The following is a 72,089-nucleotide window of genomic DNA, read 5'->3' as shown; positions in this document are numbered from 1 at the left end:
CATATCTTGAAAGAAGTTGATGTGGCTGATGTCTAAGAGGTCACTGCCCATGTTCTCCTCTGTGATTCTGATGGATTACTGCCTCATGTTGAGGTCTTTTATCCATTTTGAATTTATCTTTGTGTATGGTGTAAGAGAATGGTTGAGTTTAATTCTTCTACACATAGCTGTCCGATTTTCCCAGCACCATTTATTAGAGAGACTGTCTTTTTTCCACTGTATATTCTTTCCTGTTTGTCAAAGATTATTTGGCCATAGAGTTGAGGGTCCATATAATAGCACTCTACTCTGTTCCACTGGTTTATGTATCTGTTTTTATGCCAGTACCATACTGTCTTGGTGATCACAGCTTTGTAGTAAAGCTTGAAATCAGGGAACTTGATGACCCTAGTTTTGTTTTTCTTTTTCAGCATTTTCTTAACAACTCCAGGTCTCTTCTAATTCCATATAAATTTCAGGATTGTTTGCACCAGCTTTTTGAAAAAGGCCAGTGTAGTTTTGATCTGAATGGCATTGAAAGTAGACATTGCTCTAGGCACTATAGACATTTTCACAATGTTTATTTTTCCAATCCATGAGCATGGAATGGCCTTTGATCTTTTTGTGTCTTCTTCAATTTCTTTAATGAGTGCTCTACAGTTCCTTGAGTACAGATCCTTTACCTCTTTGGTTATGTTTATTCCCAGGTATCTTATGGTTCTTGTTGTTGTAGTAAATGGAATCAATTCTCTAATTTCCCATCCTCTATTTTCATTGTTAGTGTATAAGAAAGCCACTGATTTCTGTACATTGACTTTGTATCCTGCCACATCACCAAATTGTTGTATGAGTTTTAGTATTTTGGTGGTGGAGTCTTTTGGGTTTTCCATATAAAGTATCATGTCCTATGTGAAGAGAGAGAGTTTGACTTCTTGATTGTCAATTTGAATACCTTTTAAAAATTTTTTAAATTTCTTTTCAGCATAACAGTATTCATTGTTTTTGCACCACACCCAGTACTCCATGCAATCCGTGCCCTCTCCAATACCCATCACCTGGTTCCCCCAACCTCCCATCAAAACACTCAGATTGTTTTTCAGAGTCCATAGTCTCTCATGGTTCACCTTCCCTTCCAATTTCCCTCAACTCCCATCTCCTTTCCATCTCCCCTTGTCCTCCATGCTATTTGTTATGCTCCACAAATAAGTGAAACCATATGATAATTGACTCCTCTGCTTGGCTTATTTCACTCAGCATAATCTCTTCCAGTCCCATCCATGTTGCTACAAAAGTTGCGTATTCATCCTTTCTGATGGAGGCATAATACTCCATAGTGTATATGGACCACATCTTCCTTATCCATTCGTCCATTGAAGGGCATCTTGGTTCCTGCCACAGTTTGGTGACCAGATATAGTGAAAAGAAGGGCCATCTGTACCCCAATATTTATAGCAGCAATGGCCATGGTCGCCAAACTTGGAAGGAAAGAAGATGCCCTTCAACGGATGAATGGATAAGGAAGATGTGGTCCAATTTGAATACCTTTTATTTCTCTTTGTTGTCTGATTGCTGGTGCTAGGACTTCTAATACTGTGTTGAACAAGAGTCGTGAGAGTGGCCATCCTTGTCGTGTTCCTGATCTCAAAAGGAAGGCTGCAAGCTTTTTCCCATTGAGGATGTTATTTGCTATGGGTTTTTCATAGAGAGATTTTATGGAGTTGAGTAATGTTCCCTTTATCTCTATACTTTAAAGCATTTTAGATCGGAATGGATGCTTGATTTTGTCAAACGCTTTTTCTGCATCAATTGAGAGGACTATGTGGTTCTTCTTTCTTCTATTATTGATTTGTTCTATCACATTGATTGATTTGTGAATGTTGAACCATCCTTGCAAACCAGGGATGAACCCCACTTGGTCATGGTGGAGTATCTTCTTAATGTGCTGTTGGATCCTTTTAGCTAGGATCTTGTTGAGAATCTTGGCATCCATATTCATCAGGGATCTTGGTCTGAAATTCTCCTTTTTGGTGGGGTCTTTGCCTGGATTAGGGATCAGGGTAATGCTGGCTTCATAGAAAGAGCCTGGAAGTTTTCCTTCTGCTTTCATTTTTTGAAACAGCTTCAGAAGAATAGGTGTTATTTCTTCTTTGAAAGTTTGGTAGAATTCCCCAGGGAATCCGTCAAGTCCTGGGCTCTTGTTTTTTGGGAAATTTTTGATTGTTCCTTCAATCTCATTACTAGATATCGGTCTATTCAGGTTGTCAATTTCTTTCTGATTCAATTTTGTAATTTTATAGTTTTCTAGGAATGCATCCATTTCATCTAGGTTGCTTAACTTATTGGCATATAACTGTTGATCATCATTTCTGATAATTGTTTATATTTCCTTGCTATTAGTTGTAATCTCTCCCTTTTCATTCATAATTTTATTAATTTGGACCTTCTCTCTTTTCTTTTGGATTAGTTTGGTCAATGGTTTATCAATCTTATTGATTCTTTCAAAAAAACCAGCTTCTAGTTTCATTGATGTGTTCTACTGTATCTCTAGCTTGTATATCATTGATATCTACTGTAATCTTGATTATTTCCCTTCTTGTGTGTAGAGTTGGCTTAATTTGTTGTTGATTTTCCAGTTATTTAAGGTGTAAAGACAGCTGGTGTATTCTGGATTCTTCAATTTTTTGAGGGAGGGCTGGTGGCTACGTATTTCCCCCTTAGGACCACCTTTACTCTATCACATAGGTTTTGGACCAAAGTGCCCTCATTCTCATTGGTTTCCATGAATTGTTTAAGTTCTTCTTTGATCTCCTGGTTGATCCAAGCATTTTAAACAAGGTGGTCTTCAGCTTCCAGGTGTTTGAATTTCTTCCAAACGTTTCCTTGTGATTGAGCTCCAGTTTCAAAGCATTGTGATCTGAGAATATGCAAGGAATAATCTCAGTTTTTTGGTATCAGTTAAGCCCTGGTTTGTGACCCAGTATGTGGTCTATTCTGGAGAAGGTTCCATGTGCACTCGAGAAGAATGAATATTCTGTTGTTCTAGGGTGGAATACTCTGGATATATCTATGAGGTCCATGTGGTCCAGTGTGTCATTCAATGCTCTTGTTTCTTTATTGATTTTCTGCTTGGATGATCTGTTACTGAGAGTGGTGTGTTAAGATCTCCCACTATTAATATATTCATATCAATATGACTCATTATCTTGATTAACAGTTTTCTTACATAATTGACTTATCCCCTATTGGGGGTATAAATATTTACAAGTGTTAGATCTTCTTGGTGGATAGTCCCTTTAAGAATGATGTAGTGTCCTTCTGTATCTCTGACTACAGTCTTTAGTTTAAAATGTAATTTATCTAATATGAGAATTACTACCCCAGGCTTCTTTTGAGGTCTATTGGCATGAAAGATTTTCTCCATCCCTTCACTTTCAGTCTGGATATTCAGATGGGTTGGTGTTCTGGATGCTTCAGAATGCATCTCTTGTAGACAACATATGGATGGGTCCTGTTGTTTCATTCAGTCTGCAACCCTGTGCCCTTTTATGGGCACATTTAGGCCATTCACATTCAGAGTGATTTTGAGAGACAGGTTTTCATTGACATTGTGTTACCTGTGAAGTCTTTGTTTCTATAGATGTCTCCATACATTTCTGTTCAATGATATTATTGGGTTTTTTCCTCTTTTATAGAACTAATATTTCTGGCAGTGCTGCTTGGTGGTCACATACTCTTTTAAACCTTGCCAGTCTTGGAAGCTCTTTATCTCTCCATGCATTTTGAATGTCAGTCTTCCTGGGTAAAGTATTCTTTGCTGATTTAGTGCCCTGAATACAACACAACCCCCAGGTTTCTGTGGGCAGGTCTGCCATTATTTGATGGGCTTTCCTCTATACATAAGGAATCTCTTCCCCCTAGCTGCTTTCAAGAGCTCCTGTCTAAAATTATGATTCATCATTTTCACAATCAGGTGTCTCAAGGTCTTTCTTTTGCTCTTTTTGAATGCTTTAAACCAGACTCCAACTTAATTCTGGGTATTATATTCCAATGAGTTGCTTCTAGTGGCCCCCTCCCCCTTTTGTTTATCTTCCAATATCAGTCCAATGTTCCCACTCTGCTTTACCTGTCCACTGGCATCTCCTGCCCCCGTAGAGATCCACGGGGTCTCAGAGATTCTAATCTCAGGCTGATTTCATGGATGCTCAGAGTTCTTTGTAGGTAATCAGCTCACTTTAGGGGACAGGTTGAAACAGCACCTCCTACTTCACCATCTTGTCTCTCTCCTAATTGTACAGTTATATAATTTTATATATGTTTATATAGAGAGAAAGAGGAAAAGAAATAAAAATGAATAAGAGCCTAGTATGATAAATTGCCATTCACTTATCACCCAGCTTCAAAAATTTTAAACTCATACTTAAATGTTTTCTCTGAAATTCTATAAATCCACTTAACATGAACACACATGCAAAATTATTTTTAAATAAACAGAAACCTTTTAGCCATTTAGTTAATTATGTTTTTCTCATAATTTAATGATACAAAGTTCTTTTTAAAAAGATTTTATTTATTTATTTGACAGAGAGTGAGAGATCACAAGTAGGCAGAGAAGCAGGTGGAGAGAGAGGGAGAAGCAGGCTCCCCACCGAGGAGAGAGTCCAACATGGGCCTTGATCCCAGGACCCTGAGATCATGACCTGAGCCAAAGACAGAGGCTTTAACCCACTGAGCCACCCAGGTACCCCTATTTTCTCATAATTTATAAATACTATTTATAAGTGTCTTTATGAGAATAGACATTTTCTGTTGGTTTATTTTCCTTTTCATACTGACTTATGGTCTATTAGGTTCAAAAATAGATGTATTTTTCAATGGAATATTATGCAGTCATCAAAAACTGAAATCTTGCCATTTGCAACAGTGTGGATGGAGCTAGAGAGTATTATGCTAAGTGAAATAAGTTAATCAGAGAAAGACACTGATATGAGGAATTTGAGAAACAAGACAGAATCATAGAGGAAGGGAGGGAAAAATGAAACAAGATGAAACTGAGAGGGAGACAAACCATAAGAAACTCTTAGTCTCGGGAAACAAACTGAGGGCTGCTGGGGGTGGGTAACTGGGTGATGGACATTGGGGAGGGTATGGTCTCTGGTGAGCGCTGTGAAGTGTGTAAGACTGATGAATAACAGATCTGTACCCCTGAAGGAAAATAATGTATTATACATTAATTTAAAAAAATTAAAAAAGAAAGAAGAAAATATGTATTTTCTTACATTGGCCCTCCATGGAAAGCTTTCTAAAATAATATCTCCTATCGAGTGCTGTATTCCCTTACTTGTTTTATTTCTCTCTATGGCACTTGCTAAAATATGAGGTTTATTATATACCTATTCAGTTATTTATTATTGTCTGTCTTCCCTATGAAATAAAGCTATTGTCTGATTTGTTTCTTACTGGCCAGAACAGCACCTTGTACATAACAGACATTCAATAAACGTTTGTTGTAGAAACTAATTGATTTGTATTAGATTGATACATATTCTGGATATTTTAATCTGGATATACTAAGGCCTTGCCACTTACTTCACAAATCTCCAAACTATGTAAGTTTATGATGCCTTTGTTGTACAGGTGTTTTAATTTAATTTAATTAAAAAAATTTTTTTAAATATTTTATTTATGTATTCATGAGATACCGAGAGAGAGAGAGGCAGAGACAGAGGAAGAAACAGGCTCCCCAAGGATCAGGGAGTCCAATGCAGGACTTGATCCCAGGCCCCTAGGATAATGACTTGAGCTGAAGGCAGTGCTTAGCCATCTGAGCCATCCAGGCACTCCAGGTGTTTTAATTTTAATGCTGTCAAACTAATAAAAGTTTTCTTTTGTGATTATCTACTTAAAAGTCTGTCCCTATCCTGAGAATATTAAAAAAATCATTCTATATGTTCTTGTAAGACTGTATTTAATATTGCATTTCACAGAAACATTTTTATAAATGGTGTCTGTCAGTAGTCTATATTTTCCCTGCTAAATGGGTAATTTGGATTAATTTCTACAATAATTTACCTTTCATCTGCTGATCTGCAATAATATTTCTTCACGTTTGAGATTTGATTTTCTTTCAGCCTATTTGTTGTCTCTATGCCATTGTAACACTGTTTTTATTTCCATAGCTTCATTATAGGTTTGGATAGATTTTAGCTAGTCAGTGCCCACATACTTTGGTTCCTGTGTCAGGAGTTCCCACTCAACAGTTCCTGTTTGTGATGGTAGAAGGGTACAGATTAGAATCATCAAAGCAAAAGGATGTACAACAAAATCCAGCATCAACTAGGCATGAACTTCCAGTTGTGCATTCTCAGTGGAGTTACATAGACCTCACTTAGCTGTCCCTTAAAAAGAAGAAAACATTTATATGTAATAAAATGTGCACAGTATTGGGTGCCTGGGTAGCTCAGTGGGTTAAGCGCTGCCTTCGGCTCAGGTCATGATCTCAGGGTCCTGGGATCAAGTCCCGCATGGGGCTCTCTGCTCAGCAGGGAGCCTGCTTCCCTTTCTCTCTCTCTGCCTGCCTCTCTGCCTACTTGTGATATCTCTCTGTCAAATAAATAAATAAAATCTTTAAAAATTTTTTTTTAAAATGTGCACAGTATTGTCAACTGGGAAAGTTTACATAAGCCTTGATGTCAAAGATTTTTATTGGTGCTGCTGACATAGACAGGAACCACACACATAACCGACCTTAGCTGCTCAGTCTCCAGTGGCCCAACCCCTCAGAAGTCAAAGTGATACATGACCCAAAGCTCCAGGCATACAAAAATAGATTCTCACCATGAATCACAGTGTTAGCATGTTAGCACCATCTGGTACCCTAAGTATACAAAGACATGTCAGGCAGCATATTCCAAGAGCTCCGAAGTTATCTCCAGAAGCTCATAAAGGGTCAGTCTTGAAGACGATTGGAACATGCATGGTATGGGTATTCAGGCTGCCAAGTTAACCCTTTATGGCAGTTCTTCTTATTCAAAATTATCTTAATTTTTCTTGGCTCCATGCTCATTCATATGAATTTCAGATTTGTCCTGAAAATTTTTTTTTGTCCAATAGCCCATTGGTTTTTATATTTGAATATTATTGTATTTAAGGATTAAATATCTTTGTGATATTTAGATCTCTGAGGTAAAAACTTTATTTTCCTGTTTATTTTGATTTCTTTCCATTTTTTAAAGAAAATATTATATTTATTTCTCCACAAGAGTGTAATTACTATATGCTACATTTATTTTTAGGTAAATCACTTTTGTGTGTGTTTGTAACAAATTATATGCCATGTTTTTTATTTAGGATATTTTCATCCTTCTTTATAAGTGAGCTTGGGCTGTAATGCTTTGTTTTTATACTTCTGTATTTTTCTATTCCTTTTTATTACATTTCTACTCTCTGGAACATATGATATAAGACTAGAAGTATCTATTTCTCAAATTAAATACTATTTAAATACATCTTTATGTGTATAAGGATTTAAAATACAATGGTTAATCATCTGTGCCCTTTCTCTTTATTATAAGGGTATATGGCTAAGATTCATCTATTATATGAGTCTTTCGAAATACTCAACTTTGGCTTTATCTTTACTTTTAAATCTTTACCATCTTTTTTTTTAAATTTCACTAATACCACATATCTGATGAGTTTCATTCATCTAATATTCCCATTTAATCTCTTTTTATTGTTAAGTTATTTTAAGCTCCATGTGATTTGCTTTAAATCCTCAATGTGATGCTTGTATTTCTGTTTAGTTCTGAAGAACTGTGGTAGTATTGGTGGGAATGTAAATTGGTCCACCCTCTGTATAAAACAGCATGAATTTTCTTCAAAAAATTAAAAATAGAATTACTGCAAGATCCAATAATTTCCCTACTGGGTATTTATCCAAAGAGAAAAAAAATCACTAGTTCAAAAAGATACATGGACCTCTATATTTATTGCAGCATTATTTATAATAGCTAAGATAAGGAAGCAACCTAAGTGCCCATTGATAGATGGATGAATAAGAAAGATGTAGCATATATATATTGATATATATATATAGATAGATAGATATATCTTTTTTTGGCTGACTTATTTTGCTTAGCAAGTAGCTAGAGCTTCTCTCTAGCTCCATCCATGTTATAGCAAATGGAAAGATTTTATTCTTTTCTATAGCTAAGCAACATTCCATTGTGTGTGTGTGTGTCTATATATATACCTCATCTTCTTTATTCACTCATATATCAGTGGACCCATGGACTATTTCCATGATTTGGCTACTGTAAATAATACAATTAATGTAGGGGTTAGTGTATCCCTTTGAACTAGTGTTTTTTCAATTTTTTTTATTTAAAGATTTATTTTTTTAAGATTTTATTTATTTAACAGAGAGAGATCACAAGTAGGCAGAGAGAGAGGAAGGGAAGCAGACTCCCCGCTGAGCAGAGAGCCCAATGCGGGGCTCAATCCCAGGACCCTGAGATCATGACCTGAGCTGAAGGCAGAGGCTTTAACCCCCTGAACCATCCAGACTCCCCTAATTAAATATTTATTTATTTGTTTTGGAGAGAGAGAAAGAGAGAGAGTGCAAGCAGGGGAGGGGCAGAAGGAGAGAGGGAGAAAAAAAAAGAAGACTCACTTCTGAGCATGGAGCCCAAAGTGGAGCTCAATTTCATAACTCAATGATCATGTTCTGAGCTGAAATCAAGAGTCAAATGATTAACCAACTGAGCCACCCAGGTGCTCTTAGTGTTTTTGTATTTTTAAGGTAAATACTCAGTACCATGATTACAGGATTGTGTGATAGAGTGGAGGGGTTGGGGCAGAGGGAGCGAATGCTCAAGCAGATGCTCACTAAGCACATAGTCCCTTGTAGGTCTTGATTCCCTGACCCATGATATCATGAACTGAGCTGAAACTGAGTTGGTAGCCCAACCAACTGAGCTTCCCAGGTGTGCCTCTATTTTTACCATTCTAAAGAACCTCCATACTGTTTTCCACAGTGTTTGTACCAGTTGCATGCCCACCAACAATGCAAGAGGCTTCCTTTTTCTCCACATCCTTGCCAACACTTGTTTCTTTTGTTGTGGATTTTAGCCACTCTGACAGGTGTGAACTGATATCTCATTGTAGTTTTGATTTCCATTTCCCTGATCATATGTTGAACAACTTTCATGTGTCTGTTGGCTATCTGTATGTCTTCTTTGGGGGAAAAGTTTGTTCAAGCCTTTTTTATTGGATTATTTGTATTTTGGGGTAATAATTTGTATCAGTTCTTTATATATTTTGGGTATTATCCCTTATTGAATATGTTATTTGTAAATATCTACTTTTATTCAGTAAGTTGCTTCAACTTTTGCTGATTGTTTATTTCACTGTGCAGAAATTTTTTATTTTGATGTAGTCCCAATAGTTTGCTTTTTGCTTTTGTTTCCCTTGCCTCAGGAGACATTGCTATGGCCAATGTCAGAGAGATTACTGTCTTCACTCTCCTTCATGGATTTTTATGGTTTTGGGTCTCATATTTACATCTTTAATCCAGTTTGAACTTACTTTTGTGTATAGTGAAAGAAAATAGTTTCATTCTTTTGCATGTGGCTGCCCAGGTTTTCCAACATCATTTGTGGAAGAGACTGTTTTCCTATTTTATATTCATTCTTCCTTTGTTGAAGCTTAGTTGGACATGCAATTGTGGGTTTATTTCTGGGTTTTCTGTTCTATTCCTTTGATTTATGTGTCTATTTTTGTGCCAGTACAATACTGTTTTAATTATTACTGCTTTGTAATATAACTTGAAATCTGGAATTGTGATGCCTCCAGCTTTGCTTTTCTTTTTCAACATTGCTTTGGATATTTGAGGTCTTCTGTGGTTCCACACACAATTTTATGATTGCTCTACTTCTGTGAAAAATGCTATTGGTATTTTGATAGGAATTGAATTAAAGGTGTAGATTGCTTTGGGTTCTGTTTTTGTTTTTACATGTATTTTACCAAATACTTATAGATTCTGTTTTCTAAATTCACATTTAGATTTTATTTATTTATTTATTTATTAAGCCAACTTATAATGTATTATTTGCCCCGGGGTACAGGTCTGTGAATCATCAGTTTCTCATCATAGCACATACCCTCCCCAGTGTCCATAACCTGGCCACCCTATCCCACCCCCTACATCTCCCAAGAATTCTCAGTTTCTTTCATGAGGTTAAGAGTCTCTTATGGCTTTTCTCCCTCCCAATCCCATCTTGTTTCATTTTTTCCCTTCCTACCATCCACGACCCCAGCCCTGCCTCTGAAATTCCTCATATCAGAGAGATCATATGATAATAGTCTTTCTCTTTTTTACTTATTTTGCTTAGCATGATACCCTCTAGTTCCATCACATCATTGCAAGGGCAAGATTTCATTTCTTTATCACATCTTTATCCATTCATCTGTTTATGGGCATCTAGGTTCTTTCCACAGTTTGGCTGTTGTGGACATTGCTATCATAAACATTTGGGTGCACATGCCCCTTTGGATCACTACATTTGTATCATTGGGGTAAGTACCCAATAGTGTGATTTTTGGGGCCTAGGGTAGCTCTATTTTCAAATTTCTAGGGAACCTCCATACTGTTTTCCAGAGTGGCTGCTCCAGCTTGCATTCCTACCAACAGTGTAAGAGGGTTCCCCTTTCTTCACATTCTTGCCAACATCTGTCATTTCCTGACTTGTTAATTTTAGCCATTCTGACTGGTGTGAAGTGTTATCTCACTGTGGTTTTGATTTGTATTTTTCTGATGCTGAGTGATGTGGAGCACCTTTTCATGTGTGTGTGGTCCAGCTGGAAGTCTTTGCAGATGTCTGTTTGTGTCTTCTGCTCATTTCTTGATTGAATTATTTGTTCTTTGGGTGTTGAGTTTGATAAGTTCTTCATAGATTTTAGATACTAGCCCTTATTCTGATATGCCATTTTCAAATATCTTCTCCCATTCCGTCAGTTGCCTTTTGGTTTTGTTGCCTGTATCCTTTGCTATGCAAAAGCTTTTGATCTTGATAAAGTCCCAATAGTTTTATTTTTGCCCTTGGTTCCCTTGCCTTTTGGGATGTTTCTAGGAAGAAGTTGCTGTGGCTGAGGTAAAGAGTTGCTTCCTGTGTTCTCCTCAAAGATTTTGATGGATTTCTGTCTCACATTGAGGCCTTTCATCCATTTTGAGTGGTTTTATTGTGTGTGTTGTGTAAGGAAATGGTCCTTTCATTCTTCAGCACGTGGCTGTCCAATTTTGCCAACACTATTTGTTGAAGAGACTGCCTTTTTTCCATTGGACACTCTTTCCTGCTTTGTCAAAGATTAGTTGACCATAGAGTTGAAAATCCTTTTCCAGGTTCCCTTTTCTGTTCCATTGATCTAGGTGTCTGTTTCTTTTTTGTTTGTTTGTTTGTTTGTTTGTTTTTTCCAGTACCTTACTGTCTTGATTATAACAGCTTTGCAATTGAGCTTGACGTCTGTAATTGTGATGTCACCAACCTTGGTTTTCCTTTTCAACATTCTTCTGACTATTCAGGGTCTTTTCTGGTTCCATATACATTTTTTAGGATTATTTGATCCATTTCTTTGGAAAAAAAAGTTGATGGTATTTTGATAAGGATGGCATTAAATGTGTAGATTGTTCTAGATAACATAGTTATTTTCACAATATTTGTTCTTCCAATTCATGAGCATGGAACATTTTCCATTTCTTTGTGTCTTCTTCAATATCTTTCATGAGTACATTATGGCTTTATGAGTGCAGATTCTTTGCCTCTTTGGTTAGGTTTTGGGTGCAATTGTAAATAGGTTCTTATGGTTTCGGGTATGATTGTAAATGGGATCGACTCTTTAATTTTTCTTTCTTCTGTCTTGCTGTTGGTGTATAGAAATGCAACTGATTTCTGTGCATTGATTTTATATCCTGACACTTCACTGAATTCCTTTATGACTTCTAGCAGTTTTGGAGTGGATTCTTCTGGGTTTCCTTGTAAAGTATCATATCATCTGCAGAGAGGGAGAGTTTGTCTTTTTCTTTGTCAATTGAGATGCATTTTATTCTGTTTAGATGTCTGATTGCTGAGGCTAGGACTTCTAGTACTATGTTGAATAGCAGTAGTGATAATGGACACCCTGTCATGTTCCTGACCTTAGGGGAAAAGGTCTCAGTTTTTGCCAATTGAGAATGATATTCCCTGTGTGTTTTTCATAGATGGCTTTGATTATACTGAGGTATGTATCCTCTATGCTTACACTGTGATGAGTTTTGATTAAGAAAGAATGCTGTGTTTTGTCAAATGCCTTTTCAGCAGCCATTGAGAATATCATAGGGTTCTCATTCTTTCTTTTATTATTGTATTGTATCCCATTGATTGATTTGTCAATGTTGAACCAACCTTGCAGCCCAGGAATAAATCCTACTTGGTCGTGGTGAATCATCCTTTTAAGGTACTGTTGGATCCTATTGGCTAGTAATTTGGTGAGAATTTTTGTATCTGTGTTCATCAAGGATATTGGTCTGTAATTCTCCTTTTTTTTTTCATTTTTTAAAAAAATTAATTTAATTTTTTTTCAGTAATCCATAATTCATTGTTTATGCACCTCACCCAGTGCTCCATGCAATATGTGCCCTCCTTAATACCCACCACCGGTTGGCTCAGCCAATCCCCCCGACCCCCCTTCCCTCCCAAACGCTCAGTTTGTTTCTCAGAGTCCATAGTCTTTCATGGAAATAGTCATTTTTCAACACATCATTTTAAGCAGAAGTACAGAACAAAAGGGAATCATCATGGTAGTTTCCACAGAGTAAATGCTGTGAAGTGTGTAAACCTGGTGATTCACAGACCTGTACCCCTGGGGATAAAAATATATGTTTATAAAAAATAAAAAAAAAAGAAGTTATTTTGCTCATTTTGTACTTTATTCCAAAGAGTGAAGAGAAAATAGACATTAATGAGTTTGTTGAAATAAAATCAACTATGTTATATATGTTTTTTTCCCATCAGATCAAAGAGGAAGTGTATGGCCTTCAGAATTAGGGTGTTAGCAAGTGACAGATTTCAGTATTATTAGTGGAGGAACTTCAATCTTTGCAAAGGAGAACATCTCAATTAATACCTGTTTCTGTCTGAGACTTGCAGCAGCACAGAAGGGGATGCTCCCAGCCTAGTGGATAACTCTCCAGGACGTTACTTATGAATAATGATCTTCCAGCTCATAATGAGTGGCATTACTCAAATAAATCTTGGAATGCTTTTCTCTAACTTTAAAAAGACTTAGAAATAATGTTTACCTGAACTGCTATGCAGCACAATAAATGTATTTTGTCACTAGCCGAAGAGTTTCTTTGCACTAAAATATTATTTTGCACTAATAATTACATTATAGTAATTATAAATGCTTATCCCAGAGGAGGTGGACTCATTTTAAAATAATAAGATCATATTTTACAAATTAAACTTCTACTTTCTTTTAAGGAGTAATGGAGAGTCCTCTCCATCTCTCCTTCATTGAAGAGTATTAGCAAGGGAATGCGTGCAACTTTTCAAGCTGGAGTAATCCTTGGAAGCCATCTATCATAATAGATGGGAAATAATATGCTTTAGAGGAGGAAGACATGGATTATTTGCAACCAGGGCCATTTGCTACCACTTTTATTTATCCTTAGTCTAATTCTACAATCAACAATTCTCTTTTCTTTCTTCTACCAAGATACACCTATTCTGTGTTTCATACTAAATTGTTAATGGCTGATAATACATGGATCTGATACCACTTTTCTAAACAGAATGCTTAGGTAGTGTTTGGAAAGTGTGAACTTGATCTTCTAACATAGATAATACAACAATAATGATGAGATGTCATTTCTGAGATTGTGTTACAAAACATTGTGGCTGCCTGGCCCGCCCTTTCTTTCTTTCTTTCTTTCTTTCTTTCTTTCTTTCTTTCTTTCTTTCTTTCCTTTCTTTCTTTCTTTCTCTCCTTTTCTTTTTTTCTCCCTTTCTTTATTTTCTTTCTTTTTTCCTTTCTTGCTTTCTCTCCCTCTCTCCCTCTCCCTCACTATTGGAGGAAACCAGCTGCGATATTAAGAGTTTTCTTATGAAGAGGTCTACATAGTGGCCTTGATCAAAATCCAACAAGGACCTAAATTCCTCAGCCCAACAATGTATGAGGAACTGAATCCTAGCAACAACTACATGAGTGAATTTGGTAGTGTATCCTTACTCAGGTTTTCAGTAAGACTAGTCACAGCTGACACCTTGCTGGTGGCATAATTAGAGACTGAGATGAAAAATGGCTTTAATGCATGTCCACATTCCTGACAGACAGAAACTGTGAAATAACATTTAAGCCACTAAGCTTTGGGGTGATTTTTAAAATGCAGAAATAGATAACTAATATACACGCTTTTTTAAAAATTTCTTTTCAGTGTACCAGAATTCATTGTTTATGTACCACACCCAGTGTCCATGCAATATATGTCCTCCATAAGACCCACCACCAGGCTCCCCCAACCTCCCACCTCCAACGCCTTCAAAACCCTCAGATTGTTTTGCAGAGTCCATAGTTTCTCATGGTTCATCTCCCCCTCCAATTTCCCCCAACTTCCTTCTCCTCTCCATCTCCCCATGTCTTCCATGTTATTTCTTATGCTCCACAAATAAGTGAAACCATACGATAATTGACTCTCTCTGCTTGACTTATTTCATTCAGCATAATTTCCTCCAGTCCCGTCATGTTGCTACAAAAGTTGGATATTCGACCTTTCTGATGGAGGCACAATACTCCATAGTGTACATGGACCACATCTTCCTTATCCTTTCATCCATTGAAGGGCATCTTGGTTCTTTCCACAGTTTGGCAACTGTGGCCATGGCTGCTATGAACATTGGTGTGCAGAGAGGGTCCTTCTTTTCACTACATCAGTAAATTTGGGGTAAATACCCAGTAGTGCAATTGCAGGGTCATAGAGAAGCTCTCTTTTTAATTTCTTAAGGAAGCTCCATGTTGTTTTCCAAAGTGGCTGTACAAACTAAAATTATTCTGAAATAGTTTCTACTTCTGGATATAAGAGGAAAAGGAAGTCAGTTCTGGTTGATAAGAAAGTTAAAAACCAGTATGGCAATTAGAAATTTCTTTTCTTTAAAAAAAATTTCTTTGAAGTGTTGAATTTTGATGCTTAACAGCAGCTGTGTTTATCTCAGTATGAGATGAAATATGTGTGCAATAGTGCCTTAAGTCCAGAGTTCACTGCTAACATCCAAGCACTGTGGCCAATAATTGTGGTGGACCCTAAGTGAAGAAACATTGAATGTTAAGCTTGCAAATGCAATGTTACAGAGAAAGACAACTATCATATGATCTCCCTGATATGAGGAAGTGGTGATGCAACATGGAGGCTTAAGTGGGTAGGAGAAGAATAAATGAAACAAGATGGGATTGGGAGGGAGACAAACCATAAGTGACTCTTAATCTCACAAAACAAACTGAGGGTTGCTGGGGGGAGGGGGTTTGGGAGAAGGGGGTGGGATTATGGACATTGGGGAGGGTATGTGCTTTGGTGAGTGCTGTGAAGTGTGTAAACCTGGTGATTCACAGACCTGTACCCCTGGGGATAAAAATATATGTTTATAAAAAATAAAAAGTTAAAAAAAAATACCAAAATTGTGGCAAGCATTATCATTCTCTCAGTTTTCTAACTTGAAGTATGGGGCTTAGCATAGATGCTCCCCCATCATTCTTTCCAAACATTTAATAGAATTAGGTCATCAATAAGTGTTGAATCACTATATTATACACCTGAGCCAAATATTACAGAGTATGTTAACTGGAATTTCAATAACAATTTTTATAAAGATCATTAAAATTTTTCTAAATGGTCATTTAAATGTGTTCTTAGGGATATCTGTTACTAGAGTCTCATCATCTGAATTCAAGTAAAAAAAAATCTATAAATGCCTGTCAAGTACAAGGCGCTACCATTGGTTATAGAGGCAGAAAAATAAGTGGTCTAGTGTCTGTGCTCAGGTAAGTGGCAGCAAATTATGCATGGGGAGGACATTAAACATGTGTGCATAATAAAAGATGGAATATGTCAAATGCAACAGAGAGATAACAGTAAAGTGACATGACAGTTGAAACTAGAAAAAGGTTAGAGCTAGTTCTGAGGATTGGTGAAAATTATATCTAGATGATTCTACCCACAACAACTCAGGACGCTTGTCAGCTCTGTCCCCAGAAATGGAGGACTCTCCTGAGGCCATGTCTTCTTTTCTACTGACACTTATTACAGTGAATCGGCTTTGGGTCTCCTCTCACTTCTATGGTCAAAATCTTCCTTTGGTTATGTAGTACTGTTTCACTAGTTCTTTGAATCCTGATTATAGTTCATGCTACACATTAGGTGTTGTGCTCAGTCATAATGGAACAAGTAGGCAACATTTCCCAAGCCAGACCCAGGTGATTTCCAAGTCTTGACTTATGTGCTTACTCTGAAAAGCAGAGAGGCAGAAGTGATATATGTGATGTGCCTTGAAGCAAAGTGGACGTGGTGAGGGGTAGTGTAAAAGTAAGCTTTCAACAATACTGGAGGAAAATATTCCAGGTTCTCAGCTTAAAGATTAAAGATAGGTGACCACTGTATCTTCTCTTCTTTGTGTTCAAACTAGGAAGCTTCTAGGGCCAAACCTTGGTTTACACAATTATCTTTGTTATTATAATGTTTTAAAAAGTATAATATTTGTCTCTAAGATAAATTCTAAAGGGGATGGCTTTATGACTGGTTTTTAGCCTCTGTAATTTAGAGGACAAAATAAGGAGTAGTTGAAGAATGTGTGTGTTCAGTAGCTTTTTATATAAAATATACATAACTTAGGTATTTTATATATGCTATGAGGCAAATAGGGGTTTAACTATGGTCTATAAAGTATGAAACAGAAACAGATAAGGAAAATGCCAGAAGTTTTCTTCTTGGCCTCTAAGTAAATTAACTCTTTTGCAATGTGGTTTGTCATGATAACAGGAAGGGCTGTGGAATTATCACACTGAAAAATGTATTGTAATTTTGGGATCATTAAATTCATTATGAATGCTATTTCTCTGAGTTAAAATTGAGGGAAGGGTATTTTTGGTTCTCTAGAGAAATTTGGGACATCATGAGGTTAATATTTTTCCAAGGCCATTCTTTTCTCTACCATCATGAAGTTTTAGTACCAAAGAACTGTAGGCAGTTCCAGCAGACATGACAGAGTTTGGCAACAGTGTGAATAATGGTGCCATGGTGGGAAAGAGTGCATTAGAGTGTGAATGGGGATTTTAAAGATATATGAAGGACAATAAGACGTCACAATGTTTGGAGAAGGGTTGCAAGGTAAGTGGAAATAAGCCAAACATCAGAAAAAATACTCAGACATGGCATATCATACAGAATGGGTGAAAGAAATTAAAGATGAGTCATCAGAAGACTACTGCAATAGCTCAGCCCCAGGAAACAGCATGTATTACTGTGACTTCCTGAATATAAAAAAGAACAATGATCTCAAAGAGTATTTAATGTACTAAATTAAGAAGCCAGTAGGAGACTATTACAAACTAAGTCATAAGAACTTTCAATGAGAAAAGCATGCAATTCCTTTACTTCAGTTATAGGGGGATTTGAAATTCAGACTGAAGTATTTCTTGCTAAGCTACAATCAATTTCCATTTTGCTAAGCTTTGAGGAGATAGGAATTCAGTGAGTGTTGTTAATCCTGCTGAAAATAAAGTAGAAATGGTCTGCAAGATTTTAAGTCTCCTTTTCTGAATGTTTATAGACCAGATATAGGGGCCGTGGCCTAGAAAAATGCACAGAAACTCCTCAGAAACCCAAAGGCAAAGCAAGAAATAAAGCTCCCCAAAAGTCTAGGGTAGTGCCTTTGGTGCTGCCATGGATCATAATCCCAGATCCTAAGCCCCATGTGGCACGTTCATCCTTTCCCCCATACAATGTACATTGCACGCCTTTGGTTCCAGGATCCTCTGTCCTGGTGTTCTTTCACTATCTGTGGGTTGCTGAGGCTTCTGAATGGAGGTGTGTCTGGAAGAGATATACCTAGGCCATTATCATTTACTTGTAATCTCTTTTTAAAATTTTAATTGTTTTAAGAACAATTAACATGATATCTACCTTCTTATATTAGGTGGACAATACATTATTGTTGACTATAAGCACAATGCTGTGTAGATCTCTAGAACTTACTCATTTTACATGATTAAAACCTTATGCCCAATGATTAGCAGCTCCCCTTTTCATTTTCCTCTGGGCCCTGTCCATCACCTTCTACTCTCTGAATTATATAAACCATGATGCTTTCCTCTTACACTAATTACAAGGACAATCTCGTTGTGATTTGTGTTCTCTGTTCCAGCAAATTGTCTACGACCTGAATAAGATATTTACTGGTGTTATTTTACCTCATTCTAAAATTAGCTTACTGTTCCTATTCTTATTTTCCTCTTTTCCGTGATTTTTCTTTTTTTTTTAATGTTTCCAGTTTTATTGAAATGATTGATATATAACATTATATAAGTTTAAGGTGTACAATGTGATGATTTGATACCTGTATATATTGCAAAATGATTACCACAGAAGGGTTAATTAACAAATCTTTCATCTCACATTACCAATTTTTGTTGTTGTTTATTATGAGAAAAATCCCATTTACAATAGCATCAAAAAAAGTTTTCTTAGGAATAAATTTAACCAAGGAAGTGAAAAATCTATACATGGAAAATTACAAGCCTGATGAAAGACATTGAGAAAGATACAAATAAATGGAAAGACATCCATGTTCATGGACTGGAAGAGTTAGCATTGTTAAAATGTCCAAATTAGGGGCACCTGGGTGGCTCAGTGGGTTAAGCAGCTGCCTTCGGCTCAGGTCATGATCTCAGAGTCCTGGGATCGAGTCCCGCGTTGGGCTCTTTGCTCAGCGGGGAGCCTGCTTCCCTATCTCTCTCTCTCTGCCTGCCTCTCCATCTACTTGTAATTTCTCTCTGTCAAATTAATAAATAAAATATTTAAAAAAATAAAAAATAAAATGTCCAAATTATCCAAAGTCTTCTATAGATAAAATGCAGTCTCAATAAAAAACTTACGCTGAAAAGAAATAATAAAAAAAAAACCTTATAAAATGTCATCCTTTCTGATGGAGGTATAATATGACCCATATCTTCTTCATCTATTTGTCTGTTGTTGGACATCTTGGCTCTTTCCACAGTTTTTTTTTTTTTATTTCATAACTGAAGGTTGAAAAATAATCTTAATTTAAAATCTTTCTTGAAATAAAATGGTGGTGTAAAAAAATGATCACAAAAAAAGGAGCATCTCAGTTTTATTGAGCTAAGTTATTATTTATTTTGATAAGAATCAAAATCTTCTTTCCTCTAAATCAATATATGTGAGTCCTGCTTCAGGCTTTTAAAAAAATATTTTTATTCATTTCAATTAGCTATTGTAATGTCAACTGACTACAGACAAATTTTACAACCAGGATTACTTGATGCCTCTAATCAGTATTCTCTAAAAGTCATTTTAATAAACAGAACCTATAAACATAGGTGCACTTATATTATTCTTTTTTTATTCTTTTATTTTTTATTTTTTATGAAATATTTTATTTTATTTTATTTTTTAAAATTTCTTTTCAGTGTAACAGAATCCATTGTTTATGCACCACACCCATGCAATACGGGCTCTCCATAATACCCACTGCCAGGCTTATCCAACCTTCCACCCCTTGCCCTTTCAAAACTTTCAGATTGTTTTTCAGAGTCCATAGTCTCTCATGGTTCATCTCCCCCTCCAATTTCCCTCAACTCCCTTTTCATCTCCATCTCCCCATGTCCTCCATGTTATTTCTTATGCTCCACAAATAAGTGAAACCTAATGATTTATTTTCTTTTTAAAAAATTAATTAATTAATTAGCTTTTATTTATTTTCAGCATAACAGTATTCATTATTTTTGCACCACACCCAGTGCTCCATGCAATCCGTGCCCTCTCTATTACCCACCACCTGGTTCCCCCAACCTTCTACCACCCCACCACCTCAAACCCTTATTTTCTAATTTGTAACATCATCTTTCACATATGATCATCATTTACAATTTAAATAACCTAAATGTATATATTGGCTTTGAGAGATGTCCTCCAAAGACAAAATACCTATGTTAAAACAAATGTGCAGCTGAGGTCGAAGAGGTTGCTGCCTGTGTTCTCCTTAAGGATTTTGATGGATTCCTTTCGCACATTGAGGTCCTTCATCCATTTTGAGTCTATTTTTGTGTGTGGTGTAAGGAAATGGTCCAATTTCATTTTTCTGCATGTGGCTGTCCAATTTTCCCAGCACCATTTATTGAAGAGGCTGTCTTTTTGCCATTGTAATTCTTTCCTGCTCTGTCGAAGATTAGATGACTGTAGAGTTAAGGGTCTATTTTTGGGCTCTCTATTCTGTTCCATTGATCTATGTGTCTGTTTTCATGCCAGTACCATGCTGTCTTGATGATGACAGCTTTGTAATAGATCTTGAAGTCCGGAATTGTGATGCCACCAACGTTGGCTTTCTTTTTCAATATCCCTTTGGCTATTCGAGGTCTTTTCTGGTTCCATATAAATTTTAGAATTATTTGTTCCATTTCTTTGAAAAAGATGGATGGTACTTTGATAGGAATTGCATTAAATGTGTAGATTGCTTTAGGTAGCATAGACATTTTCACAATATTTATTCTTCCAATCCAGGAGCATGGAATATTTTTCCATTTCTTTGTGTCTTCCTCAATTTCTTTAATGAGTACTTTATAGTTTTCTGAGTATAGATTCTGTGCCTCTTTGGTTAGATTTATTCTTAGGTATCTTATGGTTTTGGGTGCAATTGTAAATGGGATTGACTCCTTAATTTCTCTTTCTTCTGTCTTGCTGTTGGTGTAGAGAAATGCAACTGATTTCTGTGCATTGATTTTATATCCTGACACTTTACTGAATTCCTGTATAAGTTCTAGCAGTTTTGGAGTGGAGTCTTTTGTGTTTTCCACATATAGTATCATATCATCTGCGAAGAGTGATAATTTGACTTCTTTGCCGATTTGGATGCCTTTAATTTCCTTTTGTTGTCTGATTGCTGAGGCTAGGACCTCAGCCGCAGCAACATCTTCCTAGGAACAACACCAAAGGCAAGGGAAGCAAGGGCAAAAATGAACTATTGGGATTTCATCAAGGTCCAAAGCTTTTGCACAGCAAAGGAAACAGTTAACAAAATCAGAATGGGAGAAGATATTTGCAAACGACATTTCAGATAAAGGACTAGTGTCCAGAATCTATAAAGAACTTAGCAAACTCAACACCCAAAGAACAAATAATCCAATCAAGAAATGGGCAGAGGACATGAAAAGACATTTCTGCAAAGAAGACATCCAGATGGCCAACAGACACATGAAAAAGTGCTCCATATCACTCGGCATCAGGGAAATACAAATCAAAACCACAATGAGATATCACCTCACACCAGTCAGAATGGCTAAAATCAACAAGTCAGGAAATGACAGATGCTGGCGAGGATGTGGAGAAAGGGGAACCCTCCTACACTGTTGGTGGGAATGCAAGCTGGTGCAGCCACTCTGGAAAACAGCATGGAGGTTCCTCAAAATGTTGAAAATAGAACTGCCCTATGACCCAGCAATTGCACTACTGGGCATTTACCCTAAAGATACAAACGTAGTGATCCAAAGGGGCACGCGCACCCGGATGTTTATAGCAGCAATGTCCACAATAGCCAAACTATGGAAAGAACCTAGATGTCCATCAACAGATGAATCGATCCAGAAGATGTGGTATATATACACAATGGAATACTATGCAGCCATCAAAAGAAATGAAATCTTGCCATTTGTGACAACATGGATGGAACTAGAGCGTATCATGCTTAGCGAAATAAGTCAAGCAGAGAAAGACAACTATCATATGATCTCCCTGATATGAGGAAGTGGTGATGCAACATGGGGGATTAAGTGGGTAGGAGAAGAATCAATGAAACAAGATGGGATTGGGAGGGAGACAAACCATAAGTGACTCTTAATCTGACAAAACAAACTGATGGTTGCTGGGGGGAGGGGGTTTGGGAGAAGGGGGTGGGATTATGGACATTGGGGAGGGTATGTGCTTTGGTGAGTGCTGTGAAGTGTGTAAACCTGGTGATTCACAGACCTGTACCCCTGGGGATAAAAATATAGATTTATAAAAAATAAAAAATTATTTAAAAAAATAAGAAAAGCCCCATTTACTGTACTGGCATTTTGTATATATGCACCAGATGTCACAGAATTCAAATCATCTCTGTATTTTTCAATACCCTCTCTGTGAATGGAAAAGCAAATCCCAGAAGCCAGAGGGGGTGTGGGGCCCACTTCAGTTAGGGACAAAGCCCTCTACTAGCCTCTCAGCCTCTTCTAGACTCAGAAACTTCTTTATATGCATCTTAACAAAACGTATTTCAGGATTATTTTTTATCATATATGCATGAAATTGGTATGATATTACAATTACTTTATTTTATTTATTTTTTATCTTTATATTTTTTAATTATTTTATTTCTTTTCAGTGTAACAGTATTCATTGTTTTTGCACCACACCTAGTGCTCCATGCAATCCGTGTCCTCTATAATACCCACCACCAGGCTCCCCCAACCTCCCAGCCCCCGCCCCTTCAAAACCCTCAGATTGTTTTTCAGAGTCCTTCATCTCTCATGGTTCACCTCCCCTTCCCATTTCCCTCAACTCTCTTCTCCTCTCCATCTCCCCTTGTCCTCCATGCTATTTGTTATGCTCCACAAATAAGTGAAACCATATGATAAAGACTCTCTCTACTTGACTTATTTCACTCAGCATAATCTCTTCCAGTCCCGTCCATGTTACTACAAAAGTTGGGTATTCATCCTTTCTGATGGAGGCATGATACTCCATAGTGTATATGGGCACATCTTCATTATCCATCCATTCATTGAAGGACATCTTGGTTCTTTCCACAGTTTGGCGACCATGGCCATTGCTGCTATAAACATTGGGGTACAGATGGCCCTTATTTCAGTACACCTGTATCTTTGGAGTAAATACCCAGTAGTGCAATTGCAGGGTCATAGGAAAGCTCTATTTTTAATTTCTTAAGGGATCTCCACACTGTTCTCCAAAGTGGCTGTGCCCCCAACAGTGTAGGAGGGTTCCCTTTTCTCCACATCTCCTCCAACACATGTTGTTTCCTGTCTTGCTAATTTTGGCCATTCTAACTGTTGTAAGGTGGTATCTCAATGTGGTTTTCATTTGAATCTCCTTGATGGTAGTGGTGATGAACATTTTTTCATGTGTCTGATAACCATTTGTATGTCTTCACTGGAGAAGTGTCTGTTCCTATCTTCTGCCCATTTTTTGACATGATTGTCTCTTTTGTGTGTGTTGAGTTTGATGAGTTTTTTATAGATCCTGGATATCAACCTTTTGTTTGTACTGTCATTTGCAAATATCTTCTCCCATTCCGTGGGTTGACTCTTTGTTTTGTTGACTGTTTCCTTTGCTGTGCAGAAGCTTTTGATCTTCATCATTATCTTACAATTATTTTAAAAATTAAAGGGTATAATATGCATACAAAGAATCATAAAATATTACACAAATCTTAGATCTCATATTTTTAAAGATTTTGTTTATTTATTCGACAGACAAAGATCACAAGTAGTCAGAGAGGCAGGCAGAGAGAAGAAGAAGCAGGCTCCCTGTGGAGCAGAAAGCCTGATGCAGGGCTCGATCCCAGGTCCCTGAGATCATGACCTGAGCCAAAAGCAGAGGTTTTAACCCACTGAGCCACCCAGGTGCCCCTAGATCTCATTTTTTAAAATGAATCTTGTGTACATGCTTGTTATTACAAACAGGGAATTATACTCTGAAGTCTGGAGAGAAGTACTTCTAATCTTATTTCCCCAACCTATTAGTTTTAGAAAAGGAAAAATAAAAATGTATCTTATCTATTGGGATTTTGAATTAAATCAATAATGGATGCCTAGAGTGACTGATTTGTCTATATAAAAAATGAATTGAGCTTTAATGATAAATGTAAATATAAACAAGTTTATTCTGAAATATCCTAGCATTCTCATACATTTATTGTGTATTTTAATAACTTTAGCATATGATGATTAATTTTATGTGTCAAATTAGTTAGGCCATACTACCCAAATATTTGTTGAGACACCAGTCTGAGTGTTGTTGCAAAGATATTTTTTAGATGAGATTAACATTTAAATAAGTGGATTCTGAGTAAGACAGTTTACTCTACAAAATTGGTGAGGGCCTCAACCAGTCAGTTGAAGACCATAAGAAAAAACACATTAAGGTTCCTTGGGAAAGGGAATTCTGTCTCCAAAGTGGCTTTCAATTGGAGCTGCGGTTCTTTCTTGGGTCTCCAGTCTGATGATTGTGGACTTGCTAACCTACAGAATTGTGTAAGCCAATTCCTTAAATAAGTTTCTCTGTCCTACACATACTTTAACTTCTGTTTCTATGTAGAACTCTGACTAATCCAGCTTTCTTCCCCCCACCCCGCTCCTTCACAAGGACAGGAGACACTGCACATATGACAAGGAAAGCTACTGGGGAAGCAAGAAATTCCCTCTCTCCTTCTCTCTCTCTGCTCAGTTTCTCTCTCATAGTAGCATATTTACCCCTGATTTGCATGCCAGATACTCAAGATGCATTATGGTTCTCTCTCTCTTCTCTTCCTTTCCCAATCCCATCCAATTCCTGGTGGGAGACTGACTAACACTGAGCATGTGGATCAGTGGCTATCCTGCAGAAATCACATGTGAGATGAGTGGTTCATGTGCACAGACAGCAGTGAGCTCTGGGACGGAGGGCAGTTCCCACAGAAGAAAGCAATCCCAGTTCCTACACTATGGATAGACCTGTCCCTTGAATGTGTATCACAGATATAAGTAATGTTCAAACTTCCTTTAGAAGAAACTGGACCGCAATTACACCATACATAAAAATCAATTCAAAATGGAGTAAAGATTTTATGTGAGCCAGACTCATGCCACATTGGACAAATCTGCCATGATAATAATCCTGTGACCTGAAGCATTCTTGAGCATAGAATACACCCCACCCCCTGCTTTCCTTTTGTTTAATCACACCCTTAAGCACATCTTCATGGTATAACATTCTTGATCTTCCCTAGAAATACAAATATGACACACACTCATTCCAAATATTCTTCTCCTGGGTGGTCCTCCAGCCTCTCGAGCTATAAAAGCAAGTCTGATGGGAGGTGGGCTAAAGAGATCTACTTGTCTTGCAGTATGTCCATAAGTTCCCTTAATAAATCATTTTTTGTCAAGTTGGACTTGTCAGTCTTTTTATTCAGTCTATAGCTTTCAACCTTTTGAGGTAATTTTACAGATACCACCATTTCATGGAACAATTGACTGGCCAGCTATCCAGGAGAAGCCTGGAGACTGAATAATGGGCAAGGGGAATGAAGCTTTCTTGGGGGAGATCCTGGGGTGGCCAACAACCACAATGCAGAGAAGCACAGCTTATTTGTTTGATGAAAATACCACAAGAATATGAGGATTCCCCTAAAACACCAGCTAGGTTAGAGTGCCAACTGTTAGAAAGTTGCATGCCCTCTTGGGGTCCAGAAGGACACCAAGAAGTGGTTGATTGGCCTCTTCTATGGGCTAGTCTTCTGGCCATTGATGCCCAACTAGTGGCAGAAGAAAAAGTAAGGAAGTTGGAAGAAAATTACAACTGGAAAATGACCTGAGACTATCCATGTCCCATTTGGCTTCTCACTTAGTAAATAAGATTGAGACCAAGGATACACAAAACAAGGCCTTAGTGTGTGACTTTTTGTGCCTTGAAGGTTGTAAAATATGGTGGTCTTACATTAGAATTGTTATTGCTCAGCTGGACTGGGATGCTAAAACATCGGGCCAATGGGAAACTAGTGATACAGAGAATGACATGGCAGTCATCTTTGGGGATGAGGAAGAGCCAGAGCCTCTGTTGCTCAGGCAAAAATCACTGATGCAGGAGAAAGGAAAAGCTCAACAAGCATAGCAGAAAAACAAATGGGCAACCGGTGCAAGAAACTGAAAATTAGAGTATACTGCAGCAGAATTTTTTACACATCTCTAAAGCCTTCAAACATCTGCTGATAGAAACACTTGCTACATGGATGATTAGACTCTGGACATAGGAAAGGATGGCATATTCCTAGCAGGGAATGAAGCTGAGAAAATCCTGCCTGTGGCAGTGTCTAAGTAATGCCCACCAAGTTCAAGGTAATCATAGTCTTATGGACTGAATAATGGCTATGAGGGAGGCTTGACCAAATGAAGATTTCCTAGGAAATCCTTAGAAGAGGCACAGAGTCTTTTCAGAGAATTGGCATCAGCCAGTAATTATGCCCAAGTGTTTGAAGAGCCATACAAAGCTGTATTTATAACAGGGATAAAAAATAGATTGTTCTAAATATCCTCAAGGAATAGCATGGTGCTATCATCTCTCTGCTTAACCCCCTTCTAAGGCAAGAGATATATGATATAGGAGAGATAATAGCTGACCTAGGAGAGATGGAAAGGGGACAGATTGAGTACAGTTAGCAACCAAGAGAAAAACTAAAAAACTTTCACAAAGGGCTGAAAAAGGAAATTCTAAAGCAAACAAGAGCCCCCTTAGAGTAATCCAAAACAAATGAAGCATGACATGCTCATGGTAGGCAGATAAAAATGTATGATGCCTGCTGAATTCTATTGTAGTGGCTTTATATAAAGAGCTTACCCTTGTTCACTGTTTAGGCCACTGGCCCCCATACCATCTCTAGAAGAAGCAACTAAGCCATGGGTAGCTTTGTAACAGTGTTGGTAACCTCTCACCTGAGAGATTAGAGGTGGGGTCAAGTTTGCCTCCATGTGAGGGCAACTGGGGGCAACCAGAGGCCCCCATGTAGAGCTCACAATTCACCGGCCACCAACAAATAAGCAAAGTAACATGATCTCAATGGATACCAGAGCAGAATGCACTCTAATTCATGGCAATCCAGACTGGCCCTCAGGGATTGGGGCAGCAATTGATGGTTCTGGAGGGAAAATCATAAAGGTAAGACATACAACAGAGCACTTGGGAAGAGACAAAATACACCTGCCCCTAATGAGATTTTCATTTCTCTAATACCTGAGAATATATTAGGTGTGGATATTCTACTGGAAAAGAAGCTAAAAATCTCTGTAGAATTCACCTTTGAGTTAGAGTAATTAAAGCTATCATATGGGAGAATAAAAATTACTCCCTGTGTTATCCCCTTCCTGCTACCCCCAAGCAGGGTTGTAAATGTAAAGCAATACTGACTGCCAGGAGGATTTGAGGAAATATCTGCCACTGTCCAGGAATGGGCAAAAGTGCAAATAATCAGGCCAACAAAAGTCCCTATAATATTTCTATATGGCCTGTGAAAAAAACTGGATGGCACCTAGAGAATGACTGTTGATTACACAGAACTTAATAACGTTGTCTGTGAAATAAATGCTGCTCTTGCAAATATCACACAAATCATTGGACAAAGAGTACATGTTGCAGCTCTTATCATGTGGTTTTGCATGTAGCCAATGCTTTCTTTTTTTTTCATTTTTTATTTATTTTCAGCATAACAGTATTCATTATTTTTTCACCACACCCAGTGCTCCATGTAATCTGTGCCCTCTCCAATACCCACCACCTGGTACCCCAACCTCCCATCCCCCCACCACTTCAAACCCCTCAGATTGTTTTTCAGAGTCTGAAAAACAATGCTTCCTTAATATTCCTTTACATTCTGAATCATGACACCAATTTTCTTTCACATGGGAAGGTTGAAACTGGACATTCCAGGTATTGCCATGAGGCTATTTGCATTATCCTATCTGTCATGGTATGGTTGCTCATAATCTGTCCATACCAGCCAATATGCACAGTTAGAAGTTTCCGTTATATTGATGATATCATGCTAATCTTTGAAGACTTGTCTTTGTTACAGTCTTATTTAAATAGTCTCTGTTGGGAGGGAGACAAACCATAAGTGACTCTTAATCTCACAAAACAAACTGAGGGTTGCTGGGGGGAGGGGGTTTGGGAGAAGGGGGTGGGATTATGGACATTGGGGAGGGTATGTGCTTTGGTGAGTGCTGTGAAGTGTGTAAACCTGGTGATTCACAGACCTGTACCCCTGGGGATAAAAATATATGTTTATAAAAAATAAAAAATTATATTAAAAAAAAAAGTTAAAAAAAAAAAGAATAAAAATTCATACACATATAAAAGAAAAAAAAATAGTCTCTGTTCTCATTTAAACAAGCAAGGAGAAGCCATCAGCCACAGAAAATATAACACCAAGGGCCAGCAGTAAAGCTTTTGGTGGATGCCTAGTCAGGTAAAACATGTCTTATACTGAGCTCTATAACTGATAAGATTCCACAGTTTCCCATTCTTAAGACACTGAAGCAACTACAAATGTTCCTAGGTCTCCAGGGGTATAGGAGGGCTTTTATACCACATTTAGCACAGTGCTTTTCCCCTCTCTGCCATCTGATAATAAAGAAGAGTGCTTTGACCCTGGGTAGAAGAAAATCAAACTACCGCTGACCAAGTTATTTGTTGCTCATTCACAGTTCTTGGGAATGCCTTTACCTAGTATCTTCACAACCCTAGTTGTGACTGCTATGTTAGATGGGATGAGTTGGGCATTATGGCAAAGACATAATGAAAAATTAATCCCATTGGGCTTTTTTTGGTCAAAACTCTGGAAGAGAGCAGAGATACATATTCTCCTATTAAACAAAAAGTGTTGGGAGTCAATAAGGCCCTTCAACAAGTAGAGTCTTTAATGGCCATTCTTCCAGTAATTTTCCAGACTAAGTTACCTATGAAATGATAGATAGATAGTATATCTGAAAGACCAGAATCTACAATAGTACAAGCCCCTTTGTGGTAAAGATAGTATGCTTACTTACATGCAGCAGTATCTACTACTCCACTGGGGATTAAATTACAAGCTGTCAGGGCACCTGGGTGGATCAGTGGGTTAAAGCCTCTGCCTTCAGCTCAAGTCATGATCTCAGGGTCTTGGGATTGAGCCCCACATCAGACTCTCTGCTCAGCAGGGAACCTGCTTCCTCCTCTCTCTCTGGCTGCCTCTCTGCCTACTTGTCATCTCTGTCTGTCAAATAAATAAATAAAATCTTTTTAAAAAATTACAAGCTGTCCTGGGGCCTGTAGAATATGGAACCTTTAATGCCCCTCTTCTAGAGCCTCCAATGGAGGCCTCTTACAAACAAAGAAGACAAATATCCAATTCCTGAAGATGCTTGGTATGTGGATGGATCTAATAGGGGTAATGGGGGAATCCTAGTCCCTGGACTATATTAACAATCCAACCTCAGAAAGATACTCTTTTGAGACTAGACCAAATAAAAGCAGGTAATGGGCTTAATTGAGGGTTCCCTGGATGGTATGCATATATCAACCTTGGCCCCTTACCCCCTGCATAGGCAGTTGGGCCATCTCTAAGGGTTTGACAACCTGGGTGGCCCATACGGAGTGCTCCGTATGGCTGGAAAGTTTTACAGAAACCATTATGGGGAACAGAATTATGGAAAGATATATGGGAAAGGATATAGATCCTACTTCCTCCTTTACTGTTTTCCATGTCTCAGTGCATAGGCCTATTCTCATTCCAGGAATACTGAGGCAGACACCTTAGCAAAGGTAACAGCTCTTACCCCTATATGAAGTTCAGCATTGGCTGCATGGATTTACAAGCACAGTGAATGCCACTATGCCAAGGTGGGTTGGAACATATTTAATGGAGCTGGCATACCTCTTTGCCATACTGACATCCTAACATCTGTCAGTAACTGCCCCATGAGAGACCCAACAAAGTTCTGCATGCCACAGGATGCATTCACTATGTGACCCAACAAGTTTTAGACTGGAAAATTGGTAATATTAGCCTTTTACCCATAAGACAAGGGAAAAAGTATTCCTTAACTTGTGCGGACACAGTCACTGAGCTCATGAAAGCCCTCACCTGTAAAAGGGCCAATTAAAAGGCCACTGTCTATGTAAACAATGAATCTTGGAACACTACACCAAAAACTATGGTGACTAATATAACACAATAACATTTTTTTAAAAAAGGCCACTGTCAATGTCTTAGAACAATTTAATGTTATATATGGATATTCCTGAAATATATATAGTGATAGAAGGACACATTTTACTGGATATGATGTGCAGGACTGGGCTTATTAATACGACAAACATTGGCTATTTCATTTACCCTATAATTCACAGGCCACCAAGCTAATTGGAAGGAAGAATGGTATTCTTAAAGTTAATTCAGAGCCTTCCTACAGATAGTACAGTTGCAAAAATCATGGCCAAAAAGCCTTTCCAGAAAACATGTACTTACTAAATTCAACAGAGATACAGTATGACATTACCCCATATGCATAGTTAGGTACCATAGTCAGCATACCTATAGTTATTGCCACCCAGAAAACAAGGCCTGAGATGCTCATTCCTGAACTTATAGCAGGCCAGTGACAAATGTGATTCCTCATTCCTTAGCCCATCCTCTCAGTGGGAGGGTACACTTAAATGAGACTTGGAATGACAACTCTCCCCTGGATGGATAAGCCATTTCTTGCCAGAGTGTGAAAAATGTCCTGGACAGCAAAAGTGGTCCCCATCCATCCTGTTGGAGTCAGGACCAAAGCAGTTAACACATATGTATTCTGAACCGGCATCCATACCATGAAGCACTGCAGTTGGTTGCCTAACATGGTAATCTGCAACACTTTTAATTTTACATGTTCAGGTTAACTCTTCAGCTCCTGGGAAATATGTGTAGTGTGTCTCCCTCACTCCTGCATGCCAGCCCACCTCTGTCCTCATAACAAAGTGTGAAGCCACTAGACTCATCTAAACAGAAGGAGAGGATCTACCTAGACAAGTACCTACCAAACATTTCTTTTTTCATCCTTAGCTCCCTCCCCCACTCCTTTCTCATTCTAGTGAAGGAAATATTTTTCTGCAGTAGACACAGATTTATGGAAATGGTTTATAATTGGATTCATGCTAGATATGTGGTTTGCTTCCTTTTTAAATTATTTTTTATTATGTTATGTTAGTCACCATACAGCAATCATTAGTTTTTTTTTTTAATATTTTTTAATTTTTATTTTTTATAAACATATATTTTTATCCCCAGGGGTACAGGTCTGTGAATCGCCAGGTTTACACACTTCACAGCACTCACCAAAGCACATACCCTCCCCAATGTCCATGATCCCACCCTCTTCTCCCAAACCCCCTCCCCCCAGAAACCCTCAGTTTGTTTTGTGAGATTAAGAGTCACTTATGGTTTGTCTCCCTCCCAATCCCATCTTGTTTCATTTATTCTTCTCCTACCCACTTAAGCCTCCATGTTGCATCACCACTTCCTCATATCAGGGAGATCATATGATAGTTGTCTTTCTCTGCTTGACTTATTTCGCTAAGCATGATTCGCTCTAGTTCCATCCATGTTGTCGCAAATGGCAAGATTTCATTTCTTTTGATGGCTGCATAGTATTCCATTGTGTATATATACCACATCTTCTTGATCCATTCATCTGTGGATGGACATCTAGGTTCTTTCCATAGTTTGGCTATTGTGGACATTGCTGCTATAAACATTCGGGTGCATGTGCCCCTTTGGACCACTACATTTGTATCTTTAGGGTAAATACCCAATAGTGCAATTGCTGGGTCATAGGGCAGTTCTATTTTCAACATTCTGAGGAACCTCCATGCTGTTTTCCAGAGTGGCTGCACCAGCTTGCATTCCCACCAACAGTGTAGGAGGGTTCCCCTTTCTCCACATCCTCGCCAGCATCTGTCATTTCCTGACTTGTTGATTTTAGCCATTCTGACTGGTGTGAGGTGATATCTCATTGTGGTTTTGATTTGTATTTCCCTGATGCCGAGTGATATGGAGCACTTTTTCATGTGTCTGTTGGCCATCTGGATGTCTTCTTTGCAGAAATAAAAATGTCTGTTCATGTCCTCTGCCCATTTCTTGATTGGATTATTTGTTCTTTGGGTGTTGAGTTTGCTAAGTTCTTTATAGATTCTGGACACTAGTCCTTTATCTGATATGTCGTTTGCAAATATCTTCTCCCATTCTGTCAGTTGTCTTTTGATTTTGTTAACTGTTTCCTTTGCTGTGCAAAAGCTTTTGATCTTGATGAAATCCCAATAGTTCATTTTTTCCCTTGCTTCCCTTGCCTTTGGCGTTGTTCCTAGGAAGATGTTGCTGCGGCAGAGGTCGAAGAGGTTGCTGCCCGTGTTCTCCTCAAGGATTTTGATGGATTCCTTTCGCACATTGAGGTCCTTCATCCATTTTGAGTCTATTTTTGTGTGTGGTGTAAGGAAATGGTCCAATTTCATTTTTCTACATGTGGCTGTCCAGTTTTCCCAGCACCATTTATTGAAGATGCTGTCTTTTTTCCATTGGACATTCTTTCCTGCTTTGTCGAAGATGAGTTGACCATAGATTTGAGGGTCTATTTCTGGGCTCTCTATTCTGTTCCATTGATCTATGTGTCTGTTTTTGTGCCAGTACCATGCTGTCTTGATGATGACAGCTTTGTAATAGAGCTTGAAGTCCGGAATTGTGATGCCACCAACGTTGGCTTTCTTTTTCAATATCCCTTTGGCTATTCGAGGTCTTTTCTGGTTCCATATAAATTTTAGCATTATTTGTTCCATTTCTTTGAAAAAGATGGATGGTACTTTGATAGGAATTGCATTAAATGTGTAGGTTGCTTTAGGTAGCATAGACATTTTCACAATATTTATTCTTCCAATCCAGGAGCATGGAACATTTTTCCATTTCTTTGTGTCTTCCTCAATTTCTTTCATGAGTACTTTATAGTTTTCTGAGTATAGATTCTGTGTCTCTTTGGTTAGGTTTATTCCTAGGTATCTTATGGTTTTGGATGCAATTGTAAATGGGATTGACTCCTTAATATCTCTTTCTTCTGTCTTGCTGTTGGTGTAGAGAAATGCAACTGATTTCTGTGCATTGATTTTATATCCTGACACTTTACTGAATTTCTGTATAAGTTCTAGCAGTTTTGGAGTGGAGTCTTTTGGGTTTTCCACATATAGTATCATATCATCTGCGAAGAGTGATAATTTGACTTCTTCTTTGCCAATTTGGATGCCTTTAATTTCCTTTTGTTGTCTGATTGCTGAGGCTAGGACCTCTAGTACTATGTTGAATAGCAGTGGTGATAATGGACATCCCTGCCGTGTTCCTGACCTTAGTGGAAAAGCTTTCAGTTTTTCTCCATTGAGAATGATATTTGCGGTGGGTTTTTCATAGATGGCTTTGATGATATTGAGGTATGTGCCCTCTATCCCTACACTTTGAAGAGTTTTGATCAGGAAGGGATGCTGTACTTTGTCAAATGCTTTTTCAGCATCTATTGAGAGTATCATATGGTTCTTGTTCTTTCTTTTATTGATGTGTTCTATTACATTGACTGATTTGCGGATGTTGAACCAACCTTGCAGCCCTGGAATAAATCCCACTTGGTCGTGGTGAATAATCTTTTTAATGTACTGTTGAATCCTATTGGCTAGTATTTTGTTGAGTATTTTCGCATCTGTGTTCATCAAGGATATTGGTCTATAGCTCTCTTTTTTGGTGGGATCCTTGTCTGGTTTTGGGATCAAGGTGATGCTGGCCTCATAAAATGAGTTTGGAAGTTTTCCTTCCATTTCTATTTTTTGGAACAGTTTCAGGAGAATAGGAATTAGTTCTTCTTTAAATGTTTGGTAGAATTCCCCTGGGAAGCCGTCTGGCCCTGGGCTTTTGTTTGTTTGGAGATTTTTAATGACTGTTTCAATCTCCTTACTGGTTATGGGTCTGTTCAGGCTTTCTATTTCTTCCTGGTTCAGTTGTGGTAGTTTATATGTTTCTAGGAATGCATCCATTTCTTCCAGATTGTCAAATTTATTGGCGTAGAGTTGCTCATAGTATGTTCTGATAATTGTTTGTATTTCTTTGGTGTTAGTTGTGATCTCTCCTCTTTCATTCATGATTTTATTTATTTGGGTCCTTTCTCTTTTCTTTTTGATAAGTCGGGCCAGGGGTTTATCAATTTTATTAATTCTTTCAAAGAACCAGCTCCTAGTTTTGTTGATTTGTTCTATTGTTTTTTTGGTTTTTATTTCATTGATTTCTGCTCTGATCTTTATGATTTCTCTTCTCCTGCTGGGCTTAGGGTTTCTTTCTTGTTCTTTCTCCAGCTCCTTTAGGTGTAGGGTTAGGTTGTGTACCTGAGACCTTTCTTGTTTCTTGAGAAAGGCTTGTACCGCTATATATTTTCCTCTCAGGACTGCCTTTGTTGTGTCCCACAGATTTTGAACCGTTGTATTTTCATTATCATTTGTTTCCATGATTTTTTTCAATTCTTCTTTAATTTCCCGGTTGACCCATTCATTCTTTAGAAGGATACTGTTTAGTCTCCATGTATTTGGGTTCTTTCCAAACTTCCTTTTGTGGTTGAGTTCTAGCTTTAGAGCATTGTGGTCTGAAAATATGCAGGGAATGATCCCAATCTTTTGATACCGGTTGAGTCCTGATTTAGGACCGAGGATGTGATCTATTCTGGAGAATGTTCCATGTGCACTAGAGAAGAATGTGTATTCTGTTGCTTTGGGATGAAATATTCTGAATATATCTGTGATGTCCATCTGGTCCAGTGTGTCGTTTAAGGCCTTTATTTCCTTGCTGATCTTTTGCTTGGATGACCTGTCCATTTCAGTGAGGGGAGTGTTAAAGTCCCCTACTATTATTGTATTATTGTTGATGTGTTTCTTTGATTTTGTTATTAATTGGTTTATATAGTTGGCTGCTCCCACGTTGGGGGCATAGATATTTAAAATTGTTAAATCTTCTTGTTGGACAGACCCTTTGATTATGATATAGTGTCCTTCCTCATCTCTTATTATAGTCTTTGGCTTAAAATCTAATTGATCTGATATAAGGATTGCCACTCCTGCTTTCTTCTGATGTCCATTAGCATGGTAAATTCTTTTCCACCCCCTCACTTTAAATCTGGAGGTGTCTTCGGGCTTAAAATGAGTTTCTTGGAGGCAACATATAGATGGGTTTTGTTTTTTTATCCATTCTGATACCCTGTGTCTTTTGACAGGGGCATTTAGCCCATTCACATTCAGGGTAACTATTGAGAGATATGAATTTAGTGCCATTGTATTGCCTGTAAGGTGAGTGTTACTGTATATGGTCTCTGTTCCTTTCTGATCTACCACTTGTAGGCTCTCTCTTTGCTTAGAGGACCCCTTTCAATATTTCCTGTAGAGCTGGTTTGGTATTTGCAAATTCTTTCAGTTGTTGTTTGTCCTGGAAGCTTTTAATCTCTCCTTCTATTTTCAATGATAGCCTAGCTGGATATAGTATTCTGGGCTGCATGTTTTTCTCGTTTAGTGCTCTAAAAATATCATGCCAGTTCTTTCTGGCCTGCCAGGTCTCTGTGGATAAGTCAGCTGCCAATCTAATATTTTTACCATTGTATGTTACAGACTTCTTTTCCCGGGCTGCTTTCAGGATTTTCTCTTTGTCACTGAGACTTGTAAATTTTACTATTAGGTGACGGGGTGTGGGCCTATTCTTATTGATTTTGAGGGGCGTTCTCTGAACCTCCTGAATTTTGATGCTTGTTCCCTTTGCCATATTGGGGAAATTCTCCCCAATAATTCTCTCCAGTATACCTTCTGCTCCCCTCTCTCTTTCTTCTTCTTCTGGAATCCCAATTATTCTAATGTTGTTTCGTCTTATGGTGTCACTTATCTCTTGAATTCTCCCCTCGTGGTCCAGTAGCTGTTTGTCCCTCTTTTGCTCAGCTTCCTTATTCTCTGTCATTTGGTCTTCTATATCACTAATTCTTTCTTCTGCCTCATTTATCCTAGCAGTGAGAGCCTCCATTTTTGATTGCACCTCATTAATAGCTTTTTTGATTTCAACTTGGTTAGATTTTAGTTCTTTTATTTCTCCAGAAAGGGCTTTTATATCTCTTGAGAGGGTTTCTCTAATATCTTCCATGCCTTTTTCGAGTCCGGCTAGAACCTTGAGAATTGTCATTCTGAACTCTAGATCTGACATATTACTGATGTCTGTATTGATTAGGTCCCTAGCCTTCGGTACTGCCTCTTGTTCTTTTTTTTGTGTTGAATTTTTACGTCTTGTCATTTTGGCCAGATAAGAGTAAATGAAGGGGCAAGTAAAATACTAAAAGGGTGGCAACAACCCCAGGAAAATATGCTTTAACCAAATTAGAAGAGATCCAAAATCGTGAGTGGGGAGAAAGGGGATAAAAAAAGGTTCAAAAAGGAAGAAAGAAAAGAAAAGAACAAAGAAAAGAAAAAAAAAAAAAAGAAAAGAAAAAAATTTTTTAAAAAAGAAAATACCTGAGAAAAATGTAAAAAAGATAAAATATATATATTAGATAAACTAGTAAAAAATCGTTAAAAAAGAAAAAGGTAACAGTTAAAAAAAAAAATTTACCCGAAGGCGAGAAGAAAAAAAAAAAAAAAAGAAAAAGAAAAAATTAAATTAACTGCAAGACTAAAAAAAATCACAGGAAAAAAGCCATGAGTTCCGTGCTTGGCTTTCTCCTCCTCTGGATTTCTGCTGCTCTCCTTGGTATTGAAACCGCACTCCTTGGTAGGTGAACTTGGTCTCGGCTGGATTTCTTGTTGATCTTCTGGGGGAGGGGCCTGTTGTAGTGATTCTCAAGTGTCTTTGCCCCAGGCGGAATTACACCGCCCTTACCCGGGGCCGGGGTGAGTAACCCGCTCAGGTTTGCTTTCAGGAGCTTTTGTTCCCTGAGCGCTTTCCGTAGAGTTCCGGAGGACGGGAATACAAATGGCGGCCTCCTGGTCTCCGGCCCGGAGGAGCCGAGAGCCCAGGGCCGCACTCCTCAGGGCGCCCTCAGAGAACAGCGCCCAGTCACTCCCGTCTGCCTGACCTCCGGCTGCGCCCCGAGCTCACCGAGCCTGCGACCGGTTCAAGGTCACCCCGAGCTGCGAGCTTACTGTCGGCTCTGTCTCTGCAGCCGGCTTTCCCGTTCCAATACCCGCAAGCTCTGCGACACTCAGACACCCCCGATCCTTCTGTGACCCTGCGGGACCTGAGGCCACGCTGACCCCGCGTGGGCTTCGCCCCGGTTTAGCCTCTGGAGCGATGTCCGTCAGCGGAACAGACTTTTAAAAGTCCTGATTTTGTGCGGGGTTGCTCCGCTGCTTGCCGGGAGCCGGCCCCTCCCCCCGGGGTCTATCTTCCCGTCGCTTTGGATTCACTTCTCCGCCGGTCCTACCTTTCAGAAAGTGGTTGTTTTTCTGTTTCCAGAATTGCTGTTCTTCTCTTCGATCTGCCGATGGATTTTCAGGTGTTTGCAATCTTTAGATAAGCTACCTAGCTGATCTCCGGCTAGCTGAAGCAGTCTCAGCTTGCTACTTCTCCGCCATCTTGACTCCTCCTCCTCAATCATTAGTTTTTGATATAGTGTTCCAAGATTCATTGTTTACATATAACACCTAGTGCTCCATGCAATATGTGCCCTCCTTAATATCCATCACCAGGATGATTCGTTCCCCCTCTAAAACCCTCAGTTTGTTTCTTGGAGTCCACAGTCTCTCATGGTTCATCTCCCCCTTTCTGATTTTTCCCCTTCATTTTCCCCTTCCTCTTCTTAATGTCTTCTGTCTATTTCTTATGATCCACAAGTAATGAAACCATATGATAATTGACTTTCTCAGCTTGACTTATTTCACTCAGCATAATCTCCTCCAGTCTCCTCTATGTTGATGCAAAATTTGGGTATTCATCATTTCTGATGACTGAGTAATATTACATTTTGTATATGGACCATGTCTTCTTTATCCATTCATCTGTTGAAGGACATCTCAGCACTTTCCACAGTTTGTCTATTGTGAACATTGCTGCTATGAACATTAGGGTACATGAGGCCCTTCTTTTCATTACATCTGTATCCTTGGGGTAAATACTCAGTAGTGCAATTGCCAGATCATAGGGTAGTTCTATTTTTAATTTTCTGAGGAACCTCCACACTGTTTTCCAAAGTGGCTTCACCAACTTACATCCTTACCAACAGTGTACAAGGCTGTGATCACCAAGACAACATGGTACTGGCATAAAAACAGACACACAGTGAAATAAGTCAAGCAGAGAGAGTCAATTATCATATGGTTTTACTTATTTGTGAGCATAATAAATAGCATGGAGGACATGGGGAGTTAAAGAGGAGAAGGGAGTTGGGGGAAATTCGAAGGAGAGGTGAACCATGAGAGACTATGGACTCTGAAAAACAATCTGAAGGTTTTGAAGGGGCGGGGGGTGGGAGGTCTGGGTACCAGGTGGTGGGCATTATAGAGGGCATGGATTGCATGGAGCACTGGGTGTAGTGCAAAAATAATGAATACTGTTATGCTGAAAATAAAAAATAAAAAATAAATTAATAAAAAAAAACAAAGAAAAACAAAAACAAAAATTAAAACAGACACACAGACCAATGGAACAGAGTGGAGAGCCCAGATACGGACTCTTAATTCTACGGTCAAATAATCTTTGACAAAGCAGTAAAAAATATCCATTGGAAGAAAGATAGTCTCTTCAATAAATGGTGCTGGAAAAATTGGATAGCTATATACAAAGGAGTGAACCATTGTCTTACACCATACACAGAGATAAATTCAAAATAGATGAAAGACCTCAATATGAGACAGGAATACATGAATATCCTGGAAAAGAACATGAGCAGTAACATTTTACACATCAGCCACAGTAAAAATCACATCTCCAAAGGCACGGGAAACAAAAGTGAAAATGAACTTTTGGGACTTCATCAAGACCAAAAGCTTCTGCACAGCAAAGGAAATGGTGAACAAAACAGAGGCAACCCATGGAATGGGAGAAGGTATTTGTTTCCTTTTCACAAGTACTTCTGGGTGCCATGGTGGGTGTAACCCCTACAGGGTATTGATCCTTAGCTTGCCAAGGATTTATCAATGAAACCAAGCAACATATCTCAAGAATAAGACACTGTATAAACAATGACAACATATTCCACTGGCCAATGAATGATACCGTGTCTAAATAGAGGCATAAAAAGCCAGTCTCAGTAAGCTATACTAAAACAGAATTTCAGGAGAAACAGCATTTCAAACTGCTTTGCCACAACTAAAGAACTAGATGTGCTGTGATAAAAGTGGTGTTAATCAAATCTGGGTTGGTTTTATGCGGCGTGTTAAGTCACTAAGACCTATTACACTTGGAAAAATTAAATGATACTAAAGATACATGGAGAATTAGGACCTGACACATGGGACAATTACCAAGACATCAATGTAAGATGCATACCTTAAGTAGTAACTGACATGCAACATATTGGACACAAAGACCAGGAATATATTAGGGAACTCCTAATGGTACTAACTGGCTCTGTGATAATAATCTTTGGCCTTGGCTCTCCTCAGGGTAGCTGGGAAGATATACCTTAGGTTTTCCTTGGGAATAAGAACAAATAGTCAGCAGTATAATAGCCCCCACAAGTTTATCTCACTTATAAGCATGATGAAACCAAGGTGGCTGTACCTTTCATTAGTACAGCCACCTAGTAGAAATATTTTTATTATCTTTGATGGGAAGACCAAGGCATTTTCTGGAAAAAGGTTATAAAGCTGCAGGAAAGATGGTGCGGAGCCTTGAATGTGTTTCATACAACAACAACAGTAAGACAATGCTGACTATTAAGTGATGCAAGAATTTTATCAACACTGAAGAAATACAAAAAATTATAGGAGAATATTATTAGCAATGATATGCCAACAAATAAGGCAATCTAGAAGAAATGGATAAATTCCTAGAAACATATAGACTACAAAAACCGAAACAGGAAGAAATAGAAAACTTGAATAGACCTATAGCCAACAAATAAATCAGTAATCAAAAATGTCCTAACAAAATTTTGAGGAACCTCCATGCTGTTTTCCAGAGTGGCTGCACCAGCTTGCATTCCCACCAACAGTGTAGGAGGGTTCCCCTTTCTCCGCATCCTCGCCAGCATCTGTCATTTCCTGACTTGTTGATTTTAGCCATTCTGACTGGTGTGAGGTGATATCTCATTGTGGTTTTGATTTGTATTTCCCTGATGCCGAGTGATATGGAGCACTTTTTCATGTGTCTGTTGGCCATCTGGATGTCTTCTTTGCAGAATTGTCTGTTCATGTCCTCTGCCCATTTCTTGATTGGATTATTTGTTCTTTGGGTGTTGAGTTTGCTAAGTTCTTTATAGATTCTGGACACTAGTCCTTTATCTGATATGTCGTTTGCAAATATCTTCTCCCATTCTGCCATCAAAAAAAATGAAATCTTGCCATTTGTGACAACATGGATGGAACTAGAGCGTATCATGCTTAGCGAAATAAGTCAAGCAGAGAAAGACAACTATCATATGATCTCCCTGATATGAGGAAGTGGTGATGCAACATGGGGGCTTAAGTGGGTAGGAGAAGAATCAATGAAACAAGATGGGATTGGGAGGGAGACAAACCATAAGTGACTCTTAATCTCACAAAACAAACTGAGGGTTGCTGGGGGGAGGGGGTTTGGGAGAAGGGGGTGGGATTATGGACATTGGGGAGGGTGTGTGCTTTGGTGAGTGCTGTGAAGTGTGTAAACCTGGTGATTCACAGACCTGTACCCTGGGGATAAAAATATATGTTTATAAAAAATAAAAAATTATAGGGGGCGCATGGGTGGCTCAGTGGGTTAAGCCGCTGCCTTCGGCTCAGGTCATGATCTCAGGGTCCTGGGATCGAGTTCCGCATCGGGCTCTCTGCTCAGCAGGGAGCCTGCTTCCTTCTCTCTCTCTCTCTGCCTGCCTCTCAGTGTACTTGTAATTTCTCTCTGTCAAATAAATAAATAAAATCTTTAAAAAAAATAAAAAAATTATTAAAAAAATATAAGAAAAAAAATGTCCTAACAAACAAGAATCCAGAGCCTGATGACTTCCCAGGGGGAATTCTGCCAAACATTTAAAGAAGAATTAATACTTATTCTTCTGAAACTTAAAAAAAAAAAGTGGAAGAAGAACTTCCAAACTCATTCTATGAGGCCAATATTACCTTGATCCCCAAACCAGCCATAGAGCCTATTGAAAATAAGAATTACAGACCAATATCCCTGATGAAAGTGAATTCAAAAATTCTCATCAATATACTAGCCAATAGGATTCAACAGTACATTAAAAGGATTTTTCACCACAACCAAGTGGTATTTATTCTTGGGCTACAGGGGCAGTTCAACATCTGCAAATCAGTGTGATACACCACATTAATAAAACAAAGAACGAGAAACATATGATCATCTGAATGGCTGCAGTAAAAGCATTTGACAAAATACAGCATCTTTTGTTGTTAAAAATTCTCTATTATATAGGTATAGAGGGAACATAAGTCAATATCACAAAAGCTATATATGAAAGACCCACCGATAATATAATCCTCAATGTGGAAAAACAGAACTTTAGCCTTAAGGTCAGGAACACAACAAGGATGTCCATTATCACTGCTGTTGTTCAACATAGTGCTGGAAGTCCTAGCCTCTGCAATCAGACAACAAAAAGAAAAAAGGCAATTACCATATGGTTTCACTTGTAGGTGGAACATAAGCAATAGCATGGAGGAACATAAGGGAAGGAATGGAAATCTGGAGGGGAAGAAATCAGAGAGAGAGAGATGAACCATGAGAGACTATGGATTCCAGGAAACAAACTGAAGGGTTCAGAGAGGATGGGGCAACAGGATGATTGGTATTAAGGAGGGTACATATTGTGATAAACACTGGGTGTTATACATAAGTAATGAATCATTGAACACTACAACAAAAACTAATGCTGTACTATGATATACAGTGACTAACTGAACATAATAATATAAAAAGGTTACAAAGAAATAAAAGGCATCCAAATAGGCAAAGAAGTCAAACTTTTACTCTTTGCAGATAACATGATACTCTATGTTGAAACCTCAATAGATTCCACAAAAATTGCTAGACTTGACACAAAAATTTAACAGTTGCAGGGTATAAAATCAATGCACAGAAGTCAGTTGCATTTCTGTGCACTAATTTGAAGTAGAAGAAAGAGAAATAAAGGAACCAATCTCATTTACCAATTGCACCAAAAACCATAAGATAATTGGAATAAATCTACCCAAAAAGGAAAAAGACCTATACTCTGAAAACTATGAAATGCTTATGAAAGAAATTGAGGAAGATACAAGGAAATGGAAAAACATTCCATGCTCATTGATTGGAAGAAGAAATATTGTTAAGATGTCTATGCTACTCAAAGCAATCTACACAGCCAGTGCAATCCTTATCAAGATACCATCAGCATTTTTCATACAGCTGGAACAAACAATTCCTAAAATTTGTTTGGAACCAGAAAAGACTCTGAATAACCAAAAGAATGGGGAGTTAGAGAGGAGAAGGGAGTTGGGGGAAATTGGAAGGGGAGGTGAACCATGAGAGACTATGGACTCTGAAAAACAATCTGAGGGTTTTGAAGGGGTGGGGGGTGGGAGGTTGGGGTACTAGGTGGTGGGTATTATAAAGGGCACGAATTGCATGGAGCACTGGGTGTGGTGAAAAATAATGAATACTGTTATGCTGAAAATAAAAAATAAATTAAAAAAAAAAAAAAGAATGTTGAAAAAAAGAAAACCAAAGCTGGAGGAATCACAGTTCTGGACTTCAAGCTGTATCATAAAGCTGTAATCATCCAGACAGTAAGGCACTGCCACAAAAACAGAAAAATAGATCAATGGAACAGAAATAAGAACCCAGAATTGGACCCTGAACTGTATGGTCAACTAATCTTCTACAAAGCAGGAAAGATTATTTAGTGGGGGGAGGGAAATCTCTTCAGCAAAAGGTGTTGGAAAAATTGGGCAGTCACACGCAGAAGAATAAAATTGGACTACTTTCTTACACCATACACAGAAATAAACTCAAATTTGTTGAAAGACCTAAATGTGAGGCAGAAATCCATCAAAATCCTAGAGAAGAAAGCAGGCAGCAACATTTTCAACCTTGGCTGCCGCAACTTCTTGCTAGATACATCTCCAAAGACAAGGGAAACAAAAGCAAAAATGAACTATTGAGACTTCATCAAGATAAAAAAGCTTTTGCACAGCAAATGAAAAAAATCAACAAAATGAAAAGGCAGTTTATGGAACAGGAGAAGATATTTGCAAATGATATAGCTGTTAAAGTGCTAGTATCCAAAATCTATAAAGAACTTATTGAACAGATATTTCCCCAAAGAAGTCATACAAATGGCCAAGAGACACATGAAAAAAATGCTCAACACACCCAGCACCAGGGAAATACAAATCAAAATTGTAATGAGATCTGCAAAGAGAGAGAGTTTGACTTCTTCATTACCAATTTGGATACTCTTATTTCTCTTTGTTGTCTGATTGCTGTTCCTAGGACTTCTAATACTATGTTGAACAAGAGTGGTGAAAGTGGGCATCTTTGTCTTGTTCCTGATCTCAACGGGAAGGCTGCAAGCTTTTCCAATTGAGGATGATATTTGCTGTAGGTCTTTCATAGATAGATTTGATGAGGTTCAGGAATGTTCCCTCTATCCCTATACTTTGAAGCGTTTTAATCAGGAACGGATGCTGGATTTTGTCAAATGCTTTTTCTGCATCAATTGAGAGGATCATGTTGTTTTTCTCTCTTCTCATATTAATTTGTTCTGTCACATTGATTGATTTGCGAATGTTGAAACATCCTTGTAGCCCAGGGATGAATCCCACCTGATCATGGTAGATAATCTTTTTTTTTTTTTTTTTTTTTAATTTATTTTTTATTTTCAGCATAACAGTATTCATTATTTTTCACCACACCCAGTGCTCCATGCAATTCGTGCCCTTTATAATACCCACCACCTAGTACCCCAACCTCCCAACCCCCACCCCTTCAAAACCCTCAGATTGTTTTTCAGAGTCCATAGTCTCTCATGGTTCACCTCCCCTTCCAATTTCCCCCAACTCCCTTCTCCTCTCTAACTCCCCATGTCCTCCATGCTATTTGTTATGCTCCACAAATAAGTGAAACCATATGATAATTGACTCTCTCTGCTTGACTTATTTCACTCAGCATAATAATCTCTTCCAGTCCCGTCCATGTTGCTACAAAAGTTGGGTATTGGTCCTTTCTTTTTTTTTTTTTTTTTTTTATAAACATATATTTTTATCCACAGGGGTACAGGTTTGTGAATCACCAGGTTTACACACTTCACAGCACTCACCAAAGCACATACCCTCCGCAATGTCCATAATCCCACCCCCTTCTCCCAAACCCCCTCCCCCCAGCAACCCTCAGTTTGTTTTGTGAGATTAAGAGTCACTTATGGTTTGTCTCCCTCCCAATCCCATCTTGTTTCATTTATTCTTCTCCTACCCACTTAAGCCTCCATGTTGCATCACCACTTCCTCATATCAGGGAGATCATATGATAGTTGTCTTTCTCTGCTTGACTTATTTCGCTAAGCATGATACGCTCTAGTTCCATCCATGTTGTCGCAAATGGCAAGATTTCATTTCTTTTGATGGCTGCATAGTATTCCATTGTGTATATATACCACATCTTCTTGATCCATTCATCTGTGGATGGACATCTAGGTTCTTTCCATAGTTTGGCTATTGTGGACATTGCTGCTATAAACATTCGGGTGCATGTGCCCCTTTGGACCACTACATTTGTATCTTTAGGGTAAATACCCAATAGTGCAATTGCTGGGTCATAGGGCAGTTCTATTTTCAACATTCTGAGGAACCTCCATGCTGTTTTCCAGAGTGGCTGCACCAGCTTGCATTCCCACCAACAGTGTAGGAGGGTTCCCCTTTCTCCACATCCTCGCCAGCATCTGTCATTTCCTGACTTGTTGATTTTAGCCATTCTGACTGGTGTGAGGTGATATCTCATTGTGGTTTTGATTTGTATTTCCCTGATGCCGAGTGATATGGAGCACTTTTTCATGTGTCTGTTGGCCATCTGGATGTCTTCTTTGCAGAAATGTCTGTTCATGTCCTCTGCCCATTTCTTGATTGGATTATTTGTTCTTTGGGTGTTGAGTTTGCTAAGTTCTTTATAGATTCTGGACACTAGTCCTTTATCTGATATGTCGTTTGCAAATATCTTCTCCCATTCTGTCAGTTGTCTTTTGATTTTGTTAACTGTTTCCTTTGCTGTGCAAAAGCTTTTGATCTTGATGAAATCCCAATAGTTCATTTTTTCCCTTGCTTCCCTTGCCTTTGGCGTTGTTCCTAGGAAGATGTTGCTGCGGCAGAGGTCGAAGAGGTTGCTGCCTGTGTTCTCCTCAAGGATTTGGATGGATTCCTTTCGCACATTGAGGTCCTTCATCCATTTTGAGTCTATTTTTGTGTGTGGTGTAAGGAAATGGTCCAATTTCATTTTTCTGCATGTGGCTGTCCAATTTTCCCAGCACCATTTATTGAAGAGGCTGTCTTTTTTCCATTGGACATTCTTTCCTGCTTTGTCGAAGATTAGTTGACCATAGATTTGAGGGTCTATTTCTGGGCTCTCTATTCTGTTCCATTGATCTATGTGTCTGTTTTTGTGCCAGTACCATGCTGTCTTGATGATGACAGCTTTGTAATAGAGCTTGAAGTCCGGAATTGTGATGCCACCAACGTTGGCTTTTTTTTTTCAATATCCCTTTGGCTATTCGAGGTCTTTTCTGGTTCCATATAAATTTTAGTATTATTTGTTCAATTTCTTTGAAAAAGATGGATGGTACTTTGATAGGAATTGCGTTAAATGTGTAGATTGCTTTAGGTAGCATAGACATTTTCACAATATTTATTCTTCCAATCCAGGAGCATGGAACATTTTTCCATTTCTTTGTGTCTTCCTCAATTTCTTTCATGAGTACTTTATAGTTTTCTGAGTATAGATTCTGTGTCTCTTTGGTTAGGTTTATTCCTAGGTATCTTATGGTTTTGGATGCAATTGTAAATGGGATTGACTCCTTAATATCTCTTTCTTCTGTCTTGCTGTTGGTGTAGAGAAATGCAACTGATTTCTGTGCATTGATTTTATATCCTGACACTTTACTGAATTCCTGTATAAGTTCTAGCAGTTTTGGAGTGGAGTCTTTTGGGTTTTCCACATATAGTATCATATCATCTGCGAAGAGTGATAATTTGACTTCTTCTTTGCCGATTTGGATGCCTTTAATTTCCTTTTGTTGTCTGATTGCTGAGGCTAGGACCTCTAGTACTATGTTGAATAGCAGTGGTGATAATGGACATCCCTGCCGTGTTCCTGACCTTAGTGGAAAAGCTTTCAGTTTTTCTCCATTGAGAATGATATTTGCGGTGGGTTTTTCATAGATGGTTTTGATGATATTGAGGTATGTGCCCTCTATCCCTACACTTTGAAGAGTTTTGATCAGGAAGGGATGCTGTACTTTGTCAAATGCTTTTTCAGCATCTATTGAGAGTATCATATGGTTCTTGTTCTTTCTTTTATTGATGTGTTGTATCACATTGACTGATTTGCGGATGTTGAACCAACCTTGCAGCCCTGGAATAAATCCCACTTGGTCGTGGTGAATAATCTTTTTAATGTACTGTTGAATCCTATTGGCTAGTATTTTGTTGAGTATTTTCGCATCTGTGTTCATCAAGGATATCGGTCTATAGCTTTCTTTTTTGGTGGGATCCTTGTCTGGTTTTGGGATCAAGGTGATGCTGGCCTCATAAAATGAGTTTGGAAGTTTTCCTTCCATTTCTATTTTTTGGAACAGTTTCAGGAGAATAGGAATTAGTTCTTCTTTAAATGTTTGGTAGAATTCCCCCGGGAAGCCATCTGGCCCTGGGCTTTTGTTTGTTTGGAGATTTTTAATGACTGTTTCAATCTCCTTACTGGTTATGGGTCTGTTCAGGCTTTCTATTTCTTCCTGGTTCAGTTGTGGTAGTTTATATGTTTCTAGGAATGCATCCACTTCTTCCAGATTGTCAAATTTATTGCCGTAGAGTTGCTCATAGTATGTTCTTATAATAGTTTGTATTTCTTTGGTGTTAGTTGTGATCTCTCCTCTTTCATTCATGATTTTATTTATTTGGGTCCTTTCTCTTTTCTTTTTGATAAGTCGGGCCAGGGGTTTATCAATTTTATTAATTCTTTCAAAGAACCAGCTCCTACTTTCGTTGATTTTTTCTATTGTTTTTTTGGTTTCTATTTCATTGATTTCTGCTCTGATCTTTATGATTTCTCTTCTCCTGCTGGGCTTAGGGTTTCTTTCTTGTTCTTTCTCCAGCTCCTTTAGGTGTAGGGTTAGGTTGTGTACCTGAGACCTTTCTTGTTTCTTGAGAAAGGCTTGTACCGCTATATATTTTCCTCTCAGGACTGCCTTTATTGTGTCCCACAGATTTTGAACTGTTGTATTTTCATTATCATTTGTTTCCATGATTTTTTTCAATTCTTCTTTAATTTCCCGGTTGACCCATTCATTCTTTAGAAGGATACTGTTTAGTCTCCATGTATTTGGGTTCTTTCCAAACTTCCTTTTGTGGTTGAGTTCTAGCTTTAGAGCATTGTGGTCTGAAAATATGCAGGGAATGATCCCAATCTTTTGATACCGGTTGAGTCCTGATTTAGGACCGAGGATGTGATCTATTCTGGAGAATGTTCCATGTGCACTAGAGAAGAATGTGTATTCTGTTGCTTTGGGATGAAATATTCTGAATATATCTGTGATGTCCATCTGGTCCAGTGTGTCGTTTAAGGCCTTTATTTCCTTGCTGATCTTTTGCTTGGATGACCTGTCCATTTCAGTGAGGGGAGTGTTAAAGTCCCCTACTATTATTGTATTGTTGTTGATGTGTTTCTTTGATTTTATTATTAATTGGTTTATATAGTTGGCTGCTCCCACGTTGGGGGCATAGATATTTAAAATTGTTAAATCTTCTTGTTGGACAGACCCTTTGAGTATGATATAGTGTCCTTCCTCATCTCTTATTATAGTCTTTGGCTTAAAATCTAATTGATCTGATATAAGGATTGCCACTCCTGCTTTCTTCTGATGTCCATTAGCATGGTAAATTCTTTTCCACCCCCTCACTTTAAATCTGGAGGTGTCTTCGGGTTTAAAATGAGTTTCTTGGAGGCAACATATAGATGGGTTTTGTTTTTTTATCCATTCTGATACCCTGTGTCTTTTGACAGGGGCATTTAGCCCATTCACATTCAGGGTAACTATTGAGAGATATGAATTTAGTGCCATTGTATTGCCTGTAAGGTGACTGTTATTGTATATGGTCTCTGTTCCTTTCTGATCTACCACTTGTAGGCTCTCTCTTTGCTTAGAGGACCCCTTTCAATATTTCCTGTAGAGCTGGTTTGGTATTTGCAAATTCTTTCAGTTGTTGTTTGTCCTGGAAGCTTTTAATCTCTCCTTCTATTTTCAATGATAGCCTAGCTGGATATAGTATTCTGGGCTGCATGTTTTTCTCGTTTAGTGCTCTAAAAATATCATGCCAGCTCTTTCTGGCCTGCCAGGTCTCTGTGGATAAGTCAGCTGCCAATCTAATATTTTTTCCATTGTATGTTACAGACTTCTTTTCCCGGGCTGCTTTCAGGATTTTCTCTTTGTCACTGAGACTTGTAAATTTTACTATTAGGTGACGGGGTGTGGGCCTATTCTTATTGATTTTGAGGGGCGTTCTCTGAACCTCCTGAATTTTGATGCTCGTTCCCTTTGCCATATTGGGGAAATTCTCCCCAATAATTCTCTCCAGTATACCTTCTGCTCCCCTCTCTCTTTCTTCTTCTTCTGGAATCCCAATTATTCTAATGTTGTTTCGTCTTATGGTGTCACTTAATTCTCGAATTCTCCCCTCGTGGTCCAGTAGCTGTTTGTCCCTCTTTTGCTCAGCTTCCTTATTCTCTGTCATTTGGTCTTCTATATCACTAATTCTTTCTTCTGCCTCATTTATCCTAGCAGTGAGAGCCTCCATTTTTGATTGCACCTCATTAATAGCTTTTTTGATTTCAACTTGGTTAGATTTTAGTTCTTTTATTTCTCCAGAAAGGGCTTTTATATCTCTCGAGAGGGTTTCTCTAATATCTTCCATGCCTTTTTCGAGCCCGGCTAGAACCTTGAGAATTGTCATTCTGAACTCTAGATCTGACATATTACTGATGTCTGTATTGATTAGGTCCCTAGCCTTCGGTACTGCCTCTTGTTCTTTTTTTTGCGTTGAATTTTTACGTCTTGTCATTTTGGCCAGATAAGAGTAAATGAAGGGGCAAGTAAAATACTAAAAGGGTGGCAACAACCCCAGGAAAATATGCTTTAACTAAATTAGAAGAGATCCAAAATCGTGAGTGGGGAGAAAGGGGATAAAAAGAGGTTCAAAAAGGAAGAAAGAAAAAAAAAGAAAAGAAAAAAAAATTTTTTAAAAAAAGAAAACACCTGAGAAAAATGTAAAAAAGAAAATATATATATATTAGATAAACTAGTAAAAAATCGTTAAAAAAGAAAAAGGTAACAGTTAAAAAAAAAAAAATTTTACCCGAAGGCGAGAAGAAAAAGAAAAAAAGAAAAAAAAATGAAAAAGAAAAAATTAAATTAACTGCAAGACTAAAAAAAAATCACAGGAAAAAAGCCATGAGTTCCGTGCTTGGCTTTCTCCTCCTCTGGATTTCTGCTGCTCTCCTTGGTATTGAAACCGCACTCCTTGGTAGGTGAACTTGGTCTAGGCTGGATTTCTTGTTGATCTTCTGGGGGAGGGGCCTGTTGTAGTGATTCTCAAGTGTCTTTGCCCCAGGCGGAATTACACCGCCCTTACCCGGGGCCGGGGTGAGTAATCCGCTCGGGTTTGCTTTCAGGAGCTTTTGTTCCCTGAGCGCTTTCCGTAGAGTTCCGGAGGACGGGAACACAAATGGCGGCCTCCTGGTCTCCGGCCCGGAGGAGCCGAGAGCCCAGGGCCCCACTCCTCAGTGCGCCCTCAGAGAACAGCACCCAGTTACTCCCGTCTGCCTGACCTCTGGCCGCGCTCCGAGCTCACCGAGCCTGCGATCGGTTCAAGGTAACACCGAGCTGTGAGCTTACTGTCGGCTCTGTTTCTGTAGCCGGCTTTCCCGTTCCAATACCCGCAAGCTCTGCGACACTCAGACACCCCCGATCCTTCTGTGACCCTGCAGGACCTGAGGCCACGCTGACCCCGCGTGGGGTTCGCCCCGGTTTAGCCTCTGGACTGATGTCCCTCAGGGGAACAGACTTTTAAAAGTCCTGATTTTGTGCGCGGTTGCTCCGCCGCTTGCCGGGAGCCGGCCCCTCCCCCCGGGGTCTATCTTCCCGTCGCTTTGGATTCACTTCTCCGCCGGTCCTACCTTTCAGAAAGTGGTTGTTTTTCTGTTTCCAGAATTGCTGTTCTTCTTCTCTTCGATCTGCCGATGGATTTTCAGGTGTTTGCAATCTTTAGTTAAGCTATCTAGCTGATCTCCGGCTAGCTGAAGCAGTCTCAGCTTGCTACTTCTCCGCCATCTTGACTCCTCCCCCGGTAGATAATCTTTTTAATGTGCTGTTGGATCCTGTTTGCTAGGATCTTGTTGCAAATCTTAGCATCTATATTCATCAGTGATATTGGTCTGAAATTCTCCTTTTTGGTTGGGTCTTTGCCTGGTTTGGGGATCAGGGTAATGCTGGCTTCATAGAAAGAGTCAGGAAGTTTTTCTTCTGCTTCAATTTTTTGAAAGAGGTTCAGGAGAATATTTATTATTTCTTCTTTGAAATTTTGGTAGAATTGCCCAGGGAATCCGTCAGGTCCTGGGCTCTTGTTTTGTGGGAGGTTTTTGATCACTGCTTCAATCTCGTTACTAGATATCAGTCTATTCAGGTTGTCGATTTCTTCCTGGTTCAATTTTGGTAGTTTATAGTTTTCCAGGAATGCATCCATTTCATCTACGTTGCTTAGCTTATTGGCATATAACTGTTGATAATAACTTCTGATGATTGTTTCTACTTCCTTGGTGTTTGTTGTGATCTCTCCATTTTCATTCATAATTTTATGAATTTGGGCTTTCTCTCTTTTCTTTTGGATTAGTGTGGCCAATGGCTTATTGATCTTATTGATTCTTTCAAAAAACCAGCTTCTAGTTTCATTGATACGTTCTACTGTATCTCTGGTTTCTACCTCATTGATCTCAGCTCTAATCTTGATGATTTCCCTTCTTTTGTGTGGAGTTGGTTTGATTAGTTGTTGATTCTCCAGTTCTTTAAGGTGTAGAGACAGCTGGTGTATTCTGGATTTTTCAATTTTTTTGAGGGAGGCTTGGATGGCTATGTATTCCCCCCCCCCCAGGACCATTTTTGCTGTATCCCATAGGTTTTGGATTGAAATGTCTTCATTCTCATTGGTTTCCATGAATTGTTTCAGTTCTTCTTTGATCTCATGGTTGATCCAAGCATTCTTAAGCAAGGTGATCTTTAGCTTCGAGGTGTTTGAGTTCCTTCTGAAATTTTCCTTGTGATTGACCTCCAGTTTCAAAGCACTGTGATCTGAGAATGTGCAGGGAATAATCTCAGTCTTTTGCTATCAGTTGAGTCCTGATTTATGACCCAGTATGTGGTCTATTCTTGAGAAGGTTCCATGTGCACTTGAGAAGAATGAGTATTCTCTTGTTTTATGGTGAAATGTTCCATATATATCTATGGAAAACCCAAAAGACTCCATCCCCAAACTACTAGAACTCATACAATAATTCAGCAATGTGGCAGGATACAAAGTTAATGTACAGAAATCAGTGGCTTTCTTATACACTAACAATGAAAATACAGAAAGGGAAATTAGAGAATTGATTCCATTTACTAGCACCAAGAACCATAAGATACCTGGGAATAAACCTAACCAAAGAGGTAAAGGATCTGTACTCGAGGAACTACTGAACACTCATGAAAGAAATTGAAGAAGACACAAAAAGATGGAAGGCCATCCATGCTCTTGGATTGGAAGAATAAACATTGTTAAAATGTCTATACTGCCTAGAGCAATCTATACTTTTAATGCCATTCCGATTAAAATTCCACTGGTATTCTTCAAAGAGCTGGAGCAAATAATCCTAAAATTTGAATGGAATCAGAAGAGACCCTGAATCGCTAAGGAAATGTTGAAAAACAAAAATAAAACGGGGCATCACGTTACCTGATTTCAAGCTTTACTACAAAGCTGTGATCATTAAGACAGAATGGTATTGGCATAGAAACAGACACATGGGCCAGTGGAACAGAGGAGAGAGCCCAGATATGGACCCCCAACTCTATGGTCAAATCATCTTTGACAAAACAGGAAAAACTATAAAGTGGAAAAAAGATAGTCTCTTCAATAAATGGTGCTGGGAAAACTGGGCAGCTATATGTAGAAGAATGAAACTTCACCATTCTCTTACACCATGCACAAAGATAAACTCAAAATGGATAAAATACCTCAATGTGACACAGGAATCCATAATCCTAGAGAACATAGGCAGTAATCTCTTCTATATCAGCCACAGCAACTTCTTTCAAGATATGTCTCCAAAGGCAAAGGAAACAAAAGCGAAAATGAACTTCTGGGACTTCATCAAAATCAAAAGCTTCTGCACAGCAAAGCAAAGAGTCAAAAAAACAAAGAGGCAACCCACGGAATGGGAGAAGATATTTGCAAATGACAGTATAGACAAAAGGTTGATATCCAAGATCTATAAAGAACTCCTCAAACTCAACACACACAAAACAAACAATCATATCAAAAAATGGGCAGAAGATATGAACAGACACTTCTCCAATGAAGACATACAAATGGCTATCTGACACATGAATAAATGTTTATCATCACTAGCCATCAGGGAGATTCAAATGAAAACCACATTGAGATATTACCTTACACCATTAAGAATGGCCAATATTAGCAAGACAGGAAACAACATGTGTTGGAGGGAATGTGGAGAAAGGGGAACTCTCTTCCACTGTTGGTGGTAAAGCAAGTTGGTGCAGCCTTCTTGGAGAACAGTGTGGAGATTGCTCAAGAAATTAAAAATAGAACTTCCCTATGACCCTGCCATTGCACTCCTGAGTATTTACTCCAAAGATACAGATGTCGTGAAAAGAAGGGCCATATGTACCCCAATGTTTATAGCAGCAATGGCCATAGTAGCCAAACTGTGGAAAGAACCAAGATGCCCTTCAAAAGATGAATGGATAAGGAAGATGTGGTCCATAAACACTATGGAGTATTGTGCCTCCATCAGAAAGGACGAATACCCAACTTTTGTAGCAACATGGACGGGACTGGAAGAGATTATGCTGAGTGAAATAAGTCAAGCAGAGAGAGTCAATTATTTTATGGTTTCACTTATTTGTGGAGCATATCAAATAGCGTGGAGGACATGGGGAGATAGAGAGGAGAAGGGAGTTGGGGGAAATTGGAAGGGGAGGTGAACCAGGAGAGACTATGGACTCTGAAAAACAATCTGAGGGTTTTCAATGAGGGTTTTGAAGGGGTGGGGGGTTGAGAGGTCAGGGTACCAGGTGGTGGGTATTATAGAGGGCACGGATTTAATGGAGCACTGGGTGTGGTGCAAAAATAATGAATACTGTTATGCTGAAAATAAGTAAAAAATAAATTAAAAATATTTAAAAATTTGTAATGAGATACCTTCTTATGCCTGTCAGAATGGATAAAATTAAAAACTCTGAAAATAATGAATATTGGTGAGGATGCAGATTAAAGGGGACCCTATTACACTGTTGGTGTGTATATAGACTTGTTAGCACTCTGGGAAACAGTATGGAGTTTCCTCAAAAAGTTAAAAATAGAAGTACCCTACCCAGCAATGGCACTGTAGGTATCTATCCAAAGGATTGAACATAGTGACTAGAAGGGGCACATGCACCCCAATGTTTATAGCAGCAGTGTCCACAATAGCCAATCTATGGAAAGAGTCTAGATGTCTAACAACAGGTGAATGGAAAACGATGTGAAAAAAAATATATATATATTGTGTGCATATTATATATAATACACACACACTAAATGGGGTATTAATTGTCATCAAAATACATGAAATTTGTCATTTGCAATGGCATAGATGGAGCTGGAGGGTATTATGTTAAGTGAAATAAATCAGTCAAAGAAAGACAAATACCATATATTTCACTCACATGTGGAATAAGAAACCAAACAAATGAACATAGGGAAAGGGAAAGAGAAATAAAATAAGATGAAAACAGAGAAGGAGGCAAACCATAAGAGACACTTAATTACAGGAAACAAACTGAGGGATGCTGGAGGGGTGGTGGGTCAGGGATGGGGTAACTGGGTGATGGGCATTAAGGAGGGTACTTGATACAATGAGTACTGGGTGTTATATGCAACTGATGAATCATTAAATTCTACCCCTGAAACTAATAATACAGTATATATTAACTAATTGAATTTAAATAAACAAATTTAAAAATAGATGAAAGCATTTTGAAATGGGGAGAGATAAGAAAAGGAAGGATCATGTGATCCAGTTGTAAGTTTCATATTTGTTATATTATGAAGACAATAGAATCTTAAGGTTATTTTCACTTCAAAAAATATTTTTACCATCTTTAGTTGTAGAAGATATGTCTGTAGAAGCATTAACTAATTATACCCAAAGGACACTTCACAATAGTTATCATAGCCTAACACTCATAAATACAGAGGATGGCATTGATGTGAAAGGCCATGCTACACAATAGAATGGTCTTGGATGTACTCACTGCAGCACTAGGGGGTACTCGCAGTATCATTCAAATTGATTGTCACATGTATATACTCAGTAATTCAGGCAACATCACTACTACATTACAAGACATGATTGAACAGGTACAGGGACCATATGGTCCCACACTCACTTTAACCTTGTGATTATCAAGCAGGTTTAGAACCTGAGGGACATTGTGGCAGAACTTATTACTCATTATTTGTTAGTTCATCAGCATAAGTCTCTTTTTCCTGTTGCTGCTTGTACTGCTGTTGTGGTTTATACCTTCAACTTGGACATTTACCACAAAGATCCCCTCTCTGACAGCTCAAAGAATATCTCAAAAGAGGCAGGTTTGTGAAATTATAAGAGACAGATTTGAGGGGTCAAATGTGAACCAGACTAATATAATTTAGATAAATCTGCCATGATGACCATTCTGTAACTTTAAACCTTCTTGGGCACAGAATCCCCCATACACCCACACATTCTTTCCTTTTGCTTAACCGTACCGTTAAGTAAACTCTCATGACATAACATCCTTGATCTGCCCTGGAGATATGACTATGACACACACCTATTCATAAACATTCTCCTCTTGGGTGGTCCCCCAGAATGTACTCCCATCCTCTAGGGTTATAAAAGTCCTAAGAGAAGTGGTTGAATAGATCTATTCATCTTGTAGCTCCCAGGACATGCTTCTTTCAGTAAGTTTTCTTAATAAACCATTTTTTTTTTTAAATCAAGTCATGTTAGTTATCCTTTTTCTTCAGCCTTATGGTTCCTTCAGCCTTTGAAAGTTACTTTGCATATACCTTCCTTTCATGGAACAGACTTGAACAAAAAACTGTTAACACTTGTAGAAGAAAACATAGGCAGTAAGCTCCTTGACATCAGTCTTGGCAATTATTTTATGGATTCAACATCAAAAACAAAGGCAAAAAAAAATAAAGCCAACAAAACAAAAACAAAAACAAAAGCAAAACAAGTAGAAGTACAAAAACTACTAGTAGGACAAATGAAAAAAATCATTTGTCAATTTTATTGTTTTTATTTTGACCATAACAGGCTTTTATCATGAATTGAGAAGAGTGCCATGCCAGCAAATTTTGTGGTCAGGCCCTTCCCTTCCCCACAACCATGCTTTCCTAGTGCTGCAAATGGAAAGGAGGTAGAAATATGGACATTAATCCATAGCACAGACACTGCTGATAGCCCACTGGAAGATGACTTACTCATAAATTACCTTGAGTTTGTTTTTCAATATGTTACAAGTGAATAAATTACAGCCATCATTTATACTCTTGGCAGTGTAAGTAAATGATTTCTCTTCCTCCTTTCTTCTTTATTATTTTTTTATGTTCTAAATGTTATTTCATTTATTTAAGGTCCTACCTAGAACTTTTTTTTCTAAACTCCTTCATTTATTCACTCTGTGAATAGTTATGGAGAACCTGCTATTTTGCTAGAGATGGTTATACCTCATGGTCTCCAACACAATGCCAAAGAGGCCAAGATTTCTACATTTACACAACTAATGTTGTAACCTAAGCCAAGTCTGTCTGCCAGATGCACAGAAAAGACACTCACTCAGACATCAAGTGTGCAACAAGGAAAGGGTTTATTCAAGAGGGAGCCAAAGAAGACCCAAAGGATGAGCATCAAATCCACCTTCCCAAAGGAGAGTCAGAGATATTTAAAGGCAAATAAAAAAGGTCTGGGTAAAATTTTCAGTTGTGTTTATTAGTCTGCAGCTGCACTTAGTAGCTCTATTAGTCTTTAGTTTACTAGTTTCAATCACCATTGTTTTTTGATTATTCCTCATTCTTGAGATAATTGGAATGAAGACCATTCTAGTTACTACCCACTGAAATGAAGCAAAGATTTGGGTTAGAAAAATGGAATTTTCCTGCAATCATTTAGAAATACTATTTAGTTCCAAATTAAAGCACAACATTCTGCATTACCAAGATTTTTGTATTTTGGTTCTCCCTTGGGCAAACTAGAGTCCAATCTCTGGCATTCTTGGCAGTGGATAATAGCTAATGGGTCACCATTACATCCAACACTTCATTGTCCTTGATCCCTAAAACTGCTTCCACCTGTGAAGATCTCAAGATCTGGATTTTCCAATGGCAGATTCATCAAATTGAGATGGCTGGAATAAGCTTGTCCAATTATCTGTGTTTTTAAACATGGGCCATGGTGGCAATTTTCTCTGATGTTAACTCAAGTTGTCTAGCTTCAGTATGCAGGACTTAGGGAAAAAAGCATTGTTTTCAAGTCAAGAGAATGGGAGAAAATAGGAAACTTTAGTTTGGAGAGTAATAGTTGGATCTGAGGAAACCAGAAGAATTTAGGATCCAGTCCAGTTTTATAGGCAAACAACAAATACTCAAACACAGTTAATTAAAATTAGAATCTAACACCAAAGGTATCTTATAAAAACATAATTTCTCTCTAAAACCAGTCTCGTTTCTACCAAAGAGCCAAATTAATTTGTTTATAAAACAAGTCCAGTTATTTTTCCTTGTATTTTTATTTTTATAATCATTTTTTTATTTTCAGCATAACAGTATTCATTATTTTTGCACCACACCCAGTCTTCCATGCCATCCATGCCCTCTATAGTACCCACCTCCTGCTACCCCGACCTCCCACCCCCTCCCGCCACTTCAAATTCCTCAGATTGTTTTTCAGAGTCCATAGTCTCTCATAGTTCACCTCCCCTTCCAATTTCCCCCAACTCCCTTCTCCTCTCTAACTCCCCATGTCCTCCATGCTATTTGTTATGCTCCATAAATAAGTGAAACCACATGATAATTGACTCTCTCTGCTAAAACAAGTCCAGTTTTAACAAACTTGACCTAATTACCTAAGTGCAGCTAAATTAGTGATCAAACATGAAGGTTTTGTTGTTGTTGTTTTGCTGGAGTTTTTTATAGGGATTTCAGATTGAGCTTCTAACGGCCTCTCAAGACTAAGGAGCAAAGACAAATTCTTGCCTTCAGACTTTGCCTGCAATGCTACAGATTTGGGTAAATTCTTCTCTTCTTAAAGTCTCCAAAATATCCTGAGGTTCCTGCACCTGCCAGGAATTAACTTTCTTTACACATGTTGTAAGGTAGTTGGGAACTGTGTACTGAGGTATCAGGTTGATATTTCCAAGGGGATTCATTGGCCCCCAAAATCAGCCTCAGTTCCTTAAAGCTGTCTGGTCATATCTGAGTCAATGCAGGTCTTTCTCAGCTATGACATGCCAGTCAAAGCCTTGGTAATATAACCAGCATTTCTAATTGTGTCCTGTTATAAGAAAAACAAATTCTGTTGAACTTAAGCATGTGAATAAATTGCCATGAAACTATATGAATACTCACTGAGAGTTTCTGAATTCTGGAGGGATCAAGTCAGGAAAAAAAGATAAATATATCATAGTTGTTTATCACATTGCTGTAAATCATATAAAGCTTAAGAGAAAAAGTTTCCTTAAATCCAGAAAAGCAAATGTTAGAGAAGCAGCAATGTTTCAAACAAGGGTCCTAGAAAAATATAGTCATTTTCCTCAATTTGTTCAGCCCAGTTATTTATCCTTGGTCTATTTGAATGTAGTTTTCCCATTAGTTCTGGAAACTTACTCAGTTTAGTGTTATGGTCCTAAAGTTATAAGAAACTGATATTTGTATACTAAGACATATCAAAATATTAGAAATTTTATATAATTCCTGGAACAGTTATGGCATTACCCATGGTTATTACCATAATAACCTAAGGAGGTTTATCATCATTTATTTGACAATGCTTCCCAAGTAATTTGAAATACTAAATAAATAAGCCTAATTAGTGAAAAAGATTTCATTTAGAAATTGAATTTTGGGAAGTTTGTCAGAAATACCAGGTTTTAAAGCACATGCCTGAAAAGGATTACAGATCATTGCAAAACTTAATAATTATCTATTTAGCTAATGTTGGCAACAAAGATTATCAAGGCAAATACAGAAGGTTATATAGTTGTTAGCAAAACTTAGCTCTTTTAATATTAAGAAGATTCCAACTCTCCTAAGTAATCAAAGACTTAATAAAGACAAAACATAGAAATTCTGTTTTTTCTAGACTTATATTTACAATTTAGATCAATCTAAAAAAAATTCTGTCATTTTAACAGAAAGGAGAAAAAAAAAACCAAATTCCAATGTTATACTATATACTTCTGATATTAAAACTCATTCATTCCAAAAAGATGAAATTGTTTCAGAATATTTATTAGAAATGATGGACTCAGCTGCAATGAATGCTGCCAACAGTATCAATTCTCAACACCATCAGGGATTGCCTTTAGTGAAGGAAGATGCACTGCCAAGGTTATGCCCTTTTTCCAGGTGGTCCCATCCATTTATATTGTTCAATATAAAGGTCTAAAAGTCCAGAACTTTTTCCCTCCCAATTTATCATGGTTCTGAAGGTAAATTTAACTTTTGAAACTCTTCAGAGAATCATCTACGGCTTCTGTTGATATTGTGTCACTGCTCAAATTCTTTTTTTTTTTTTAATTCCTTTTCAGTGTAACAGTATTCATTGTTTTTGCACCACACTCAGTGCTCCATGCAATACATGCCCTCCCCAATACCCACCACTTTTCCTCCCAACCTCCAACTCCCCACCCCTTCAAGACACTCAGGTTGTTTTTCAGAGTTCATAGTCTCTCATGGTTCACCTCCCCTTCCAATTTCCCTCACCTCCCTTCTCCTTTCCATCTCCCCATGTCCTCCATGTTATTTTTTATGCTCCACAAATAAGTGAAACCATATTATAATTGACTCTCTCTGCTTGACTTATTTCACTCAGCATAATCTCTTCCAGTCCTGCCCATGTTGCTACAAAAGTTGGGTATTCATCCTTTCTGATGGAGGCATGATACTCCATAGTGTATATGGACCACATCTTCCTTATCCATTCATCTTTTGAAGGGCATCTTGGTTCTTTCCACAGTTTGGTGACCTTGGCCATTGCTGCTATAAACATTGGAGTACAGATGGCCCTTCTTTTCACTACACCTGTATCTTTGGAGTAAATACCCAGTAATGCAATTGCAGGGTCATAGGGAAGCTCTATTTTTTTTTAATTTTTTATTTTTTATAAACATATATTTTTATCCCCAGGGGTACAGGTCTGTGAATCACCAGGTTTACACACTTCACAGCACTCACCAAATCACATACCCTCCCCAATGTCCATAATCCCACCCCCTTCTCCCAAACCCCCTCCCCCCAGCAACCCTCAGTTTGTTTTGTGAGATTGAGAGTCACTTATGGTTTGTCTCCCTCCCAATCCCATCTTGTTTCATTTATTCTTCTTCTACCCACTTAAGCCTCCATGTTGCATCACCACTTCCTCATATCAGGGAGATCATATGATAGTTGTCTTTCTCTGCTTGACTTATTTCGCTAAGCATGATACACTCTAGCTCCATCCATGTTGTTGCAAATGGCAAGATTTCATTTCTTTTGATGGCTGCATAGTATCTATTTTTAATTTATTAACGGTTCTCCAAAGTGCTGTGCCACCAACAGTGTAGGAGGGTTCCCCTTTCTCCATATCTCCAACACATGTTGTTTCCTGTCTTGGTAATTTTGGCCATTCTAACTGGTATAAGGTGGTATCTCAATGTGGTTTTAGTTTGAATCTCCCTGATGGCTAGTGATGATGAACATTTTTTCATGTGTCTGATAGCCATTTTTATGTCTTCATTGGAGAAGTGTCTGTTTATATCTTGTGCTCAATTTTTGATATGATTATCTGTTTTGTGTGTGTTGAGTTTGATGAGTTCTTTATAGATCCTGGATATCAACCTTTTGTCTGTACTGTCATTTGCAAATATCTTCTCCCATTCCGTGGGTTGCCTCTTTGTTTTGTTGACTGCTTCCTTTGCTGAGCAGAAGCTTTTGATCTTGATGAAGGCCTGAAAGTTCATTTTCGCTTTTGTTTCCTTTGCCTTTGGAGACATATCCTGATTTCAAGCTTTACTACAAAGCTGTGATCACCAAGACAGCATGGTACTGGCATAAAAACAGACACATAGACCAGTGGAACAGAGTAGAGAGCCCAGATATGGACCCTCAACTCTATGGTCAAATCCTCTTTGACAAGACAGGAAAAAATATATAGTGGAAAAAAGACATTCTCTTCAATAAATGGTGCTGGGAAAACTGGACAGCTATTTGTATAAGAACTAAACTCTACCATTCTTTTACACCATACACAAAGATAAACTCAAAATGGATAAAAGACCTCAATATGAGACAGGAATCCATCAGAATCCTAGAGGATAACATAGGAAGTAACGTCTTCGATATCAGCCACAGCAACTTCTTTCGCTGCTCAACTTCTGCCTAATTTTTCTTTCTTATGCTCTCTTTCCTTCCTCAGATGTTGATTACTTCCTAATAAACATTTTTTACCTACTGATCTCCATAATCTTAGTCCCAACCATGGACAAAATCTCTTTCCACAGATTCCCTTCTCATAAACCTTCTACAACTTTCTTTTCTTTTTTTTTTTTTTAGGTTTAATTTTTTTTTTAATTTTTTATTTTTTATAAACATATATTTTTATCCCCAGGGGTACAGGTCTGTGAATCACCAGGTTTACACACTTCACAGCACTCACCAAATCACATACCCTCCCCAATGTCCATAATCCCACCCCCTTCTCCCAAACCCCCTCCCCCCAGCAACCCTCAGTTTGTGAGATTAAGAGTCACTTATGGTTTGTCTACCTCCCAATCCCATCTTGTTTCATTTATTCTTCTCCTACCCAGTTAAGTCTCCATGTTGCATCACCACTTCCTCATATCAGGGAGATCATATGATAGTTGTCTTTCTCTGCTTGACTTATTTCGCTAAGCATGATACGCTCTAGTTCCATCCATGTTGTTGCAAATGGCAATATTTCATTTCTTTTGATGGCTGCATAGTATTCCGTTGTGTATATATACCACATCTTCTTGATCCATTCATCTGTTGATGGACATCTAGGTTCTTTCCATAGTTTGGCTATTGTGGACATTGCTGCTATAAATGTAGTGATCCAAAGGGGCACATGTACCCGAATGTTTATAGCAGCAATGTCTACAACTTTCTTTTTCACATTCAGATTTTGTACTAAAATTTCTCCCTTTAAATCACCAGTCTCATTTTCCTTGTATAGAGTTTTTTCAGTAGTTTGAAGTTTTTTCCCTAAAAATCCAGGATAAAAGAATAAGCAAAATGTAAGCAGACTCATAAATATAAACAAATTGTTAGTAGAAAGACAAATACCATGTGATTTTTTTTCCTTTTCTCACAAATTTTGTAATGGAGATAACATGTATGAGTCTGCAAAATGTAAGCAGACTCATAAATATAAACAAATTGTTAGTAGAAAGACAAATACCATGTGATTTTTTTTTCCTTTTCTCACAAATTTTGTAATGGAGATAACATGAACCTACATGACTTTCAATAAACACAGGCAGAAAAAAGTTCTACATCCAATGGTGACAAAGACATGCCCATTTTAACTAAACCAACAACTTTATTATTTTTTTAATTTATTTTTTATTTTCAGCATAACAGTATTCATTATTTTTGCACCACACTTTAAATTAGTTATAATATCAAGTATCTTCTCAGATCATGTGAAAAAAAAATTGGGTTAGTTTCCATTTTTCTGAGTTTTAGAGTTCCCAATTCTCATAAACACCCACCTTTAAACCAACTAAACAGAGCTGGGTTTTTTTGTTTGTTTTAATGATTTTATTTATTTATTTGAAAGACAGATCACAAATAGGCAGAGCAGCAGGCAGAGAGAGAGAGAGAGAGAGAGAGGAGGAAGCAGGCTACCTGCTAAGTAGAGAGCCCAGGGTGTGGCTTGATTCCAAGACCCTGGGATCATAACTTGAGCTGAAGGCAGAGGCTTTAACCCACTGAGCGATCCGGGCACCCCATAAATTAGAGCTGTTTTGCACATTACCTTTAACAATATCATCTGGAGGTTATGAAAGTATCTTACATTTACAACATACATGGACACATATCCACAAATAAGATGCAAACAAATTCTTATAGTTTGTTTTACTAATATTTTTTGGAGAAGACATTAAAGGTGTAATTTCCAAATATCTCCCTTTTACAAAACAAATCTCATTGAAAGATGGCATTATAATTTATGGATTCATTAATTAGTCATTTTTCTCCAGAGACTAATGAATATTGTGGCCAAGCAGTGTTACCAAAAAGGCCATTTCTTAAAATTAAGCATGGCCCAATTTTGGAGAATGCAGCCCAAAGACTATGTGTGGGAATCAAATTGTCATTCCCGTATTCCAATTAGAACATGACTGGCTTTATTCAAAGATACCAAAAGCTGCAGTGACAAACAAACCAAATGAAGCCCAAAGTACCGCTGTTAACATCTATTCCTTCCCACAAGATGCAGCTTCACTGACTGAACCAAATGTCCTCCTAGTCACCTTTTCCCCAATTGAGCAAGAAAAGAAAAACTAACAGAGACAAGCTAAACAGGAGGAATAAATAAACTCATGAGCAAACACACATGAAGTACTCACCAAAAAAGTCTGTCCAAACAAAAACAAAAAAACTGTTCTCTTGCCACAAGAGTTAGATTAAGTTGATGGTCAAAGGTGTTAACTTGGGGGTGGTGCACAGGGACAGTGTCTAGGACAAAGAACCTACTCAGCTGCTTGGAATCATCACTAAATGTCCCTTACCAGCTGAGTGATGAGGAAACACAGGCAGAGAGTTCCTGGCTGTCTCACCAAATGTATGACCAAATTCAAGTCCATCTGCCTGAGGCACAGCAAACCCAATACATGATGAGACATTGAGTATACAATAGAGAAGGGTTTATTTAAGAGGGAGCCAGACAAGGAGAGGGAGAAGAAAAGCCTTGAATTTGCCTCCTAAAGGATAAAGTTCAGGGATACTTAAAGACAAATGAAATAGATCTGGGTAAAAAGTTGCAGCTGCACTTACTAGTCTGTAGATGTACTTATTAGTCCTGTTAAATCTTTGGTTACCGGTTTCAATATTTTAACTAACCACAGGGGTATAAAGGAGTCAGAGAAGAACACATAAACCTAAAATATAGCATGTAAGAAGATGATAAATTATATCAAAAAGAAAGGAAGAAAGGAAGGAAATAAAGAAGGAAAAAAAAGATGTAAGAAAATATTGTAGGGGACGGGTGTGAAATGGTGGTCAAAATGTGCTTCCATAAGAAGGTGATGTCTGAGTCAAAACTTGCAGGAAATGAGAGAGATGCCTTGAGGATACCTGGTAGAAGGACAGTCAAAGAAGAAGGAACAGCAAGTGCAGAGGTTGTGATGAGGTTGACTTGGGATGTTCGTACAGGGAAAAGTCAGAGGAGTCAATTTTGCAGTTCTTGGTTCCTCTCCTGCTTGGGTTCTACAAGAGTCCAAAAAATGAGAGAGCCCACCCATGTGGTCAGTCTCTCTAGAAGAGATCCAAATTCAGAAGAGTGAAATATAGATCTGAAGAAGCAATCAGAAACACAGGGGGTGTTTAGATTGGTCCTTTTGCCCCTTGCATATACATCACTATAATGTATACCTGAAACTAATGGAACACTGTATGTTAACTAAGTAGAATTAAAATAAGAAATTAATACAAATGGCTATCATACACATGAAAAAATGTTTATATCACTAGCCATCAGGGAGATTCAAATTAAACCACATTGAAATACCACCTTACACCAGTTAGAATGGCCAAAATTAGCAAGATAGAAAACAACATGTGTTGGAGAGGATGTGGAGAAATGGGAGCCCTCTTACACTGTTGGTGGGAATGCAAGTTGGCACAGCCACTTTGAAGAACAGTGTGTACACTCCTTAAGAAATTAAAAATGGAACTTCCCTATGACCCTGCAATTGCATTACTGGGTATTTACCCCAAAGATAAGTGTGTAGTGAAAGAAGGGCTATCTGTACCCCAATGTTTATAGCAGCAATGGTCATGGTCGCCAAAATGTGAAGATGCCCTTCAACAGATGAATGAATAAGGAAGATGTGGTCCATATACACTATGGAGTATTATGCCTCTATCAGAAAGGATGAATACCCAACTTTTGTAGCAACATGGATGGGACTGGAAGAGATTATGCTGAGTAAAGTAAGTCAAGTATAGTCAATTATCATATGGTTTCACTTATTTGTGGAGCATAACAAATAACATGGAGGACATGGGGAGATGCAGAGGAGAAGGGAGGGGAGGGAAATTGGAAGGGGAGGAGAACCATGAGAGACTATGGACACTGAAAAACAAACTGAGATTTTTGAAGGGGCAGGGGGTGGGAGGTTGGGGGAACAAGATGGTGGGTAATATAGAGGGCACATGTTACAAGGAGCACTGAGTGTGGTGCAAAAACAATGAATACTGTTACACTGAAAAGAAATTTTAAAAATCCTATAAAAAAAGAAATTAAAAAAAAATTCTGGTTGATACATCTAGCATCTTGGAAACCTTGTTGCTTTATACTTCATCAGAGATTTCTTGACAATGAAACACACATGCACATACACATGTATATCTCACACATATTTATACACTAACAGTGGAGTCTTAGGAAGAATTAACTTGACAAGCGCTAAAAATGCATATATCAAAAATTTTTTGGATATCTAATTTATAACTCTTCAACTGAACTTTAGGGGTTCCAATTTTATAAAGCATGATGAGTGTTCTGACACCTGAAACAAATTACCTTTTTGAAAAGCACTTTTTAAACTAAAACTGAATAGTATGTGCCAAGAACTATGCTAACTGCTTTCCATTTTTAACCCTCTCAATAATCCTTCAAGTAAATGATATACAATTGACCCTTGAAATACAAAAGATTGAACTGCATGGGTTCACTTATACATAGATTTTTTCTTTTTACTTTTTTCTTTTTTTTTAATTTCTTTTCAGTTTAACAGTACTCATTTTTTTTTTTTGCACCACACCCAGTGCTCCATGCAATACGTGCCCTCTCTAATACCCACCATCTGTTTCCCCCTACCTCCCACCCCCTGCCCCTTCAAAGTCCTCAGATTGTTTTTCAGAGTCCTTAGTCTCTCATGGTTCACCTCCCCTTCTAATTTCCTAAGGGGGAAATACATAGCCTTCCAAGCCTCCCTCAAAAGAATTGAAAAATCCAGGACACACCAGCTGTCTCTACACCTTAAAGAACTGAACAATCAACAACAAATCAAACCAACTGCACACATAAGAAGGGAAATCATCAAGATTAGAGCTGAGATCAATGAGGTAGAAACCAGAGATACAGTAGAATATATCAATGAAACTAGAAGCTGTTTTTTTGAATCAATAAGATCGATAAACCATTGGCGTCACTAATCCAAAAGAAAAGAGAGAAAACCCAAATTCATAAAATTATGAATGAAAAGGGAGAGATCACAACGAACACCAAGGAAGTAGAAACAATCATCAGAAGTTATTATCAACAGTTATATGCCAATAAGCTAAGCAACGTAGATGAAATGGATGCATTCCTGGAAAACTATAAACTACCAAAATTGAACCAGGAAGAAATTGACAACCTGAATAGACCAATATCTAGTAATGAGATTGAAGCAGTGATCAAAAACCTCCCAAAAAACAAGAGCCCAGGACCTGATGGATTCCCTGGGGAATTCTACCAAACTTTCAAAGAAGAAATAACACCTATTCTCCTGAACCTCTTTCAAAAAATTGAAGCAGAAGGAAAACTTCCAGACTCTTTCTATGAAGCCAGCATTACCCTGATCCCCAAATCAGGCAAAGACCCTACCAAAAAGGAAAATTTCAGACCAATATCACTGATGAATATGGATGCTAAGATTCTCAACAAGATCCTAGCAAAGAGGATCCAACAGCACATTAAAAAGTTTATCCACCATGACCAAGTGAAATTCATCCCTGGGCTACAAGGATGGTTCAACATTCGCAAATCAATCAATGTGATAGAACAAACAATAAGAGAAGAGAGAAGAACCACGTGGTCCTCTCAATCAATGCAGAAAAAGCATTTGACAAAATCCAGCATCTGTTCCTGATTAAAACGCTTCAAAGTATAGGGATAGAGGGAACATTCCTGAACTTCATAAAATCTGTCTATGAAAGACCCACAGCAAATATTATCCTCAATGGGAAAAAGCTTGTGTCCTTCCCATTGAGATCAGGAACACAACAAGGATGCCCACTCTCACCACTCTTGTTCAACATAGTATTAGAAGTTCTAGCAACAGCAATCAGACAACAAGAGAAATAAAAGGTATCCAAATTGGTAATGAAGAAATCAAACTCTCTCTCTTTGCAGAATTACATTCTTTTTTGATATTAGTACAGTATAGTACAATAAATGTGTTTTCTCTTTCTCATAATTTTCTTTTTATACTTATTCACTTTTATTTTTATATTTATTTACTTATTTTTATTATCTTATGTTAGTCATCATACAGTACATCACTAGTTTTTTTGAACATCTTAATTTAATTTTTTTCAGTGTTCTAAGATTCATTGTTTATGCACCACACCCAGTGCTCCATGCAATATGTGCCCTATTGAATAACCACCACCAGTCTCACCTGTCCCCCCCTCCCCTCCCCTCCAAAACCATCAATTTGTTTCTCAGAGTCTACAGTCTTTCATGCTTCATCTCCTCCTCCAATTTCCCCGAATTCACTCTTCTTTTCCTTCTCCTAAAGTCCTCCATGTTATTCCTTATGCACCACAAGTAAGTGAAATCATATGATAATTGACTTTCTCTGATTGATTTAATTCACTCAGCATAATCTCCTCCAGTACCCTCCATGCTGATACAAAACTTGGGTATTCATCTTCTCTGATGGAGGTGTAACATTTCTATGTATATATGGACCATATCTTTTTTTTTTTTTTTTTTTTTTTTGAATTTCATAGCAGCTTTATTTTTAAGAATTGAAAACAGTGGAAATGTTCATCAATGTCCATCCATAGAGCAAAGAAAAATTATGATCTATTCATTAAAGAGATTACTATTCAACATCAAAATGAACTATTTACAATTGGAGATTCTCAAAGTAATGATGCTGAGAAAAGAAAAGCCAGGCAATGAATAGTATATACAGTGTGATTCCATGACTATAAAAAATCTAGAAAATACAAATTTATATATAGTCACAGTCATCAAATATATTGGTGTGATTTTAGTGCCTTCTTCTGTGATCCTATAGCTTCCTACACTTGTATCTCTGAGCATTTGTTACACCATGTGAAAATATGAACTCTTTCTCTTCATTCCGTCTTACTAGAATAAGAGTCCTTGAAATTTTATGGACAATTGAACTCTCAGTTATTAGCAGAAATTCTATCACACAGTAAGTTTCCAAATATAAAAGCCAGAGTTTTACAATGACTTCTAAGCTTTACATGATCTAGCCACTCATTTAACCTCTGTGACCTCTTTTTTTTTTTTTTTTTTTTTTCATATATTTTTATCCCCAGGGGTACAGGTCTATACTCAGAAAACTATAAAGTACTCATGAAAGAAATTGAGGAAGACACAAAGAAATGGAAAAATGTTCCATGCTCCTGGATTGGAAGAATAAATATTGTGAAAATGTCTATGCTACCTAAAGCAATCTACACATTTAATGCAATTCCTATCAAAGTACCATCCATCTTTTTCAAAGAAATGGAACAAATAATGCTAAAATTTATATGGAACCAGAAAAGACCTCGAATAGCCAAAGGGATATTGAAAAAAAAAAGCCAACGTTGGTGGCATCACAATTCCGGACTTCAAGCTCTATTACAAAGCTGTCATCATCAAGACAGCATGGTACTGGCACAAAAACAGACACATAGATCAATGGAACAGAATAGAGAGCCCAGAAATAGACCCTCAAATCTATGGTCAACTCATCTTCGACAAAGCAGGAAAGAATGTCCAATGGAAAAAAGACAGCCTCTTCAATAAATGGTGCTGGGAAAATTGGACAGCCACATGCAGAAAAATGAAATTGGACCATTTCCTTACACCACACACAAAAATAGACTCAAAATGGATGAAGGACCTCAATGTACGAAAGGAATCCATCAAAATCCTTGAGAACACAGGCAGCAACCTCTTCGACCTCTGCCGCAGCAACATCTTCCTAGGAACAACGCAAAAGGCAAGGGAAGCAAGGGAAAAAATGAACTATTGGGATTTCATCAAGATCAAAAGCTTTTGCACAGCAAAGGAAACAGTTAACAAAATCAAAAGACAACTGACAGAATGGGAGAAGATATTTGCAAACGACATATCAGATAATGGACCATATCTTTTAAAATTTTTTTATTTTATTTATTTTTTAAATTTTCTTTTCAGTGTAACAGTATTGTTTCTCCACCACACCCAATGCTCCATGCAAAGTGTGCCCTCCCCAATACCCACCACCTGGTTCCCCCAACCTCCCACCCCTGCCCCTTCAAAACTCTCAGGTTGTTTTTCAGAGTCCAAGTCTCTCATGGTTCACCTCCTCTTCCAATTTTCCTCAGCTCCCTTCTCCTCTCCATCTCACCATCTCCTCCAAGTTATTTGTTGTACTTCACAAATAACTGAAACTATATGATAATTGACTCTCTCTGCTTGACTTATTTCACTCAGCAAAATCTCTTCCAGTCCCGTCCATGTTGCTACATAAATTGTGTATTCATCCTTTCTGGTGGAGTCATAATACTCCATAATGTATATGGACCACATCGTCCTTATTCATTCATCCGTTGAAGGGTATCTTGGTTCTTTCCACAGTTTGGCGACAGTGGCCATTGCTGCTATAAACATTGGGGTACAGATGGCCCTTCTTTTCACATCTGTATCTTTGGGGTAAATACCCAGTAGTGCAATTGCAGGGTCATAGGGAAGTTCTATTTTTAATTTCTTAAGGAATCTCCACACTATTCTCCAAAGTGGCTGTGCCAACTTGCATTCCCACCAACAGCGGAAGAGGGTTCCCCTTTCTCCACATCCTCTCCAACACATGTTGTTTCCTGTCTTGCTAATTTTGGCCATTCTAAATGGTGTAAAGTGGTATCTCGATGTGGTTTTAGTTTGAATCTCCCTAAGGGCTAGTGATGATGAACATTTTTTCATGTGTCTGATAACCATTTGCATGTCTTCACTGGAGAAGTGTCTCTTCATATCTTCTCCCCATTTTTTGATATGATTATCTGTTTTTTTTTAATTTTTATTTTTTATAAACATATATTTTTATCCCCAGGGGTACATGCCTGGTGATTCACAGACATGATTATCTGTTTTTTGTGTGTTGAGTTTGAGGAGTTCTTTATAGATCTTGGATATCAACCTTTTGTCTGTACTGTCATTTGCAAATATCTTCTCCCATTCCGTGGGTTGCCTCTTTGTTTTGTTGGCTGTTTCCTTTGCTGTGCAGAAGCTTTTGATCTTGATGAAGGCCCAAAAGTTCATTTTTGCTTTTGTTTCCTTTGCCTTTGGAGACATATCCTGAAAGAAGTTGCTGTGGCTGATATTGAAGAGGTTATTGCTTATGTTCTCCTCTAGAATTCTGATGGATTCCTGACTCACGTTGAGGTCTTTTATCCATTTTGTGTACGGTGTAAGAGAATGGTCGAGTTTCATTCTTCTACATATAGCTTTCCAGTTTTCCAAGCACCATTTACTGAAGAGACTGTCTTTTTTCCACTGTATATTTTCCCCTGCTTTGTCAAAGATGATTTGCGCATAGAGTTGAGGGTCCATATCTGGGCTTTCTATTCTGTTCCACTGTTCTATGTGTCTGCTTTTATGCCAGGACTATGCTGTCTTGGTGATCACAGCTTTGTAGTAAAGCTTGAAATTTGGTAGCGTGATGCCTCCCATCTTATTTTTGTTTTTCAACATTTCCTTTTTTAATTTTTTTAGCATAACAGTATTCATGTATTTTTAAAAGTTTTTATTTTTTTCATTTATTTATTTTCAGCATAACAGTATTGTTATTTTTTCACCACACCCAGGTGCTCCATGCAATCCGTGCCCTCTATAATACCCACCACCTGTATCCCGACCTCCCACTCCCCTGCCACTTCAAACCCCTCAATTGTTTTTCAGAGTCCATAATCTCTCATGATTCACCTCCCCTTCCAATTTACCCCAACCCCCTTCTCTCCAACTCTCCATGTCCTCCATGCTTTTTGTTATGCTTCACAAATAAGTGAAACCATAAAATAATTGACTCTCTCTGCTTGACTTATTTCACTCAGCATAATCTCTTCCAGTCCCGTCCATGTTGCTACAAAAGTTGGGTATTTGTCCTTTCTGATGGAGGCATAATACTCCATAGTGTATATGGACCACCTCTTCCTTAGTGATTTGGGGTCTCTTCTGATTCCATACAAATTTTGGGGTTATTTGCTCCAGCTCTTTGAAGAATACTCGTCGAATTTTTATCAGAATGGCATTAAAAGTATAGATTGCTCTAGGCAGTATAGACATTTTAACAATGTTTATTTTATGATCCAAGAGCATGGAATGTTCTTCCATCTTTTTGTGTCTTCTTCAATTTCTTTGATGAGTGTTCTGTAGTTCCTCGAGCACATATCCTTTACCACTTTGGTTAAATTTATTCCCAGGTATCTTATGGTTCTTGGTGCTATAGAAAATGGAATCTATTCTCTAATTTCCCTTTCTGTGTTTTCATTGTTAGTGTTTAAGAAAGCAACTGATTTCTGTACATTGACTTTTATCCTGCCATTTTGATGAATTTATGTATGAATTATAGTAGTTTGGGGGTGGAGTCTTTTGGGTTTTCCATATAAAGAATTATGTCATCTGCAAAGAGAGAAAGTTTGACTTCTTCATTGCCAATTTTTTTGACTGCATTCTTTTTTTTTTAATTTCTTTTCAGTGTAACACAACTCATTGTTTATGCACCACACCCAGTGCTCCATGCCATACGTGCCCTTCATAATACCCACCATCAGGATCCCCCAACATCCCACCCTCTTG

The sequence above is a fragment of the Mustela nivalis genome, assembly GCF_964662115.1.
Source record: "Mustela nivalis genome assembly, chromosome: 6".
NCBI lineage: Eukaryota > Metazoa > Chordata > Mammalia > Carnivora > Mustelidae > Mustela > Mustela nivalis.
This window is presented reverse-complemented; position numbering follows the sequence as displayed.